A 72,089-nucleotide genomic window follows, 5' to 3' on the forward strand; every position below is an offset into this window, starting at 1 on the left:
CAAGTCGAGCTATGTACTTGAAAACCTCAGAGATTTTTTTTTCTTTTCTCCACTGGAAAAGCTTTTTTTCCCCCTCTTCATTGTGATTTATTTGACTGCTGTCAGAGCCATTTCATGTGCATCAACATCAGCATTTGAATTTTAACTCAAAGAGAGAACCTCTGTCTGAACCAGAAGCTCTGCAGGAAGCTCAGCACAAGAATGCAGACGACCCAGAAACAGACCCGTGTGTGTGCTTGTTTATGTGTGTGTGTATGTGTGTGTGAGTGTGCATGCATTTGTGCGCATCTTGTGTGTGTCTGTGGATGCAGCATATGTTGTGGAGAGGAGCTGGTAACAATGGGTTGATGTAGATGAGTAATATTTGTGTTTATTTGTGCTCATACAGTATGGAGAACTACAAGGGAGGATTATTTAGAGGCAAAGCACATGATTGAAATTATTTCTGTCCTATTTGTTAAAAACAATAGACTTTTGTTACCTTTAAAAAGCTGAGATATACCTGATAATCAATTAATGTAGATTTGCATTGAAACTGAGACAAACTGGCTGGCAGCTGATCATTGCCAGTTCTGAGGTTTTAAATTCATATCATGCTTCTCAGAAACTCCTTGTCTCTTCAAACAATGGGGCATAGAAATGTGAAGCTGTTTTGAAGCTCTCATATCGCAGATTTCTGAGCTTTGATCAATTAATCAGCAATACAACTTCAGTTTAAACATTTGATCATTTATTACCATAACTGAATTAGCTCCCAGTCAATAATCCACTGATATAAAATTGTAAACAAGGTACATTTAAAAGTATACAGTATTAAACTATTTATTGTGACTTGTGACTTAAAATACAAAAGGTGTGAGGAGAAAATTGTATATAATTCATTACTTCATACCTTCCTTAATGCCATTGAAGTTCTAAAAAGTAACTGACTAACTTGAAGTAGATAAAATCTTAACATAGTGATACCTCTATTGTTACTTAAAAAAGGTAAAGGATAATTTTATACCACATGTGAAGTCAAATTAGACTAGATTTATTTTTAAATTATTATTATTATTATTATTATTATTATAACTTGTCCATTTTGATTTAAGTTGGCATTAATAATTTAACTCATTAAAAAAAGGTTAACGTGTGCAGAAGAATTTATGCATCATCAGGTTGCTGACAAACTAAGGTCTACTTTTTTATTTATACATCACCAACACATGTTCCGGCTACTTAATGCAGCTTCTCACATCCTAAAATAGATCAATATTATTATCATGACAGTTTCACAAATGATGTAACAATGTCTGTGTACACACACACACAAAAAAAAGAAATCAATAGATTATGTTGCCTTTAGACTGTGTTAAATAAACAGACTCACTAAAGGGAGGCGACATTTCAGGTAACAAATCATGATAGCTTTAGGTAAAGGCATCAATATAAAGAAAAAAAAAGGTAAAAATATGCGTGCATATTAGAATGAGTGTTGCAGAGAGAAGTGTGATAGCTCTGGGAGAAATTGTACCATCTCATAACGAATTTTGCAGCAGATGGCTCTCTGCCTTGTTGGGGTGGGCAGCATGCCCTTGTCTCTGACCTGGTGTCATCCTTTTTCAGCATAGATGGCAGCTGGAGGCCAATGATTTTTCATACTGAACGTAGCCCTTGAAGGAGGAATCCAACGGCTTATTTTGACTGTTCTGTAAGAATATTTTCACCAACTCACCTGTATTATTAAATCTGGATTTGGTCTGAGGTGTTGATGATCCTCATTAAGTACTCTTATCTTCTTGAAACTTGAAAACATCTTCTGGCTCCAATTGGCATCACTATCCCTTCTTTACACCTCCAGATTTTACATGTCTGTTGCATCACACATTCAGAGTTTTGTTTTGTGGATGCTGGCCTTGGGTAAGAATCAGCGAGGTCTTTTCACCCAGGATTCTCTAACATTTGTAAATTCTTTTATGAGGGGGGTATTCCCCAGTACTATTTCGAGTATTACACACAAAAGCTGCAAATGATGACTTCATAGAAAAGAATCAGATCTGGGCTAAATAAAATATTTATAACACATTTGAAACAAATCCCATCATAATCCGCCTCTGTAATTTCCTTTGACTGTGAAGAAAATGTGAGAGGCAGCTGCTATCTCTTGAGAAGCCTCCTGACAAATTCTGGCTGCATCAAAACTTCAGTGAGGGAGGTGACAATGTCAGGTGCTGCATTGTGGAGGAGTGCAAACTGCAGGTGGAAAACAGTATTTCAGATTTACTGGTGTTCGGTTTGTCCCTGGCCAGGTTTCTCTACTGACACCTATTGGCTGAAGATTGAACATATTTAAAACATCTTCCAAAAATCTGGGGATTCCACTGGACATGGCACATTTTTCCGTAGAGTAGGAACTCCCTGAATAAATCATCCTTTTTATGGTATCTTATTTGTGTCCTTTTGTCCACTTTCTTGCAGTAAATAAATCATTTTACTTTTATCCTCACACCTTTCCCACCTTTCAAGGTGTTACTTTACTTATTGATTCTCAGTTTTTTACCTGTTTTTATAATAATTTTTTTAAGCTAGCATCTAATAAAGTTTCCTTCTCTCGAGCTAGCTTTTAGTTCCTAAAAAGCTATAAAGGTATGTGCTGATCATTGTTATTATTTTTAATACTGGTATTTGCATCAGTAATCCAATGTTATTTGTAGAGCAATTTAAAAACAACACTGTCGACCAAAATGCTGTACACAGCAAAGTTAAAAACTAATTATAAAATTTTTATAATGAGTTATTATTATCTATCTTATTATCAATAACCATAGATTTAAAATTGGAAAGTCCTTTAGTTTTATTATGTGTTTTGATCTACTTTGATTTCACCATACCTCACCCAAAGTTTGTCTGAGCAGCAACAGGACCAATATTCAAAGCCTAAAAACTGCATGAAGAAAATAGAGCACGATGCCTGACTTTTGAAGTGCTTGAAGGTTAATTATTCAAGACTTCCCTCGCCTGACAACAAGCCAAGAACAGCAGGGTAGCATGGTGAGCTTTAGCTTCTTCTTTATTCCCTTAGAGAGAGTCACAAGTTTAAAACCAGTGTTCTGCTATAATTGAGATGCAAATGTTGTCTGAAGTCTGGTGCTTTTGAGCACAGCAGAAGAAAATGTAGGACAAGCAAGAGCAGAGCAATCAGCAGTATAATTCTAATCAGCAACACGATTAATCTGCATTTTGTTTTATTGATGCATTGTGAGTGTGAACTGTCAGATTTGCTGGTTCATCTGTTTAAAGACATGTACCTGTACACTAATAAATATTCTGAACATGTATGAAAAATGCAGTCAAATGAAGGTTTTTATAATTAGTTGTCCTTAGTTTTCAAAGGCAGTCAGATGCATTTAAAATTCACAAACAGACTGCAAACGTTGTGTTTAGCACAAAATAAGATTATGATAATCATGGGAATTAAAAAAAAGATGGAGGTGTACAGGAATAACTTATTTAGAAGATTTAGACAATGAAATGGAGCAGACCTTTGATGGTCCTTGTGAATAAAAAAAAAATATTCTGCATCATTGACATCCTCCCTTTCCCCATCATTAGCAGTCAAACTGTGCAGCAAGATAAAAGCAAAGTTTTAATCAAAATTTTGACCTTATGTCCCCGGCTTTAGACGACTTAGCAACATCATGCAAGGAAATTTTATGATGTCAGTTTAAAAAAAACACTTTATTGTTCATTTCAAAGACCCATCAGAAGCATTAAATTTAAAATCCTCTCCACAGTCAGTGTACATTTTACCTCACACCCCAACCTGTGTGAACAAAAACATGTTTTCAAGCAGTGACATGTTTATGCTCTTGATTGCAAAGTATTATAGGCAACACACAGGTTAACTAAACATGGAAAAACATGACAATTTGAGTAAAATGATTAAACTTTCACTCGTAAATGGCCAAGCTTATCAATCTGCAACATGTCACAACTACTGTATTTCAGGTCATGCAGATTACACCCACTCAAAATGTCTGAGGAAAAAAAGGCAAGAGTAAAAATTTATTACACATTGTTGGAATTCCAAAATGCCAGCCTGAATGAATGAGCCATGTAGTTGCTGTGCTTTTTAATGAAAAATTCTGTTTATCGGGCTGTCCGGTCCTGTTAAAAAAAAAAAAAAAAAAAAGAAAATTGTAGTATTGCAAGGGAAAATAAATCCTTTCTCTTCCCATAAGAAAAAGAAGGAGGCTTCAAGAATTTCAGTGTTAGAATTAAATTCCTAGAGTACGATTATCACGTTTCCCCAGAAGAACACACACTGAATGATATAAGGAAATCTAAACTTGAACTTAAAAAAATAATAGATAAAAAAAAGAATAATAAATAAAAAAAAAAATAATAAAAAACAATTTTTGGTACAAAGACTTTGCTCGGAGAACTTTGAACATGGCAACAAATCTGGAAGGTTCCTGGCTAACCAATTAAAAACAAACAAGGGGGAAAAGAACAATCTCCTCTGTAAAAGATCTAAAGGGAAATATCAGCCACAACCCTGACAAGATAAATAAGACTGTTAGAGAATTCTAAAAAACTTTATATAAATCACAACTAAACACAACAGATGACAATATTTATACATTTCTTAGTAACATCAATTTTCCAAATTAAAACATGAAAATAAAATGGCCTTGGATTAATCTCTTTCAGTCAATGAACTCCATGAAGCTCTCCAGCATGTGCCCAACAATAAAGCCCCAGGTCCAGATAGTTATCCAGCAGAACCCTACATAATCTGGAATCCACATTCATTTCTTTAGATGCAGAAAAAGCATTTGATCGAGTAAACTGGAAGTTTTTATTTGCAACATTAAAGTTTGGGTTTGGATCATCTTTCAAAGACTGGATAACAATATTATATAACAATTGAAATGCATGTGTAAAGACCAATGATAAAACTTCTCCAAGTTTCTGTTTGCAGAAAGGCACCAGGCAGGGCTGCTTGCTATCTTCCTTACTTTTTGCTATTTTCATTGAACTCCTAGCTGCTGCCATAAGACAAAACAAAGAAATTAAAGGAATACACACAAAAAATATAGAACATAAGAGAAGTCTTTATGCTGATGATGTATTACTATATCTCCAGAACTCACTGACTACCCCAGACAATCACACTCTTTGACAAATTTTCATCAATATCTAAATATTCAACTGGTCTAAGTTGAATGACCATAAGACCATAGTTATGCACATTAACTCTGACTTACAAAACAAGACGCAATATTACAATACAGTCTGGAAACATTAGATATTTAGTCGTAAACGTTTCTCCCAGGTTATAAGAACTAACAAGGTTAAATTATGTCCAGCTACTTAAAACAGTAGTGGATGATCTCTCACAGGGAGGGTTGCCACAATTAAAATTATGGTTCTACTACCTGTTTTCAGTGATACCCACCAAGTCATCCTCCAGCTAGTTAAAGTCACTAAAATCACATATATCCAAATTTCTATGGAAAAACATGGCATCATGTAACAGTTGAAAAACTTTGAGGTGGATTGGAGCTACCCAACTTTAATCATTATTTCTCATCTAACAAGCTGCAATATATCTATAAATGGCTTAAACCTAGTGGTCTAAATGAACCATGGATAGATGAGGCTCTAGTTATCACTGACCTGCCATTCATCAGCACAGACATCAAACCACATAAGTGTTTTAAAAGCATTAACATCAGTTCCTCTTTTAATGGCTTTGTGGGAATTTCTAAAAATAATCAAGTCTTCACTTTTTCCATGTAAGCTTACACCCTTGATGAACAACCCTGACATCCTGCAAAACAAAAAGATTATTAACTTCACTAAATGGAAAAATAAAGGAACAAAGCAGAACATATAACAGAAAAGGGAAACTTTTTGTCATTTAATATACTCACTTCATAATATGGAATCAGCAACACTAATTTTTTAAAATACCACCAGCTTAAATCTGTTATGTGTAAAAAAATATACCATTAACCAATTAAACTTGCAGCTACCTATCAGGGTAGCAGAATTCTTGACTCTTGATGCCCAAAAGCTATTAGAAAAAATATATAGACTATCTAAGCTAGAAGATTTAATCTTTCTTCCAACTTCAAAATGGGAGACTGACTTATCCAGTAACTTTAATTTAAATGAATGGTCACAAATATGTTTAAACACCTTTAAAATGACTAAGAATAAAAAATACAACTAATACTCTAATTATTTTCATTATTTTAATGATCATCATGTTCTCTGTAATATTTTAGCTTATTGAAAAAGGGCCTGATTCCCTTGAAATTGATGACATCCCAAATGTGTCTTTTCACTTTAAACATAATCTGCTTTCTAGACAGGCCAGTTTCATAGACAATCAAAGGGTTTTCATAATTTGTCAACATATATCCTTATATTACCATTTATTCATTAGTTAAAACATTAAAACTACCTAAAGTTACCTAAAAATGGCCTAAAAATTAAAAGAAGTAGAAATTATGCTGAATATTGATTCTGGTCAAGTATCAGTCCTGGTTCTGCTGGATATCAGTACTGCATTTGATATTGTAGATTACAGAATCCTGTTGCACAGGCTGGAAAACTGGGTTGGACTTTCTGGAACCTTAATAGGTCCAGATCATATTTAGAAGGCCAGAGTTATTTTGTTATGATCTACAGCTATGAATCTAAGGAAGGGGCCATGACTCGTGGAGTCCCCCAGGGTTAGTTCTTGGACCTCTTCTGTTTAACTTGTATGCTCTTTTGGATCAAATATTACAAAAATTTAACATTAATTATCACAGTTATGCAGACGACACCCAACTTTATGTGTCTGTCACCACCAGACAGTAGCCGAATAGACTTACTGTGTCAGTGTCTGGAGCAAATAAACATCTGGATGAGAGAGAATTTTTCTACAGTTAAATAAAGACAAAACTGAAAATCTGTTTGGTGGCAAAGAGACAAGGGTCAACATTGGTACACACTTGGGGACTCAGGCTCTTAAAATCGCCAAACAAGTTTGTGACCTTGCAGTGTTGATAGATTCAGATCTGACTTTCAGCAGCCACGTCAAAGCTGTCACTAAAGACTTTTAAATAATATGCAAGAAAAGAACATTCTTTATGTTCTCAGGGCCAGAACAAACCCCCAGGCCAGAGTCCAGACTAAACAAGGAGAAGCAGCATTTAGCTCTTATGCTGCAAACAAGTGAAACAAACTGCCAGTGGAAATTAAACTTTCACCAAATGAAGACACTTTTAAAACCAGGTTAAAAGCATTTCTTTTCACGTGAGCCTATGCATGAAATCTGCCTGGTAACTTTAAGCTTAAATTGCTTTTAATAATTTTAATTTAATTTTTTTATTTTGCTATGTTTTTATTGCGATTTTTTAAAATTTGTTGCTGCCTTGTACTGCTTCCTAATGCTCTCTTTGCACCATCTGTAATGCTTTTATTGTTTTATGAAAAGGACTTTGAATTGTCTTGTGTTAATCAAATAAACTTGCCTTGCCTAAATCCGTTTGTATTAGGGATTTAAAAGACCTGAATCGCTGGTATGCCAACACTGTGTAACAGCAAATCTTTCAAGCAATTAAGTAATTAAACTTATTATTCGTTCACTTTCTACACTGCTTAGTATAATTCAGGGTTGCAGGGAAGCTGGAGCCTATCCCAGTAATTAGTAGGTGAGAAGCAGGGGACAGGTCGCCAGTCCATTACAGGGCCAACACAGAGAGACAAACAACCACTCACACTTACTGCTAGGGAGAACTTAGAGAGATCAATTAATCTAACATAAATGTCTTTGGACAATGGGAGGAAGCTAGAGTACCCAGTGAGAACCCACATATATACAGGGAGTAAATGCAAACTGCACACAGAAAGGCCCTTGCTCAAGCCCCTCCCCAACCGAGGCTCAAACAGAAGCCTTCTTGCTGTGAGGCCGCTATGCTAACCACCACACCACTATGCAGCCATAGCCACTTAATGATCTAATTTTAATTACTGAAATTTATGCACAGTTGTGCATAAATATTCCACTCTGTTTTCATTATGATTTTGTTTAAGTCAAACATCAACAGCACAGATTTGAGCTAGCTCACGGATCGTACTGTTCTGTAGGTGTGTTTGACAGTGAGATGAGATGTATAATGTGAAGTGGCTCATACTTGACTTTACTAATTCAAAGTGCTCCCAGCAATTACACAGTGAAGGAGCACTACAAGACAAGAAATGAATCAGATACTGTATCACCAGAATTCTTCTGTGGGTTCCTTTGCCTCTACACAAAATCAATAATAGAGAGATAACAGGTGAATCTCAAAAAATTAGAATATCAGGCAAAACTTATTTCAGTAATTCAACTTAAAAAGAGAAATTGATATATTTTATAGACTTATTATAAACACAGTGAGATATTTCGTATTGACTCTCATGTCCAGGATCCATCTGTGTGTGGTGGCTCTCGAAGCACTAAATCCAGCCTCAGTCCACTCTATGTGAAGCTCTCCCATATTTTTGAATGGCCTTTTCCTGATGATCATCTCTGGCTGCCATCATCACTGCTGGTTGTTCCACCTTTTTCTTCCACTCAACTTTTTGTTGATGTGCTTTGATGCAGCACTTTGAGAGCATCCAACTTCTTTTGCAATTACCTTTTGATACTTTCCCTCCTGGAGGGTGTCAATGATGGTTTTCTGGGCAACTGTTAAGTCAGCAATCTTCCCCATGATTGTGAATTCTACTGAAATAGACTGAGAAACCATTTTATGCTTAGGTGACTTTGCAAGTCTCATGGATTAATTAGCCAGTTGGAGTGTGGCACTTAGAGGCTACAACATCAAACCTTTTCACACGATTCTAAATTTCTGAGATTTTTGATTTTTGGGTTTTCATAAACTGTAATCCATAATCATCAAAATTATAACAAATAAATGCTTGCATATAATGAGTCTCTACAATGTATTAGTTTTCCCTTTTAAGTTGAATTACTGAAATAAAATTAGTTTTACATGACATTCTATTTTTTTTTTTTTTGTTTGTTTACCTGTAAATTGTTTTGCCAAGAAGCAGCCTTTGCCTCAGCTTTCTTGTAGGCAGGTTAATAACAACCTTGCGCTTGATCCTAAGCTTTATAAAAAAATAAATAAATAAAAAATAAATCAGCCCAACACTCATATATGTGATAAATTGGGAGAGTACTTAAAGTTTTAAACACAGGCATAAATCTGTTTGAATCATAAATGAGCAAATGAAGAGCATGGAGCTAAAAAAAAAAAGTATTTCATCACTGACCTGAATAGGTGCACATGAATATTTAACAAGGCTGCTTTCTCAAACAAAAGATTCAAAAAAAAAAAAAAAAAAAAAAAAAAAAAGGCAGAGAGGAGTAAATCATACTATCTTGTGTTGTCAGAGTGAGGAGTTTTCTATAGTAAAGGACTTTTGTGTATTATATTGCATCATATTTTTGATTGTCCCCTGTGGTCTGAATTTTGGGTTTTTAGTGATGAGGGAAAGTGTTAACCAGAAAGTAGAAAATAAGTTACTTTGATGCTTAAAATTTCCTGACAGAGAACCAGACGTCCTGCTTAATTCTTGTTCCAATATGTTTGAAAGCAGCTCTCAGTGAACCCATTCCATTGTAGAAATGGTTTCAAGAGCACTTAACACACATTATTGTAGAATTTATCATCATATCATATCATATCATATCATATCATATCATATCATATCATCTTTATTTGTTTTTCTCTCCCAAAGTGTCAAAAATATCACCATCCACCATGCTGTAAATGTGGGAGCATTTTTAGAATCCAGAGGTGTTATTTGCCAAGAATGTGCAGAGAAACAAGGCTGTATGAAATCGAGCACTTTGTTTTATCATGCACCTCACATTGGGTTGCCCGATGTATGAAATGTGTTATATAAATAAATTGGTCTACCTTACTTTGTGCAACAAACAGCATTTCTGTAAACTCGTGAAGCCCCGCCCCACAGGCAATGTTGCATCAGAATATCCGGGAAACGTCATCAGCTCTCACCCGGTACTTCTCTGTCTATACACATTAGACAGAAAGTTAGCTCTGAAAATAGCATTGCTTTTGATTTGATATGGCTGAACAGACTGTCGTAGAGAAAATGAGTGAACTGCAAGTGGACGGGGATAAGAAGGTGAAATTCTGTCTTTGTACAGGCTATATTTATGTCACAAATGCTACCTGGCAGTTAGCCTGACTTGTAGGGAACTTCATGCTATTACTGCAGTTAATGCGACGATGCGGGCAATGGGCGATTTTATATTAGTTCTATTTGAACTATTATCAAGATATAAATAATTATATCTATTTTTGTTTTAATGTGTTTGCGTGATATATTTTTTTCTTACTATGGTGAAATTACGCGAGGACAGTTGGCTTATATTTGGTGTCGCTAACGTGGCTAAGCATCATGTGCACAGTGTGTAGCTAAACTCTGTTCAAATATTTGACAATTTAATATTTCTTTATGGGCTAGTAGACTTGAATATGTTTAACCATTTTTTTAGGCATTGTATGAATCACAGAGGTGTATTTTATCAATCGGCATACATCCAGTTTAAAAGTTTATTATTATTATATTTTAAATAAAAAGGGCAAAAATTCCTTGACATTTCACAGATTTCTACAGAGCGCTACAATTTGAGCAGCGATGGTGAAGTTTTCGAGCCAGTGTTGCTTTACCACCTCCTTTATTCCGGATATAACTCGTTTGACTTGAAACAATGTTTACATATCATTGTGATCTTTTGCAGTGAATTGTGATGTGCTCTGGAAACATGTGATAGTAATATACTACTACTATTACTGCTGCTACTACTACTACTACTACTAATAATAATAATAGTAATAATAATAATAATAAGGTCTGTCATTACACTGCTTAATTTAGCTTTATCATATTAACCTAGTCACTTATCTATGGAGGACTGAAACAGCCCAAATTACACAAAATATAAAAAATAGCCCAATAAACAAATTGAAATGTCAGTAAATTATGCAAAAAAAAAAAAAAAAGTTTTTCCATTAGGAAACCTATAAAACATGACACTAATTTATTTCTTATTTTCGTATTTTCAACTGTTTAAATTGAACTTTGTGTTAATTTTTCTGTTTTTTTGGTCCTTTATTTTTATGCCAGTATTTATTTGTTTTTTTATATAATTTTCCCTTTACATTTTCTTCTCCCCAAAATTAAAAATTTCTGTATTTTATTTTGTCGTAGCATTTCGTTTATTTATTTACACCTTTTTTATATTTCATATACACCTTTCATATTTACGTCCTCATTATTTCCAATCTTGAATTTTCTTCCTCTATTTATTTTTCCAAGTGTATTTCTCTGAGTCTCCTTTTTACATTTCTGTATGCATTTTTGCCTCATTATGTAAATGAGGGGGCGGTCTTGGGGGCAGATCCTCACCTATTGGTCAATCAACACTGATCAGGTCACAGGTCGTTAGTGTCGGGAGGACTGTGCAGGTGATTCTGCCTGTCTGGCTCTGGAAAGTGTTTGCAGACTGTCTAGCCTTCTCTTAGCTCATTGGTCAGTCTATGAAGCCCATAGCTGATTGGTTGTAGTACCATGCGACAGAGACAAAAATTTAACATTTTTCTATTTTCTTGTGTTGCGTCGCTAGCACCGTGTGCACATCTATGTGAACGAGCGCAACATTTCACATGCACGAATGTCGCCTGTTGCTTAGCTGAAGGAGGGCAGCGATTTTCGCCTCATTGTGCAAGTTCCATAAGACATTAATGTAGAAAGAGTGAAATCACCTTCCGTGTGTCTTGTGGTGTGATGTTTTGACAGGGGGCAACTCAAAGCGGTAAGGATGGAGGGAAGAAGAAAGCCAAAAATGCTGTTGGGGAGTCGGCAGGCAGGGCTGAGGTGAGTTGTTTGTGCTTATATGGCTGTTTAGTAGTATTTTAGTTTAGTATTTATTTATATATTTTATTCTGCAAGTACCTAGATGGTAACTTTATCTTCAAATAAGTTTCTTCTCCAAAATAAGTTGGTTTCTGTTTAATATATATATCCTAATCCCAACTTATACTGTATTAATTTATATAGATATATGGCTTTTAGGGACCTGGGCAATTCTGAATGTTGTTTTGCAGTCATAATTTGTTGAAAAGAAAAGACTCTTCTATAAATGGTTCAAATTCTGAAACAAGATAATCTGAAGACTAGAATCATTCAAGAAATTAGGCTAACAAATGTAATAACATCCATTCAAATGAATACAACCAAATCTCTCTTAAGACTTCAGACAGAGTTCTGTATTTAAATTCAGTATTTAACTCCTTCCGGCCGCTGGACTTGGTACCGGCTCCATATGCACAAGTTCATGTGTGTAAAAAGTTACTTTAGTGATGTAGGGGTATTTTATTTCTAATGTTTCTCAAACACGAAATGCTGATGCCACCAAAGCAACACTCCAAGAGCATTTTGTCATAACTTTAAAATACGTATGCAACAAATAATGATGCCATCAACATGAGCAACACCCGAAACAAAACACAACAGAACACGGGATCTGTTCGCGCCACCACAACATATTGGGTGTCCTATGAAGCTAGAAAAGCTACACTTTCAGATGATACCAAGTATAATCTTATCTTGTTTCATAATGTGGGAGGAGCACCATCTCACATCAGTCTTAAAACATTGATCAGAACAACCTTTGCATTTCACAGCCAGCAATGTTGGTTCCAGAATTTCTTTTTTTTCCTAAAGTCTTTGGACATTATGGGTGAAAGATGGGTTCAAATTTTGATAGTAATTGATCAATCCTGCAGTATCCAGAAAGTATCATACGGTAGAATGGTGCACCACGCAAACAAGAACACAAACACACACTTTACACACCAATAACTACAGATTTTTCTGTGGTCAGCTGTTTCACGCAGGGACTTTGGTCGTAATGGCCCATTCATGCTCCCTTACGTACGTAAATAGGGATGTCCATTTCAAACATCGTCATACGTCGCTGTCCTAATACTTCATTTCGTCTTTTGCATTTCTATGGTTGAGTCAATTCCTTCACTAGTGGGCAGTGCCAAGTTCAAAGTTCACTCCCGTGAGCTGATGTCTGTTTCAGACACCATTTGGCAGCGGTAATGCATCGCTATAACGTTATTTTTCCAACCACCCAACACACCCTAAACACTTGCATATAGTCTTTCTTAAAAGCTCATGCATTTTCTACAGTTGCTGTGCTTGTCATCGTCCTTCTGCCTTTTTCCCCTTTCTGATACTCTTCTTCTCTAGTTTGTTTCTTTCACTGTTCACATGTCAGCTATTGTACTCAGCACTGCCCCTGCGATATCCGGTGGTATTGTTCCGTTTTCTGCATCAAGCGATGGATAGCTAAGCTCCATGAAGACGAACCAAATTACACGCGTAGCCGTCGCAGGAGATTGACAAAACTGTCCGTCCATCTGCATATCCATCTTTTGCGTCGAACATAAAAAGGCCTTAATTCTCTCTTTTACAACATGATTATAAAAAAAGTTAATGAGGTAACAGTTAAAGAAAAAAAAAAAAAAAAAATTAATTTCCAATATTACATCTCAACCTCCTCTATTGCCTTATTGTATTTAATGTGCAGTTTACCAAAACTGCCATTAATAAAAGTTTTTTCTTTTTTCCTTGTTGTTCAGATTAACACATTCTGAGTGTTCACAGTGAGAGCATTATCTACTACCTGTCCATTACCTTACAACTTACGTTTCTGTCCAGTTGTCACCACTGCCTCAGTACATCGATGAGCGCCTTAATTTGTATGCAAAGCTGAAAGCTGAGCATGACACTCTGATGGCAGAGAGAGCTGCAAAGGATAGCAAACCCATCAAGGTGACCCTGCCTGATGGGAAGGTGGTGGAGGCAGAGTCCTGGAAGACCACACCATATCAAGTGGCATGTGGAATCAGGTCAGTGTAATCATAGGGCTGCTGTAATTATTATGATATTACACCATTCTGTAATGCACCATTTAAGAAGAAGAAGAAAAAAAAAAGAAGCAAGGAACAAGAACCCGATTGCCAAACATGAGCTGTCAGGTTTATTTATGCAGGCTGTCATTACATGTTACTGTTTTCAAAAGGTTTCACAGCTCCCACATTATGAAACGGTAATTGCAAATGATACCTGCCAACCTTTGACTGTTCAATGAAGACAAACGAAATAGGTTGGCTAAAGGAATAAATGAATTTGATCTGTTGCAAGCTTCACAAAGAAGCTTTAGTTTATCCTTCTTTTATCATTAATATAAGAAGGGCTTATATAATATAAAAAAATCCAGCAATCTAACCTATCTCATGTACATGTGTACACTAATGTGTAATATTTTATTTTTTATGGTGCAGTCAAGGTCTTGCTGACAACACAGTGATTGCCAAAGTAAACAACGGTGTGTGGGACTTGGATAGACCTTTGGAAGAGGACTGTAGCCTTCAGTTGCTCAAATTTGATGATGAGGAAGCACAAGCTGTAAGTTTTATTTTTTTGATTGACTTTTGAAAAAGTATATCAAGAATTTAGTCTAAACTTTAGACGGATGGCATTAAACTCATTTTTGTTCTATATTTCGAAAATAAATCTAACATACTTGCAATGTCTTTTTTTTTGTTTAGTGGGAAAACTACAATTTTAAAAGTTGTAGTTTTAGTTCTACTTTGATTTTAGAAGGATTTATGTTGTTAGAATATAAAATATCTAATATATATATATATATATGTGTGTGTGTGTGTTGGTGTGAGATGAAATTTCTCAATATTCTTACATATTTACCCATTAAGAACTAAGATTTCATTCATTTAAAAGCCTGGATATTGTTAGAAAACAGCTCCTTTTTAAACTGTTCAATAAAACTTATATTTTAGCCTCTGAATAAACCATAGGTATGAAATAAAAACTATTACTTTTAATTAGATGATGCCTTTGTATACTTTCTTTAGGTTTACTGGCACTCCAGCGCTCACATCCTGGGTGAAGCCATGGAGAGGGTGTATGGAGGCTGCCTCTGCTACGGTCCCCCAATTGAGAACGGTTTCTACTATGACATGTTTTTGGAGAATGAGTGAGTTGCCCAGTTTTGGTTTTGGTTTCAGCTTATTTTCTTTTAGTAATAGTATTAAATGCCACTGTTATTCTTTGTGTTTACTTAAGGGTGTAACATTTGCCAAACAGGTTCTCTAAGACTGGTGGCTAATATAAAATGTTGAAACTGAAATGCCACTAATACATTCTTGGGTGTGGAAATAATGTCTTCTTTATCTTAACCCTCTGCTCACAGATTTGTTCTACTAAAAGCAAATATGATTAATATCCCAGATATAACGACTACTTTAGTCACCTTTGCAGTCTGAGCACATTTCCCTTGTAAACAACTTTTTCACTTGACCTCTCTCTATACCAAGTGCTTTTCTCTTCGCTTTGGACTGTATTCAAGCTCGAGCAGTGCTGTCTACTTAATTCTGCAACCCTGCTAATGAAGTCAATTTATGCTAATGACATTCTTAGAGTCTGTTTTTCTACAAGGATATTTTGACATTGCTTAAGTCCTTAAGCCAAAGACTTAAAAGTATTTGTCTATCCTTGGCTGAGGTTATCAGTTTCTTGGTGGACAACAGGTCTGTCCACACAGGTAAATATCAGGTCACAACTAAGTTACCCTTTTGAAACTGTTGCGGATTATAATGGAGGCTTAATATTTATTTTTAAGAGAAAAAGCTGTGTTGAATTTACTGTTGCTATTATCCTTTTTTTAATCTTGTAAACAGAGGTGTATCAAGCAATGACTTCCCATGTTTGGAAAACCTGTGCAAGAAAATCATCAAGGAGAAGCAGCCATTTGAGAGGCTGGAGATAAGGAAAGAAACTCTGCTGGAAATGTTCAAGGTATCCCGAAACACCAACACCCAACGGTAACAGTGACAATATACAGACTTCATGCTCACAAACTCAAAATCTCTTCTTCGCTCTCTCTTTTTTTTTTTTTACAGTACAACAAGTTTAAATGCCGCATTCTGAATGAGAAAGTCACCACTCCCACCACCACAGTTTACAGGTGAGTTTAGGGCATGTGATTCAGTCTGTAGCACAGAAGCTTACATGTGTTTAATTGCTCCTACAAATTCTGTTTATCCAAAGCAAAATCATTGTTGTTCCTCTGTGCCACAGACTTTTACTATTGGCAAAAAATGGCAAAAAAAATACTATTTAGCCAAACTGTCGTGTTTAGTGGCATCTCCCTCCATTATGACAAACAGATCTGACCCAAAGTTACCATAGTGCAGCCAGAAATCTACATATTAAGTTCTCATGCCAAGTATATGACTTAAACTGGTCCTTAATTGCAAACATCAGAAGAGCTTTGTTCATTTTAATGATAAAAACTTAATTAAATAAATTTGTCAGTTTTAAAGGGTGACGTCTTTGTATTTAAATGTAACAAAGCGTATACAGAATTTTGTTTTTTTACGGGACAATAAGTAAAACAGATAGTAAGCAGACTTTTATTACTTTAAAAGTATGTTTTCACCCTGAACAAAACAAGAAATATTAAAACTTAATTTCTATTCTTAATTGCAGATGTGGTCCCTTAATTGACTTGTGTCGGGGGCCTCATGTGAGGCACACTGGAAAGATCAAGGCGCTTAAGATCCACAAGGTTAGTGTTTGTTATCAGCTGCAGAGCACCTGAAGTGCTGTCATATATATTTTGTTTGTCCCCATTTCAGAGGAGAGTTTCACGTGTTGTACTCTCGGGGGAGTTGATGGACTCTAAAGAACGATGAAAGTTGGTATTCTTTCTTTGGTGTGCCAGAACTCCTCTACTTACTGGGAGGGAAAGGCGGACATGGAAACTCTCCAGAGGATCTACGGAATCTCCTTCCCCGACCCCAAAATGCTCAAAGAGTGGGAGAAGTTTCAGGAGGAGGCCAAGAACAGAGATCATCGCAAACTGGGACGGGTATGAACTAAAATGCAAATGGGTTCCCAGTAAGCAGTTTAAAGTGGTCTCCTGCTTTTCTGCTATTGGAATATGTTAAATAAATAAATATATATATATATATATATATATATATATATATATATATATATATATATAAAAATCCATGACCCATTTATAACAGAATGATGATTACCATTACCATAAAGCATTCACATTGTTTAGGGAATTCAGTGGTTTAGGTTATGTTGCCACCATTCGCTCGGTGTAATTACACTGAGCAGGAAAATGAGCACATGCACACACTAGAATTACTACATGATAAGCTGCTGCATTATGTCAGCTTGAAACCAGTTTGACCCAAGCTGTGGCTTTTAATTTTCCATCACACCTACAAAGTTTTTTTAAATTTTTTCCTTTTAAAATCAGGAGCAGGACCTCTTCTTCTTCCATGAACTGAGTCCAGGGAGCTGCTTCTTTCTGCCAAAGGGGGCCTTCATCTACAACACGCTGATTGAGTTCATCAGAGTGAGTTCAAGCTGTCTGACCCACAACAAATAATTGCTTTGCTCTGACTTCAGGCTTTAAGATGCAAGAAAAGGCAGAAAGTTTACTTTTTAAAAAATGAGCACATCTGTGCATTTCTTTTATTGTGTGTCACAATAAAGCAGAGCTACAAGCTAACTTTCAACTAGCAGTGCTGGCACTATCCATTCATCCATCCATCCATCCATCCATCGTCTGCCACTTATCTGGGGTCGGGTCGCAGGGGCAGCTGCCTAAGCAGGAAAACCCAGACATCCCTCCCACCAGCCTAACGAGCTTGTCCGGGAGGATCCCGAAGCGTTCCCAGGCCAGCCGGGAGATGTTGTCGTTTCAGCGTGTCCTGGGTCTTCCCCGGGGCCTCCTCCCGGTAGGATGTGCCTGGAACACCTTACCAGGGAGGCATCCAGGAGGCATCCTGACCAGATGCCCGAACCACCTCATCTGGCTCTACTCGATGCAGAGGAGCAGCAGCTCTACTTTGAGCTCCTCCCAGATCACCGAGCTTCTCACCCTATCCTTAAGGGAGAGCCCAGCCACCCTGCGGAGAAAACTCATTTCGGCTGCTTGTATTTGCAGTCTTCTTCTTTCGGTCACTACCCACAGCTTGTGACCATAGGTGAGGGTAGAAACGTAAATTGACCGGTAAATCGAGAGCTTTGCCTTATGGCACAGCCCATTCTTTACCATGACAGACAGTCCTTTTTTGGCGCAGCCGAGGTGCTGAGGGGATCTGGTTTGGTGGCCTCAGGATTGGGTCTCTGCTTTTTGTGGAGGATGTGGTTTTGTTGGCCTCAGCGGGCCGTGATCTTCAGCTCACGCTGGAGCGATTTGCAGCCAAGTGTGAAGCAACTGGGATGAGAATCATCAGCTCCAGTTCCGAGACCATGGTCTACAGCCGGAAAAGGGTGGAGTGTTTTCTCCGGGTCGGGAATGAGGTCTTGCCCCAAGTGGAGGAGTTCAAGTATCTCGGGTCTTGTTCACGAGTTAGGGAAGGATGGAGCAGTGCTGGCACTTCTGACTGAAAATTCTTTTCTAACTTGGAGATGGAAATGGAAAAGCATTACTAATTGTGTCAATCATTATTTATTATTAAACTAGACACAAAATATAACTTGAGATAAGTAAATCATATGCAACAGATAACTTTTTTCTTTTTAAAAAAAGCTCTTTTGGTCTATTATACATGACTAGTATAATACATTATATGTTGTGTTTCCTAAAAGTCATATGTGTATGTTGGTCTTTGACATGAAATGAAATCCAGTAAATGCATTATATTGCAATGCATATAATTTTATTTGACAGAGCGAGTACAGACGGAGGGGCTTCCAGGAGGTGGTGACACCAAACATCTACAACAGCAAGCTGTGGGTGACCTCTGGGCATTGGCAACACTACTGCGAGAACATGTTCTCCTTCGAAGTGGAAAAGGAGATCTTTGCCCTCAAGCCCATGAACTGTCCGGGACATTGGTGAGACTTCTTTTTCAATTCTGCCATTTTTCTTTTTATTTTTTTTTTAACTTAAAACATGTTTTGTTTTTTTGTTTTTTACGAAAGATATTTCTAACATTTCTGTAGTTGAAGAAATGACGGCCTACCTCAGGAGGCAGGGGTGGAGTTATTTATTTATTTAACCAAAAACTTTCCCCCAACATTAAATGTCTTTGCATCAAATGAGCTCTTAGCATGTTTAGGACTAATACAAGATTTAGCTCAGACAAACCAGACTCGCATAGTTTTATGATGTTTTTATCTGTTGTTGACTCAGTCTTTGGGAAATAGATTCATACTGTAGTGCGACTGTAGTTTGTCAGTCAGTCCATCTCAGCTTGTAACAGACTGGTTTTATGGAGTGTTTTCTTTTGTTTAATGGTCCTATTCTGCTCAATCTGCAGCTTTATTTAAATATTTGCTCTCTTTTGTTATTGTTCCAATCTGTCTTTCTTCATCTGCAAATCATATCTAAACTAAAATTGAGCTTTCCAACATGTATTGTTGTGATTATCATTTACATGAGATGCTGAGTTCAGGCTTTGACAGCAGTATTTAGTCAGTAGAGACTGTGGAGTGTTATGTTTTTACATTGCTTGTTTGCCTTCTTGGCACCAGTCTCATGTTTGATCACCGTCCTCGCTCCTGGCGAGAGCTGCCCCTGCGCATGGCCGACTTTGGTGTCCTGCACAGAAATGAGCTGTCAGGAGCCCTGACTGGCCTCACCCGAGTCCGCCGCTTCCAGCAGGATGATGCACATATCTTCTGCTCCATGGACCAGGTGAGGCCTAGTCCCACTCACAATACACACATTTCTGATGAAGCTCTGATGGAAAATGTTGCCTCAGGGGATTTATTTTACACATCAAAGTCTGTTTACAACCTTTGGGTTTACCGCCGCATAGAGTATGTGGGCGAAGAAAAATTGCATTTAACTGTCTATGCCTGATAAATTGCCTCAAGTGATGTTGCTCGAGGTTATGTCTGTTGAGGTTGAAGACTACAGTTTATAAAATAAATAATTTCTCTTGAATCTCCGCTGCTGAACTCTAATCTCATACATTGTGGTTATTGCAGATGGCAGAATTTGACAAGGCATGGACTAAAAAAGGTTCACGTTTCTACTTGTGCTTCATAAATTTTAAATAAAAAAAATCAACATCTTCATAACACTTTTATAGAAGGGCAGTGCAAGATTTGTGGAGTGCTTTTTAACACTGGTGCACATCATGTTGCATTAACTCAAACCTTTTGGATAAATGTTTTTATGTTTTATTTAAGCATAAAACTATATTTTCACATTAAAAAAAAGGCAATACCCTTTTGCAAGAAGATTTTTAAGCCTTGTAGTAGATAGCTAACTTACTGGCACGGTGATAATGCTGTAAAGCCACGTCATCACTGAGTGGAACTGATCTTGTGGCTATGATATGGTAGGTATGGCCTGGTCAGGCAAGTGTTTCCAGAACGAGTCAGGTCTCACTAGGTAAGCGGGCTTTCACCCCAATGCGTAGTTGTTTGTCTTTTCCTTATTATCTTTTGAATGTCAAGTGAACAGTGAAGTGAAACAACTTAATCCTACAGTTATTTATCTTTTGCATTTGCTTTTGTCACAGGAAGTGATGTTTTTTCTATCCCCCAAAAAATGGACTGTATTGTTTGATGCCACCAGCTCTGTTCTAAGCGTACTGTACCAGTGTGATCCATGTTTACATAATTGTTTTTGGGGGTCAGTTAATGTCCTTGTGTTTTCTATCCTTCACATGTTAAGTGTTTTCTGAATGGATGGATGTGATAGAAGAACACAAGTGATAAATAATCAGTGATGTTTAGGGATGGACCGATTTTGGCCAATACCGATATCTGATTTTAATATTGTTTGTTTTGGCCGATAACCGATATTTACCAATGTCGTTATATATATTTTGTTTCAAAAGGTTTAAGATTATCAAATTCTGTACAAAGTAAAAATGAAGCAAACATTAGTTAGTTAGTTTCCTGCCATTATTTGTGAGGTTATGGATGGTAGTTTTTCGGATGATATAAATTTGTGGTGTTGAATGATTTGACACGGCATCCTCCTCGTATTACTTTGACTTTGCAGATATTACATACTGCTTTTCAAGTATCTTCTTTTGATAACGTGAAAAATGACCACACAGCTGAAATTGCTTCTAGCTTCAGTTACATCCCACAATGTAGTCCTGCATCACTGTCACATGTCCAAACATGGCTGCATGGCCAAACCCCCCTCCTCCCGACACACATACATAAACAGCAATTAGATTAAAATAAATATCGGCTGTAAATATCGGCCTGGTTTTGATTATCGGACCAGTACAGATATGTTAAAAAAATGACTGACATCGGCTGATACCGATATTAATGCCGATATATCGTGCATCCCTAGTAATGTTTCTGTTATTATTGACTCCAGATTGAGGAGGAGATAAAGGGCTGCCTGGACTTTCTGAGGACTGTATACGAAGTCTTCGGCTTCACTTTCAAACTGAACCTTTCCACAAGGCCAGAAAAGTTTCTAGGAGAACCAGGTGTGTGGGACCAAGCTGAAAAGGTAAGAGGAAAGCCTTTTTCTCTCCATGTAATAAAAAAAAGAACACCTCTCACACAGTCTTACCAGAGAATTAAGATCCCGATTTATGATACTTTCTAGACAGAAACTCCACTGATATCAAATGGAAGTGTGAGATTTGTAGACCCAGAGAAAATCTATATTTTAATGAGTTTTTCTTTCCCTGTGAAACTGTCATCATTTCAGAAGAAGAAAACTATTTTTTTTTTCTGTTCTCTCTGGAGATTCTTTCCACCTTTTGGTGCCGTCACTGTCAGCCTGTGCTGTCAAATCAAGTTTGTTCTCTGAAGACCCACTCCCACTTATTTATTTTTATTAAAGTCATTTATTTTTACATCTGTGATTCATCTCTAATTTGCTCATCATTTGTTTTAAAAGCAAGCAAGCAAGCATGAACAAATATTGACAAAAGTGTGAGCGGGGCAGAGTGGTAATTAGAATTTATAATTATTTCAATGAACCACAAAAAAATATCCATTCTGGTAGAACCTGAAGTCTAAGAGTTAAAGCTGATAAAGATGCCACATGCGCCTGTCTCGCATTGTAAGTAACTCTTGTGTGTGACAGACATAAATTTGTTTGTTAGTCTGGTAAGTTTTCAATGGCAGCCTCTGAATGGATCAAAAGTAGTCAGCAGACACAAAGCCTGCGTTTAATTTTGCACAAGGATGGGATTTTTTTTCTTCTTCTTACAACATTAATTTTCCATTGAGTGTGATTGTAGAGTTATTTTCCAAGTTAAATGCCAGTTATTTCACCAGTGACCAGTGCACACTGTCACACTCAATTTCTGCTACAAAGATTTTTGTTTTGTTTGCCTGTGTTGGAAAATCTTGTCTTGCATAAGAAGCTGATGCTTTTGTCCTTTACTGTCCCCACTTCATTGATTCCCCTTCCTACCATGTTCATTGTCTTGGCGGTGCTGGTTTTGTCATCTTAATTTGCTTTAGGCTGATGTCAAACTGGTTGGAAGTTTCAGAAAGCATTCTCAGTTTTTGCTAACAGAAAATACACTTTTCACATTTCCTCACCCTGAAAGTAATTTTGTTTTTGTTGTTCTTTGACTGTGACAAATCACCAGGAACTATAGTCGTGCTTGAAGAGATGAAAAATTAATGTGTGAGGATGGTGAAAGGCAGAAAAAGTTTGAATTTCCTGTTTGGCTCTGTTTGCCAATTTGTTATTTAATTCTTTTTTTAGTTTATGGTTTCTCGTAACCCCTCATTTTTATTCATGCCCCTTGTTTTACGCTCTGTATGGCTTCATTGTTTCCTGTGCTCCAGTTTGATTTCACTGTTACACACATTTTTTCCAGCTAAAAGAAAATCATTACTTTAGATGAAAGGTCTTTTTAACATGTCAATTCTCAGTCAACTAAGCAGTTGCAGCCTGCTACAAGCAGAAAATATACTACATCTTTGTTACTGCATGTGTTAACCTTTGTTCTGAGAATGGATTTGATAATGGAATAAAAAAATACCAGATTTTAAGTTGCACAAAAGTCTCGATTTATTATGAAATTTTCTCAGGAAAAACTTGAAATTCAGGCTTTAGATTTCATGTTTAATGTTTGCATACACAAATGTGGAAAACAAAATCTGTGACATATAAGCTGTGCATAGTGACTGGAACAAAGCTTGCTACATGTTTCCCTCACCTCATTAAATCTAGCAAGCAGCCATAAAATATTATTGAGGCATTAACTTTTCTCAGCTCGGTGATTAGTTCCAGATGGCGTAAAGGTCAGGTCCGAATATACAGCTTTGCTTACCCCTCCTATTTACCTCTGTGTTGGTCAAACATCAATAATATACTTGCAAACCAATAACTGTTTGTTGTTGCAGCAATTGGAGAACAGCTTGAATGACTTTGGAGAGAAATGGGTTCTCAACCCGGGTGACGGAGCTTTCTATGGACCCAAGGTGAGTGGTGCATTGCAGCACTGATGTAGTTTAACTGGAATCAGCAGGAGATGTGTTGCTGGTAACTTTTGCGTTTGTGTGCAGATTGACATTCAGATCAAGGACGCCATCGGTCGATACCATCAGTGTGCCACAATACAGCTTGATTTCCAGCTACCCATCCGCTTTAATCTCACCTTTGTCAGGTACGTGTCATACTTTCTTTTACTTATTATTCTCACTGTGTTGTTTAATAGCAATAATATTTTTTGTTGTTGCAAAGGCTCATGTCTACCACAGAACTGAATAAATTATTCAAAACAGTTCAATAATTTGTGCTTCTAGCTGCATCAGAGAGTAAACCTTAATACAACTGTTTTCTAATGTTTTAACTAATGGGAATTAAAAGACTTTTTTTGCCTTTTTCGTGATTTTTGTAGCCGTGATGGCGGTGATGAAATACGACCGGTGATCATCCACAGAGCCATCCTGGGATCAGTTGAGAGGATGATCGCCATTCTGACTGAAAACTATGGAGGCAAATGGTTCGTTAACAAGAAGTTATTTTGTCCAGTAGGATCAGACTCTAGACTCTTTAGTCAATTCAGTTTTAAAAGTGGCTTCCATGTGTACTGGACGGAAATAGAAACCCTTCAGCTTTGTTCAGTGATAAAAATTTTAAGAACTCAACTAAATGCATGTAAATCCTGATGGTTTTCAGGCCACTGTGGCTTTCTCCACGCCAAGTGATGGTTGTACCTGTGGGCCCAACCTGTGAAGAGTATGCTGAGAAGGTGAGCACAGAACTCAACATGTTCATATCATTTATTTTTTTCATCATTTGCGTTTGTTATGTTGCAGCCTTACACTAAAAATAATAAAAATATTTTTGTTTCCTCACCAATCTACACTCAGTGTTCCATAATGACAGCAAAAACACAATATCATAACAACTATTACAAGCTTATAAGCTGCTGCATTTTACAATTTTACACAATGCATTTAATGCATTTGTAAAAATACATCATATCAGTAGACCTCCCTTACTTTCATTTTAATGCTAAAGTAGTCTTTTGAAATGTGCCAAAACATTACCAATTAGGTCACTGTTCAGGTCAGTGAATTTAATTGGGGGATTTTGCAGTAAAATTATTAGAGCAGGGAAATGGAGTCCAATCATAAGGGGTCACTGGAGACACTTGTGGAAAAACTGTCCACTTAGAAGGCAATCACCTGAGACCTGAGCTAATGCCAGGTCTAAACAGAATTTTTGATCATTTTTGTGTAAAAACAGTCAAATTTGCATAGAAACCTGTTGCTAAAATAAACATTTTTACTGTCCTGATAGCTCTGCTGCTGGAGAAGACAGAATTGTTCAGTTAACCTTATTTGGAAATGTTACAAAAGACTAAAACCTTGTCCACAATGCGCTGAATGCAATGTAATTGTACTGTGTGATACAGAAACAACAAATCTAATGTTGGTTTTCTTTTCTCTGGTTAAAATGGTAGGTCAAGCAGGAGTTCCACAACGCTGGCTTCATGGCGGACGTTGATGTCGACCCTGGCTGCACTCTGAACAAAAAGATCAGAAATGCACAGTTGGCACAGTACAACTTCATCCTGGGTCAGTGACAACACACATCTTTCACTCCCGTCTGTCCTTTCCTTTGCTTATTTCTACCTTGCTTTCCATCCAGATATGGACTTTTTTTCTAATTTTTTTTTCCTGTTTTGTTTTCCTCTGTTTTGAAAAGTGGTGGGGGAGAAGGAGAAGACAAGCAACACTGTGAACGTACGCACCCGTGACAACAAAGTCCACGGTGAGCGCAGCGTGGAGGAGTGCATCAGTCGTCTCAAACAGCTCAAGTCATCCAGAAGTCTGAACGCTGAGGAGGAATTCTGAGCTCTCAGTCACCTCAAGTCACAGAAAAAGAGGCAATGTTTTTAAGATCAGGTTTAGATAAAGATGTAAATACCTGCAAAGGTTGCCTAGTCTCCGCTTTTTACAGAAGTAAATTTTTCTTCTACAAATGCAATATCTGTCTTCCTGGGGTCTTCAGTTACAAAACCGCTTCATTTAACTGACTATGGTAATATAATGACAAGGTATCTGTACTTTGTGCAGTGATTTATAATTGTCTGTCCCTTCTTGTCTCGTTGCAATGTGATGAGGTCTTTGAGCAGCTTTACAGAAAACTACTGTAAATGAATCAGCTGCATCTTTAAATGTTTCTCAAAACTGTTTCCAAATGTAATAAACAGATCAAAACGGAGGGAAATGGCTTCTTCCGCTGTCCTAACATTGTCTGTCATTCATCATTTCTTTGGGGAATTGTATATGAGATACAGTTTTGATAATTAAACATTGACAGCATATTCTTGAAGTTTGTTTCTTCTTTTTTTGTGGGACAAAAGATCAGGTGGATGGGTTGGAGTGCAAGTGTGTGCTATGCCTCGGTGTCACAGGGCAAACTTAATCCTTTGAGTTGGCCCAGAATAAGAAACACAGTTCATGTGGCTTGTGTAGGAAAAAAAATGAATAAATAGCAAGGATCACAGGCATATCACTTGGGATAGAGGCACTTGGGAAGTGCCTTTGAGCCTGCCCAGAGGGATGCACTTGCCTGCAAAATAGATCATTGGGTTGAGTTACAAGTATGGAATAAGTCAAGCTTCGGGCTTCACATATGCTTTTCAGCAGCCACACCTCAATATATAAGTTTAAAATTCTGGTTATTCTGCTTATAAACGATGGAATTTCCCACAAAGGGGAATTGTTATAATTGTGAGCAACGTCATTGTGAAAGTCACCTCCTCCTCCTCTTGTACATCATCACTGAAGATGGAAATCAGCAGTGCGCTTGCAGGATAACACCTGATGCTCCTCATAATTGCACGCTTACCAAGCAGTAAAATAAGATTGCTTACTCAGTTACACCATAGCATCTGGGATATGTTTATTTCCACATAGTCAATACAGTTATTTTCCTTTTAGTGTTAATTGTAATAATTAAATGACAGGAAAATTAACTCATTGAAAACATACAGATCTCAAATAAATGCATACAGGAAACTACCACAACATTTGCCTTATGTGCACTCAACATCATTAAACCAACCACTAGTAGGTGCTAAAGGTGTAGGATTACAAACATCTGAAACCATGTAGGACAAAAAAAAATTTTTATTTTAGCTTCATTTTATTTCACCAGGTATGGGGAGGGACCCCATACCTGGTGAAATAAAATGAATTTTTTTGGTTAACTGTTGCATTTATATGGCCACTTTTCATCTTTATTATTTATGGAATAATTATGGGTTAAGTATTTGGAAGATACAAAATCTGAATGCAAGCCCAGAAAATATTGAGTTTAGCTGCCCCACAAGATGAAATCTGGGAGTTTAATTACAGCTGTGAGAAACCACCAGTTTCTTTTACTAATTTGGACTTTTCAGCACCAAATAAATCATGTTCTTAGAGACACACACATCTATATTAATGAAACACTTTAGTCATTATTTGTTTAATTTCAGTGTTTCAGTTATGTAAAATTGTTTCTTAATGTCTCTTAAATGAGTAAAAAACAACCAAAAATGCATCCTTTTTCAAACCGAATTATCCGCTATCATACTCTATATGAATATTCATTGTATGAGTTTAACTCTTGCAGTAGAGATGAAAATAAAACAAAAGGAATGAGGAAGATAACTGCTGGTGTAAAGAACAGACTCCATGGCATAAAACCTCCTCCTTTCTAATCTGACCACAAGGGGGAACAGTTTAACCAGGATCTTCTGTGGGGGGAAAAGGGAACGGTGCTAATGTCACTGAAGTGTGGGAGAGAAAAACATTTTGATAAGGGGTTAATGAAAAAGTCAATGGAGTAGGAGAGTGTCAACAGACAGAGTCAGACAGCCAGAAACCTCTGGGGATTCGGCCGTGCCGTTAACTTCCAGCTTCTTGGTGAATCCTCACTCCCTTTCATTCTGTTGGATCTTTCCTGCATGCCTGACTGACGACCTGGCCACGAAGGGTCACAATGCTTCACTGAACTGAACAAACTTCTTTCCCGTGCAACACATGCGGTTAAGAGAATCGATTCACACATCTCCCACCGCAGCTCTTTGTACAGATGAGGGCAGGATATGAATACTTGTAAAGTGAGCTCTCCTTTTCTGACAGTAAACAAGTTTTTTTTTTATATATATATATATACATACATATTTTCACACCAGTCTATTGTTTCAAAAACTTCATATTTCTTAAGTCAGTTGAAGAAAATGTTATTGAAATTTGCAAAACTGATATCTGAGAAAGAAGAATATGCCATTTTTGGCTGTCAACCAGAAGTATAACTACTAATGAGGTGAATACTGTTTTCCTTGTTAAAGTCCAATTTTAAAAGCAGGAGTCCACCAAATTTGGGCGTTTACGTGATGGATTTCTTTGTCATTTTTCTCAACGTTGCTGGTTGCATGGCAACTGCTGCCAGTGAAAAAATAGTTTGATATATAATCTGCAAAAAGCTACGTAACACAAAAATTATTTGTTGTGTTTTTCTTTTTTTATATGATCATCAATTACATTTTACCTTGCAATTTGTTTCCAGTCATTAGGTTGAACCAAGTTTAGCTTTGCAGCCTCCGACTCTGAGAAATTAATTTTCACATCAGAGCAACAAAGCAAATTAAGTGCATTTCCCTAAATGTCACATTGTTCTTGTAAATCACATCATGTATGCTGAAATGCACTTTTCCTGTCTTCCTTTTTTCTTCTCTGCAGAAACAAGGTTGTTGTCTTCGTTTTTCTCTTTATTTTCCTTTGTCACCATGACAACTGACAGCAGTTATGCTGTTGTGTCCTCAGCCTGTATGATGTATGTCAGAGGTTTCTTTTTTCCTCAACAGCGACAATCAACAGCCAAAAAGCCCCCAGTGTGATACACTCATGCTCCTACCTACTCCTCATCCTTTCATCCTGGAGTCATGTTGCTTCTGGGCCAAACAACTACATGTTTGACTGCTTACCAACTAATTTATTCTAGAATACTTTCTCTCTGAAGAAACACCCCTGCCACAAACACACGCACACACACACACACACGCACACAGAGCCTCCTCCTGCATCATAACCCTCTACATAAATGCAGCAGAACCTGAAATTATGGTCAGCCGCTCATGAAGTTAGTTTTGCTTGGGAAAACCAATGCTGCCAGCTTTAATATCATAATGTTACCAAATTATATGCTTCTAATTAGGAACTGTTTGATCACATTTTCTGGCAGCTGGAAATGTAGCGTGTGACCTTACCAGGCTTTTTTTCTCATCTCAAAAATATGACCTCTGTTTCTGACCCAGCATAAATTAAGGAAACCACTTTACACCAAGGAGAGGCCTTCGCCACCAGTCACACCCTACATGTAGCCAACAGTAACAATTCCCCATGCATGTCTATGATGTAGGTCTGCAGGATATGCAAACACAAGGCAGCTGCATGTCAAGGCAAACTGAGCAGCAGTAGCAGGGTCGGAGTTAGTTAGAGCAGCGTAGTGAGGAGTGAGGATCAAAAACAAAAGTTCCAGAGAGTATGAAGCGTTTGTGGCAGCGGTTCAGTTTGTGGGATTTTTCTTTTTAGGACTCAGTGTTGCAGAAATCTGTTAACTCTTTCAGCGCTTTCATTTTAGACATATTCCTCAGTCCAGTACTTGTAGTTTAACATTTCAGCTGTTAATTAATAGTTTAACTACTTAACAACAACTATTAGTTAACGGTTGAAACAATCTGGGAATTAAGGCTGCAATCTACATGATCTGGCCCAAGATTCCTTTTTTGTAGCTTATCATTTACCAATTACTATTTACTGTTTTACTGAGACAAGAGACAAACTTCTTCCTACTCCCTTTTTGGAAATAAGTCTGCTCAAATCATCTTGAGATTGCTGCATGTCTGATGGTAACTTACCTAACCTGTCTTTATTTTTTTATTTAATTTACGACACCTACTACTTTTTTTACTTATTCGTTAGAAATTAAAAATAACCTAGAACTGCCTGTTTCATTGACAGTGTGTCTACTAGCATCTTGAAGTGGCATTATGTAACTCTTTAACCTTGAAAATATGTGTTTTTTACTCATTTTTATGACATTTATTATGCACATTCTTGGAACCACCGTTGCCCAACAGCATCCTGTGGTTGAGAAACCGCATCCTTGACCGCTGCCTCACTTTACAGCTGAGTTTTGCTTTACGCGTCGTGTCACACACCAGCAGCTGGAAATGAACACACTGGCCGTTTTGAATGCTCATTGTGAATGAATCAGAGTGAATGAAAAGTGGACATTATAAGAGGAAAAGAAACAGAGAAAGTGATGGAGCAAAAGTTAATACAAGAGTTAACATCGGAATTACTGCTGTTTGCGTGCACCTTACTAATCTAACCTGCCAAAATTCATAGTGCTTCTTTAAAACCACCATGTCAACGGGTTAAAAAGGTAAAAGCTTTTTACTTAATGCAGTCTTTAATTGCATGGAATTATTTTTAAAATGATCAACTTTCTAATCAGAAGTAAAGCAAGATAATAATAATATTTTGGGAAAAAATAAAGTATTTCAGGGAAGTTAATGCTTTTTAAATATGAGTCTATTGAGAACAAGAGTTTTGGACCCGTCACATTCAGACTGTCAGTGTGTTTTAAGACATTTCCATACTGGCACTACATCTCAGGACTGGTGGCTTTGACAGTCTTTTCTATAAAGTCTGCACTAGCCATTGGTTTATTGTTTATATTTTGTTTATATTTGTTGAAGATCCCACAATCTGCAACAGCAAAAGCAAATCTGTGACTTACTGTGGTAGACCAATGCATCTATCCACTATCCACTTTAAATCGATCCAACAAGACGTTTTCCTCAAACTTGCTGTGACAAATATTATTTTAATAGTGGTTCAGGTATTCTTGAATTGCAACTGCAGTAAATACAATTAGCTCCCTAAACTTCAAAACTTCAATGTCTTTTCCACAAATCAAGACTTTAATCTTAAACGCAGTAACTCCAACATCACAGCAGCTGACAAAATGTTTTTTTTTTTATTTTTTTATTTATTCTGGCTAATATGAACCTTATGGTAAAACAAAGAAGCTGTAAATCACCCATATGCACAATCCACCTTCCTTCATTCCTGCATTTGTTGAAATTGGCCCTGATCAGTGGTCCTGCAAGAAGCTAGCAACCTCATTACAGCCAAAGTAAAAACCCATTACTCTGCTGTGCCCACGGGAAATAACACCTTTTTCTTCATCGAGCAGCGAATCAGAGCTGTTACCCACAGTTTCCATTACTTTGTACTGCACAACTTGATGCAAAATAACTCGCCACTCACTTAATTAGCTTAATTTTTAACAGGTTTTCTACTTAGACACATTTTTTGCTTAAGCAAAAGAACCCACAGAAGTATTAAGAAAGATATTCATGTATTTTTTGAACACGTATTCTTCTGAAAACAGCTATTTCACAAGTACAGCACTTTTCCTGTCAACACTTGCCTTTGACAATTCTGTGCACTGATTTGCAAGATGTTGGCTGTAACAGCCATGAATTCCTCCTTTCTCACCTAAACACAGTGTCCTCCTTATATGCAGGCAGCCAGATATTTAGGCTAGAAGTTCTCCTTAGCAGAGGTCTTAGTGAGCTGCATGGTTGTCACTGATCTAAATTCTATTTTTCTTTTTAATAGCTTTTTTTTCTTCATTTTTGCTCTCAGGGGTGGTTTACTTTAGCCCCAAAGAAGGAGGTGCAAAACAGTAGACTTTGCCAACATACCCACAATTCACCAGTGGTTGATGGAGCTGATGAAGTTGGAGCTGACAGCTGCATAAATCACCAGCTCGTGGTGCTAATAGGTGGCAGTATAAAATCAAACAGAGACCACCCATGCTGCAGTGAAGAAAAAGGAGCATCAAGTCATATCTATCGTGCTGTACAGTACAGCCATCTGAAACACTCAACCTTTTGGCCGCCCAGGCTGTTCCAATCCAAGGGGCTCTCTAAGCAACACAGGAAAGGCCCGTCTGGCATCCGCACTGCAGTGATTCATATTTGGCACTTTCATAAAGGTTCCAAGCTGCTGGAGATTTTTCGGGGCCATTGTCAAGCGTTTCACTCTCAATCGCCTTTTTGGAAAAACCTATAAACATTTCAAGGCCAATCACCAAACAGGAGCCTGTGCTTTTTCTTCTTTCATATGAAGATTTCAGTATATCAACTGATGCATTTTTCACTTTTCACAGTGAAGAGAAAGGACAGCACACTCACTGTTACCAGGATTTTTTTTCTTTATTTCCTTGTATGAATGGAGAAGTGCTTGAACTCATTCAGAAGAAGTGTGAAGGAGGGTGTTGGAAAGGCCTCGCTCTTAATGAAACAGGAGATAAAACACAAGCAAAACATAAGAAAAGGGAGGTGGGTGGAGGTGAGGTTCTCTCACTGAGCAAAGCAAAGCTTATAGCTCAATAACAAAGCCTGGATCAAGCCCAACAAAACTTTATGTAGGATGAAGGGCAGAGATGCCTTCGAATTAGGCTGTGCAGACTGAAAGCAGGTCCCTAAAACCTCATGTTTTCTATCATGTCTGAATCTCCCATTGTGTCCCATATGACATAAATTTCCCAGGAGTGGAATGGTATAATGAGAAACACAAATCCACACATCTGGAATTGAATTTCTTATTTTCGTCAAAAACCTTAATGCAGTGCTGTCAGATTTCCTTCTTACAGAAAGCATTTATGTGTATTTTTAGAATCAATGTCGAGCACATCTGGAAATAAAACTGATGTCATTATGACTTTTAAAGAGTGTGTTTATGAGCGCTTGAAGCTTGCATCCATGCTTCATGCAAACAAGATTTCATGCTTAAAATGGCCTTAGCCAATTGCTTGTCTTTGGCAAATCTTATTTACACAATTTACCTCTTAATGACTGCATTTATTAGCAATATAGCAAAACTGAAAAATATTTAACTTTTTGTGGTACTTTTTATTTACTGTAGGAGTGTGGATGAATGTTCGGTAGTGATCGAAGAGGATGTAGGTGCGGATTGGAGGCCACGTGTCCGTCAATCTACCCCAGGGCAGCTGTGGCTACACAAGTAGCTTACCATCACCAAGAATGAATGCGGTACGGATGAATAATGGGTACAATTTCAAGTGCTTTGGGTGCCTTGAAAAGCATTAAATAAATCTAATCAATTATTATTATTATTATTATTATTATTATTATTATTATTATTATTATTATTATTATTATTAATATTACAGTGGTAAAAACTGGCTTAAAAGTGAACACTTATCTGTTAATTATGTGATAAAGTTAATAACTGTAAATGGGTAAACCACTGATACCACAATCATTTTTATTTATTGAGAGGGGCTTAAATATTTTGGTGCTTTGAAGCATAAATGAATGTTTTTCTGACACTAAAGGAAAAATAAGTGACAAAAAAAGATTAAATATCAACAATCAGTCATCGGCCATATTATTATTTTTAGCATAATTTTTTCTTTACTTTTAAAACTGTGCATTGCTATTTTTATTTCTCGACATGAAATCTAAAATAACACTACATTTAACATTTTTACTTATTTTCCACAGATGATAGCTCTAACTGCTAAAACAGAATTTTCTTTTTTTTTAAATATATATATATTTTTTTATTTTTTGTTTTGGTTCCTTTTTAATATGTAAATAAATTTAGATTTTAGTTTTTTTTTTCAATTAGTAAAAATTAAAAAAAATAAACCTATGATTTGTTATCATGAAATGATAATTTAAAAGAGAATCATTTAAAAAAAAAATATCAATGAACATAAATTCAAGACAAAAGTTTACAATAAAAGCTTTCAATTAATTTTATTTTATTTTTCTTCTTAAGGTTATTAACTTTACAGTTGACAGTTATTAACTATATCACACATAATTAACAGATAAGTGTTCATTTTTAAGCTAGTTTTTACCACTGCAAGATTTATGAGAATTTTCCTTTATGATGCTCCATCATTACACTGAGCTGTTTCATCTATATCGTTTATACTTATTTATTTTTGATAATGGCAATAATTATTTGATTTTGTTTTTAATGACCATTCACAGAGTTCTACTTCCTGCTCAAACTCCATAACAACTCATGAAGGACTTTTCTTTGTGTGCATAACAGAGATTTCAGCTTCCACCTGAAATCAGGCTCTGATGTACTTCAGCTGCTACAGGGTGTCCTTAACAGCCTTTTAATGGCTTCAGGTTGTCTTTCATTAAATGTTAAGTTTTGGCTGCTTTTCCTCCAGACTGAATAGACTGAGTGTTAATGACAGCTACCTGTGCTCCACTCTTACTGGCTGGCCAGGTGGGCTTATACTGGGACAAAACAATAAATGATGTTGATTTTTAAAATGTTGTCAGAGGAAGTTCATATTATTGGTTAATGTCAGCAATGAAACGCGAGACTAGTCTCTGTTTTTTGTGGAAAGTTCTCTTTTCTGTTAAAAAATTTGTGGGTTATTTATGATGAAATCCATTCATGCTCCAATTACTAGATCTGAAACTTTTTTTTTTTGCTAGATGATGAGTTGCTGAGGATAAGTGGCAGGTTGTGGTGTGTTTACATTCGGTGGTCAGACTGTTCACACAGAGGAGAGACCAAGCCATGGCTGTTAGTCTGACCAATGACCACAGCTAAGTGGCAATAGTGGTTAGTGCAGGCTACCTACCAGTGGATTTGAGCTCTGTCCTTTATGATCACTAAGCAATCAAAAAAGGTTTGATTCATGGTTTGATGTGAAGCTCTTACAGCAGGTGAAGCTTAATAATTACCTACTTGCTCCCTTGGTTTTGTGCAGATATAGTTTACAGCTTGGGGGTTTCTTTTGAAATTTCATGAAAATATATATAGATGATCAAGTGTTTCATTGAGCCTTAATCATGTTGCATGACAGCTGGCTGACTTAAGGTGAGAAACTTATACAGTAGTTGCCACCATAAAACACAGTTATGGTGACTGCAATTAGATTACACAATGAAGACTTTCCCAGATATCAACTTCATAACTTACAGGGATTGTAGATGTTTCATTAATAGAGGATAAAGTTCACTGTACCATGCACAGATGCATGTTTACACTCTGTCTTGCAAAGTAGAAAAAATATGTGAACATGAACCAAAGTGGGAAACTGTTCTGTGAATTTGAAATTATTTTTGTAAATTATAGACACCATGTCGTCAGTTATGTTAGCAATGATCACTTTAAAAGCCTGCCTCTCTGATGGTATGGGGTGTATTAGTGCCTCTGAACACAAAGGTATGTACAGGTTTTAGAGCAATATGTGCTCCCATTCAGAAGGCCTTGTACATTTTAGAAGGACAATACTAAATGTGTTGGACTAACCTGTCTGTTGTCCAGACCTTTCAACAGTTAAAAACACCTGGTGCATCATGAAATCCATTATATAACAAAAAAGTTCCAGGACTGCCGAGCAGCTGGAATCCTATATCAGAAAACTGAACAATGTTCCTTTTCCAAAGGTACAGCAACTGGTCTCCTCAATTTCCAGATATTTACAGACGAGGAGATAATAAATAAAGGTAAACATAGCCCAGTCACAATTGTTCTTCTACTTATTGAGACTTTTTGCTAAAAAGTTTTCCTTTCAAAATTAAATTTTTATTTCTCATGTTCTACTGGGAAGGAAATTTTGGTTTGTAAGGGTTTGCAAATCATTGCACTCTAGTTTCATGAATTCTATTTGTCTTTCACACAGCATCCCAGCATTCTGGGGCTGGAGTTTGGTAAGGTGAGGTTAGAACTCATAAACATTGTTAAGGACCATGCTAAGAAGTATATGGTTAGACAGTTACAAAATTCTACATACTTTCAGGTTAATTATTTTCTGTTCAAGCATATACATGTGGACACTGTCCAATAGAAAACAAGGACATAATCCCACCAAGTGGACAGAAATCTAATGGACATTTTCAGATGAAGGTGGGACTGGATGCTGAATAAACTTCATCAAAACGCTGCAAAGTTTTTTGCACAGCATTTTATTCATACTTACTTTTTTTAATTAACTTGAAATTCATGTTAGCATTTTACCATAAACTGAACTGGAAACCATTGCTGTTTTTACCCTTATCGCATGATAAACTGAAAAAAGTAAAAAAGAGAAACCATTCTATTTGTATAGAAGAAAATTAATTACACTTGTAGTGTAGGCCATAGTTAATTAGATTTGTCATTTAAGATGGGAGGCTTTAGAATATATAATAAAGACAGACTCAAAAACATGTACATACAGTATGAGGATAAACCTCCCAGTTTTACACAGACACACACACACACACACACACACACACACACACACACACACACACACACACACACACACACACACACACACACACACACACAAAATGAGTATGTTTTGGCAAACATGAACACAATGATCTCAGTTCTCAGCACTCACCTCCCAGAATATTAAGTAATGAAACCTAAATACAAATACAAAGAAAAGTTGTTGCATGCAATGACACATTTGCAGTTAAGTTGTCAAGTGCATTTAATGGAATTAAACCTGTGAAACTGAGTTTACAGACATGTTCCTGAAATAAGCCACTGGTTCTGCTTTAAATCAAGTTGCTATGTTTTAAAAAAAATCCCTTCTGCTAAGTAAACTTTGAACTCCTTTCTTTGTATTAAACTAGACTTTTCACTCTAATGCTGTTTGACGTGGCGTCCCACCCCAGACTGACATCATGCCATGAAGAAATGTGACTTCACCCAAGCACTCAACAGCAAACCTTCTAGGCTGCCAGTGACTGTAGGCCTATTTTTTAATGTTGTCATGGGAAAGGTGAGTGCATTTGCGAGAGCCAAACAAAAGGCTCCTTTGTCCCTCTGTCCACATCTGTCCAAAATCGCCTCCCCTAATTACCAAGGTTAGTCTCTGGAATCGACAGCATAAACATTAAATTCTGTCTGTTGGCCACAGGTTCCAGTGTGAGTCAGACTGTTGAGGTCAAAGGAAAACAACTCTCTTTCAGTTGAATAAGGCAGACCAGTAAAACACTAAAAGGAGCACCTTAAAATCTATTTTCTGTGTACATGCCACAGGACTCATCTGTTACAGGTGGCTGTTTTTATATCTATTCTTTGTACTTATATACAAACCAATGCAACTATTATTTATATATAAAATATGTGTGTGTATTGATGTGTATAGATAGATAGTTACAGTTGGTCAAAATTAAGAAAATTTCCTTGTATCTCAAAATAGAAAATTAAGAATAAAATGATAAAATAATTACAATTAAATTTTCATTATGCTTAGTTAAGTTAAGCTGCAACTATGAGATATTAGTGTTATTCTAGTTTTCACAAACACATAAAAATTCAGCTTGAAATGGTTCCGTGTATACACAGTGTAAAAGTGTGTATGAGTGGTTATGAGGAGGCGACCTTTCTTGAACAAGCTCAAGCAAATAAATCTACATTAAGAAATTAGAGGGGTGATGAATACACAAAATGTAGTGTGTTTAAAGGGGTTTCTAAAACACAGACACATTCATTAAACAAGTAAATTAAAATCTTTTCTATTGCCGGTAGTAACACGTTTACCCTCAGTGCTCAAAGTGCTGCAACTTATCAAATGGCAAAATTTCAGTAACGTTTATTGTCTCCCACAGAACAATCTAAGACACCACAATGTTGTATCCTGCATAATGGGTTACAATACAGTTCATAATAAGTGTCTTTCTTAGATAATTAAATTTTATTATTGATATTATTATTTTTTCTCACCAGAGTGCAGACATGAAACTCATATAGTGGGACTAAGAATGAGGAGGGGGCTGAATGCTACTTCTCCAATACATTCATAAGCCCACTTTACGCAAGTATTTGCATGTGGTGCAGGGTAAAAAAAATATGTCAATCATCAAACATGCACACCAAAAATCTGAACATTATTTGATTTCTGGAATCAGATTATTTAAGCGGTCATGTACACAGCATAATATTGTTTATCATCATTTTTAATAATCAATAGGGAGTTATCTGTTTATTAGAAATAAGATTAACATGCTTAGATGCTTGTGTAAAAGACTGCATTGCTTCTGTCTTTCATTAAAAAAAGAGGTGGCAGTGTTATAATGTGAGCAGAACACAAAAGAATAACATAATGTCATACAGCAGCAGGAAGTTGGTGTATAAATAAAATATTCACATGCCGTCTATTTTGCAGCTCATTAGCTCCAACATTAACAGCTAATGCAAAGATGGGTTCTACTATGTTCAACAAGCACCCAATGCTTTAAAAATAAAGGAAGATACATCACTGCATGGTGATGTAAACAGGCTCATTGGTTTGGTAAAAATTATGATCCATCATTCTCCTGAGTTTCCCCTCAGGAAGCTTCACTCATGAAGCTTAGTCTCTTCACAGGTTCTTTGATTAAAAACACTGTATCTGTAGCTGGATAAATGTTAATGGGGCAAATATCCTTCTATAAATGTAAAATAGCATCTCTTGAGCAGCTGGGATCTAGCTTGAGCTACTTATTCCCTGTATGAATATAAAAGGAATGTCCTTTGATTTAACTCCTACAAGGGAGCCAATAAGCCTATTTTGAAAGATAAAGATTAGTAAATAATTAGTATGTGAAGTGGGAATTTAAGGGATTAAAAATATTTCTTTTCTTTTTCTTTTTTTTTTTTTGCTGTAGTCACCTCTCCTGATCCGTAACACATCTCTATAATCTTCTGTTGAAAAGTAAATCTGCAGACTTTAAATAGTACAAGCACGTTTTTTTTTTTTTTTTTTTCCTAGGATGAAACACGCTGTTAATTTTAATAATTTTCCAGACAAAGCATGAGATTGCATCTGAATAAATGTTCTCCCTGCAAATCTATCACCAATGATCATTTCAAATATGAATGATACCTTGAAAGACACAAATAAAGCTGTACTGATGGGCATAAAACCTAAACAAACTATGCTGACAGGACGGAAAGCTGTGCAAACAGAAGATTAGAGGGGAGATGAAAGAAAGAGGAAGCTGGTTCAGTCACTTGTTGTCAGCAGTTTGGCTTTATGGTTACTGTATCCAACAGAGAGTTTAAAATCTAAATTTTGAGGACTTTCGAAGCTAAAAAAATATATGTAGGTAAAGTATTAAAGTCAGGCATAACAGGATTCTCTAATGAGTCATGAGTGAATGAAAATTTAAAAAAAAGGAAAGAAAAAGTAACCACCAAAAGTAGAACTGAAATAATTTGCTTTGTCTTAAAACTCTAAATAAGAAAACTTGTTTGTCCACAGTCTCTAGAGTAACTCATACTAAAGACACAAGCTTATCAGCAGGACAAAATGCTTTGTCTGAGTCATCGAAGCTGTTATCAGTCACATAAATCTTTGCTATGATGTTGGCTGATGACGATAAAGGTTTGATTAAAATTTGGGAAATGTTACGTTCTGTTTATAGATTAAAGAAGGTATCATGTTGGGATAGGATGGTGATTAAAGGTAAATTTTTATTGCCATGCCGAAATAAGCCTGCAGAAAAATCAACACAACTACACTCTCTACTATTTCCATAACTCCAGCCACTGCCAAATTTTGAAAAATACTAGTAACTGCAAGGGTCAGGGTGTGCGACATGGGGTGATCACGGGGTGGAGAATGGGCGGGTCAGGATATACAGACAGAAATGACTGAATGACAGACAGCAGCTCAACGGCCACTAAATACGGCTCTACATCACGAAAAACAAAAACCAGTTTAACCCTGTAAGGGGTATTATGAGCCATTTTTGACCCATAAAATCCCTGTTTTTAAATTATGTTGGTTACAGCTAAAAAAAAAAAAAATAAATAAATAAATAAATAACAAAAATCACATTTTAGGGTGCACTATCCCTGTAAGAGAAAAATTTTTGAATGTGCTTTTAAAATTTTAGTGGCCCCAAGTACATAAAGAAAATATACAATATTTTTAAACCTGAAATGTCTCAATTTGTTTTAAACTATTAACAAAGATTTTAAAAAAAGGTTTTATATTGATCAAATACTGAGCAAGATCACTAATTAGTAGGGGTAGGGGAGAAGTTGTATTTTAGATGCATTGTGATGCAGACGTGGGCAATTGATTGTTAAAATATATGTTTTTTAACTGTTAATTCATAACGCAATGTTAGAGAGTGCAAAAGAAGGAATTTGAAAGACAGAACTCATAAATGTAGAAGTGCAGCACCCAGAGGGTCTGTGGAGGGCAAATAACAAGATGGCTGAGCATGAGCTCCAACTGGCACCCTCCAGATAAAAAGGTAGCTTGTGGAAATACTTTGGCTTCTGTGGGTGGCTTTGTTTGCTCGGAAAGTTGGGTATGTTTGGGAAAGTGCACAAACTAACTCTCTGTAGCTCTCAGTTAGCTTCAAGTGAACCAAATACAGGAAGTAAACTACAACAGAAAGGTCATTGTGAGTTCAACACAGAGAATTGTGGGTAAACTTAACCAAAACAAAGATGTTAGATGATAGGTGGATTTGGTCAGGAGAAATGTCTTGTAGTCAGATGTGGAAGAATGAGTTAAGCTCTGATAGCAATATGGTCAACACAAGACCGCTAAGATTTGGTGCAGCTGTTTTGCTCTTATGTGGTAGAAACAGAAGTTTTTCTGCATTAACCAACAGGTGAAGGAGTTTACTTCCTAGTAGAAATCATCTGCATCGAAGAAAAATAATGATATTATGCACATCCCACAGTTTTACAGATGTTATGGAAAGTTGGGCAGCAGGTCATTCCAGTCTTAGTCTTCCCTTCTAGTTGATTTTGGCAGGTGTAACATGTCCAGGACTGCAAAGCTGCAAATTTATTAGTTTTAGTTCCTCTCTTGGGCATGGTTCATCCATGGACACACTGACATTTTCCAGGTTTTGCAAGGAATAAAAACTTTCCCCTTTAGTTGGTAGAAAAAACAGTGAGCTACTATACCCCAGTACTTTCCTGGGGTATAGTATTTCAGTAAAGTTCTGTTCTCTTTCTTCTTCTGTCCCCACTCTCCATGTCTCATCCTTTATTACATTTGAGTCTTCATCTGTGAGTTTTGAACAAGTTTCAATTGAATTATTATATAACCCAGAGCTCTTTCTCAACATGTTGCACAAGGTAGTGCATCTCCAACATGTAACAGAAGATTTTCCAGAACGTATTTGTGATTGAATATAATAAGAAGAGTGAGTCTGGTTTGCAAAGCTGCTCCTGAAATAATGCAATACTCTTAACAAAATTACTATGCCAAGTTTCTTTACTTTCAAAGATATAACAATATTTGTCAGCAACAATAATAAGATCATTGATCATTGGGTATCTTTGAATAATGGTCTGATTCTAAAGATTTTTGTTTCTATTGAAGATTTTGAGTCTAAAAAGTGACAATTGGGGAAAAATGATAACAATACAGACATTTTCTTTCAGACAGATTTTTATTCTATTAACCTTGAAATTCTTCCTTTATACTTAATTACTAAATGTAGGGAACAACCACAATTACAGTAATTGAGCGACACAGCTCAGTGGGCAGAGTGGTCGTCCTGCAGCCCAAGGGTTGCCGGATCGATCCCGGCCCCTCAAGCTCATGTCGAGGTGTCCCTGAGCAAGACACCGAACCCCTAATTGCTCCTGATGGGTCATGACAGCTTCCTCCATCAGTATGTGAATGGGTGAATGGTTGAATGTGACGTACATGTAAAGTGCTTTGGATAAAAGCGCTATATAAGTACGGCCATTTACCATTTGTAACAGGTCATCATTTAAGGTCACTGTAGCAACTGAGGCATGCATTCTCCTTATGGGGGCAATCTTGAATAGCTCCATTAGAAAATTGTGACAATAGAAAACTTTTGCAAGAGTACAAAAATGACTACATGTAATTATCAGATGTCTAAGTAGATTATGACAAAGGCAGCTGTAACCATCAATGAAAAATTAAGTGCAAACTGGAAATAGAAAAAACGCAAAGTTTTACTTGGCTTAAATAGTGAAACAACATAAATTAGAAAAGTTTGTATCGCATTTGTGTATGTATAAGGGGTACATGCATGTGTGAGTGTGTGTGTGTGCTTGGTCTTTGCATAAGTTAGAAGCCTGAAAGGACACCTACTGGGACCTCCTGATAACTCCACCTCTACAGTGAAGCAACAAAAGCACATTTCATGTTGTCTGGTTAGTTTCGCTGTAACCCCCACATGCACTACTCCATCACACAGCAGCCTAGCACAAATTAACAAACACTGTCAGCTGGAGTTGGTTGCTAAACAACCAAGGTAGGCATCCTTGGAGATGAGCAACACTGCCCTGGGTGTTTAGGACCCCTGGCTGTGCCATGGGCTGGCCACATCCTGCCTGCAGAGAAGTGTGACAGAGAGACTTGACAGCTCTGCTGCCTTGCCCAAGGACACGCTGTCACCGTGGCATAAAAGAAGTGGACTGAGTGGCCCCCAGCCATCACAAACACCATGGCTCCTGCTGAATTATTAGAAAGAAGTTTTCAACAAAGAGGGGCCAACAAAAGGTCCATGTTAAATTAGGCATTTAATTCAACACTCGGTCACAAGGGCAAAGTAATCAGAGCCCAACCAACCAACGCCAGATAAACAGACAGATGTTACTTTCCTAGATAGATACAAAAAGATGAAAAGTTGAAAAAAGATATTGATGAATAAAATGCAGCTATGAGCATCAGTAAACATGATCACAGAATCTGATCTAAAGTTCAAATCAAAAACACAGATATGAGGAGAAGGCTAGTTGCATCTGTCACACATCTTGGACTAAAAATCTCTCTCAGGACATCAAAGACTGAAGTAGGATTTATGTTACTGGTTCATTGCAGTTTATAACATTAAACAATAATGACAAACAACAGACAAAACTGTGCAAGAGGATGACACCATCAATGATCTAAAAATCTCAGCATTTCTTTAACATTAGGCAAAACAAAAGTCAGTCAGGGGCAACAAGCTGCACTCTGTAGCTGCTTTAGGAGAATCATTCTGTATCTGGTAACCTGTTGGAACTTGTAATCTCATGAAGAATGTCACATTACTCAGTGATACAGGATGCTCGTACTGGTCTACGCTTCGCTGCCAGGCTCAACGTCTCTGCAATAAAAATCATGATATATGATTCAAGTTTAAAAACTGACACCAATGAAGTCATCTGGCATGCACCCATTTCCTATTTCATAGCTTTATAGTGCTCGTTTTTTAAAACTGAATTTGCAGTTGTTGTTGCTTTATGATATAATTACAAGTGCAAAGCTCTGAGGTATTAGGGAGGTTAAAAGAGAGCTGCAGTCGCAGTGTTTCTCGAGCAGAGGATAATTACAATGGAAGGAAAACCTCACCACAGTCAAAGGATTTCTCTCTGATTTATTCAAGAGTGAAAGGTTTGCTTGTAAGCCTTAAATAAATTCTAATTGCAGTAAGATGTTTAACACAGGAGGCCCTCCTCCTCCTTTCCAGTTGAGCCCTGGTGAGTTGGGAATTTTGATTAGATCACAGAAAAAAGGGTATTGAAGGGATTATTAAGAAGCCATGGGAGCGACTATACTTACACAAAATGCTTAATTTATATATAAAAGTCACACATCTTCACTGCAGCATGTCAGCTTGCTGATATGACAACATGTTGATTTGTTCAAGCAAACAAGTTTCATAGGTTTAACAGAAATTCACAACTGAGTTGGAGTCTTCAAACTTGTGCAAAGCTGTAAAAAAAAGTAGATATGAAGACAAAACATAATTGCCACAGTTTGGAATGCATGTTTCTGATATCCTTTGGCAAAACAGCCTCCTGCCCCCATGTTTCACTTGTCAAGTCATGTTGTGGTATTTATAGATTTGATTTTCCAGCTTTCTGTCTGTATTTTGTCTTCTTTAATCTCCTAACATCCAAGGGTGTGTGTGCTGCTTGAATGCATAAATGCATAAAGAGGTCTTTGTAGTGATATTTAAATGAACTGGTAAAGTAACTGCAGAAATGGCTTTTGTTTTTCTTCATCAGTCTATATGCACAGTGAAGACAAACGATGAAGTTCATCTAAGTTCTGATATTTATGAGGAATGATGGAATCCCCATTCAGGTCTTCAATTAACCAATATTTGACCATTTTTCCAAGTAATTGTGTCATGTTACAGAGCACACTGCTTCTTAATGCAATGCTCTGATGACACAGAACCCTACACTATAATGTCACTGGTTTTGGATCAGACATGATTCAGCGCCTCTTGCTGCTGATTTTTGCCTTGGTTTTCTGTTAAAATGCAACAAATCAAGTGAAGCAACTTAACAAAGACTAAAATCTGTACCGTTGCCATGTCTTCACTGATTGATTTGATATCGTTGCCAGCTAGTCCAAACAGGACAAAGTTCATGGGCAGTAAGCCCCATTTCTGGCCTAGTATGGGACAGGACAGTAAGCATTTATTTGTTTTTTCACAGGCAGAAACTGGGAAGGCTGCCAGAATATCCAATCCAGGCCATCCTAATTTGTGAGACCTTTTCGTGGGGTCCTAATCTTATTAATCTGACCCTTAAGGGTGGAGCTAGACTGCAATCCATTGATTGATCTAAAGAATCATCACTCTCTTTAAGCCATGTTTAAATATACCGTGGATTTTTTGTTGTTTAAAGCCACATGCCAAGAGGAAAGAGCCCACTGCTGGATGGCTACTATTCGTGAGCATTAGTTTCCAGCTGGAAGGCAACAATGAAAGTGAAGCAGCTTAGCAAAAGATAAAGCTTGCCATGTTTTCACTCATTCATTTGTTATCTTTGTCAGCTAGTACTAATAGAAAAAAACTTACAAGCATATTTGTTGCCATAGTGATCTATATCTGTCCATCACATTTCTGCTATGTCCCATACAGAAGAGAGCTCTATGCATTTACAGAGGGGCTCACAGCAGCTTTCAGTCATTTATCAAGATGCTTTTAAAAGGTTTGAATGAGCTTATAGCAGTTTGGATAAAACCTGTCAACTAGCCTCTGTCATCAAACAAAATAAAAAGTCAGTTTGCCACATAACCCTTGGTTGCAGTTGTTCATTCATTGATAAATGTTCTCAGCCATTCAGCCATATTAAAATCAAAGTCAAATGCACCAAAACTGAACACAGTTTAATTAAAAAATAAAAATGAGAAATTGTATTGAACAGTTCCTTAAAAACATTGGCTTGCTTTAATGTTTACACGTTTAACAACAATAGTGGAACAAATAAAATGCCTTAATTTAATTCTAAAAACAAATACATTTTGAGAATTTTGCACCTATATAATCAAAGCCATACAAATCATATTGGTCTGGGTTGCATTTGAAGAAGCTCCTTTTTAGTTCAACCAGAGTTTCACACTCCTGCACAAGTTGAAGCCCGCTGCTTGGTTCTCAGGCCCTGAAGGAGGGAAAAGGGCAATAATTGAGCTGGAAGGAATGGAGAGTGGGAGTGACGAGAAAGAGTCCAAAACAAAACAGCTAATTCTCCTCATTTTTCTAATGTCCTCTATCCTGGACAGTCTCAGATTGGCCATTTACTTTTCAAAAAAAAAAAAAAAAAAATGCATGCAGGATTCAGATTCAAATTATTTCTGACCTGCAGCAGCAGTGAAGTGAGAAACCGAGCAAATGTTTATTCTACCTATATATCTTATAGATGTTTGAAGTCCCTTTTTCATTTAACTTACAAATTATATTTTAAACAATTTCCAGTTTGTAGCGCTTCCTTTAAGAAGTGAATGAGGGCCAATAGGGAGGCGATAAACATACCATTTGGTTCAAGTAAACAGGTTATCAGGTGCAATTATACAACAATGGTGAAGTAGTGCAGAGTAAAACCTGCAGGGAAATATCAAACGAATTTAATGAAAAACAGCTAAATTATTTTGAAGCAAACATGACTTCTTAACTCATTTGTTGGTTGGGTTTGATTGTCCATCCATCCATTATCTTGACCGCTTATTCCATTTCGGGTCGCGGGTGAGCTGGAGCCTATCCCAGCATTTTAACAGGTGAGAGGCAGGGTACACCCTGGACAGGTCACCAGTCTGTCGCAGGGCCAACACAGATAGAGACACAGTGCACACACACACTCACTCCTAGGGAGAATTCAGAGTGTCCAATTAACCTAACATGCATGTCTTTGGACGGTGGGAGGAAGCCGGAGAACCCAGAGAGAACCCACGCATACACGGGGAGAACATGCAAACTCCACACAGAAAGGCCACCACCCCCCAAGGTTCGAACCTCCCCCCAGCCGAGATTCGAACCGGTGACCTTCTTGCTGTGAGGCTGCGGTGCTAACCACCACACCACCGTGCAGCCGTTTGATTGTGTTTTATCAAATAATTTTGAACTAAAACAGTTCAAACATGTAACACAAACCAGGAATTTGTATATTCAGCTGAGAAACACTAAACTCCTGGAACTCTCAATCCACTTAATACATTTCTTTGGCATTTTCTATGGCACTGCAGTTTCCAGGAATTCTAAAGTTTAGACTGCATTGTTCTCTATTCAATAATGTGATCTTTAAAAATATGATCTCATGCCAAATTGGGCCATATCTTTACTTGTGTGCGCCTGTCTCTTAATGTGACTGCATACCATTCAGACTAGAACTGTGTTCACATGAGTTTCATATCACACCTAATTAGATTGTTATTGCAACTTTCATGGACAAGTGACCAGCAGATTCATTCAGACATGACGCAGACGGGGTTGAATGCTGTCTGAACATGGAAAGGAGTTCAAGTCTGACAGGGCCTTAAGACAACAAAGTAATCTATTATGGACAGAGCAATCATGTAGACCTGTCATTTCTGTCACGGATTGGACTTTTCCAGCTAACTTTTGTGAGTTTATAAACAAAACACCCAGTTTAGCGAGGAAACATTTAATTTAAAGACGACCTTTGTTGATGAAGTTGGACTAATCTCAGTGGAGATGGCCCTTGAGACCGATCCATTAGAACCTGTCAAAGGTCTTGAAGCAGCCACTTATGATCATCAGCAGCTCTGATGGCTCAGCATTTTCTCCCAACAGACCGGCCATTCTGCAGCAGCTGCTCTATCCTGCAGGGTCACAACCTGCGCTGGACAGGAAAAAGCCTCCCGGCCCTTAATCACTCAGCTGCTAAAACTCTGCATCTGACTGAAAGCAGTCTCTTTCTTCCTATGTCCCCTCTTCATCTTTTTTCATGCGGATTTAAATGTAGTTGTGTGTTATAGTTCTGGATTTAAAATTGCAGCAAACAAATTACAGTTCATACATATCAGTCATTGCGGAATAAACTGAATGTACCTGGGCTTCTATAAACATAATATTAAGTCAGAAGTTTGGGTTGAACTGTGTAGCTTTCATTATAAGATCCCCATGGAAATAGCAAAATAATAAAGAAAGAAATGAAAAGGAAGCGCAAACCACAGCACCTCTGTGGAAAGCCTAACCTGCCCCTGGCATTATCCTCTTCACAAAGGAGAGCTTTGATGGGTTGATGTGCCAGCTTGTAATGAATATCACTGACAACATCTTCACACCTCCTTCTAGCACTAATTAAATGCCTATACATGATACATGGCTCAGATCTCTTTAAGATATGCAGTACCAAAAACAGAATTTCGTGTATTTATTTTATAAAATAAATAAGTAAATTTTAACTTAAAAAATATATATATAAAATATATAACCACCTTTGAACCAAAACTTTGAATATTTTTTACTTCTATAGTTGCTGCTCTGAAATGCAAAAGCTTTTTAAATGCGAATGCTACTAATTCAGTTTTGATATATGTTTGTTCTGGCGACCTAGCCATTGGCTTTTCTTTGAAGCTCAAATTCCAGATGCTGGCTTCATTTTACTCCATTTTGCATTGAGATGACAGCACAATCATCCCCTCCCTTCTTCTTGTGATCATGTGAGGCTTTTAATGGTCTTGCTATTTTTTCCACTGTGCTGTTACTCATTATACCTGGCAACTATCTACAGGAGTAACCCCACGTCTCACTGACCTGTGAGAGTGGGCTGTTTCTTTACTTGACGCCTTTATTGCTGTCCTCCATTGACACCTTTAACTTGTCTTATAAACCCAAAAAAGATACTTCTTCCTTTACATGTCATTTCTAATGACTTCTGCTTTTAACGTTTGTAGATATGAAGCCTTTTGCTCTTTTTGAAAACTTTACAGGCAAATTTATTCTTCCACTTTTGTGCATCCTAAAAGCTCCATGTGATATATGAATATGTGCATGCCAACTAGACTGTGCAACATTTTACATTATTATCATCATTTAAAAGTAGGCTTACAGGTGACACAAGAATGTTGTCATTTCTTTTACTTGTTCCACCTTAAACAAAAAACAAACCAACAAAAAGTGTTCCCCTTGGCCCTATTGCTCACTCTTTCCCTTTAATTTTCACAGGTAATGGAGCTGGTTTGTTAGTGGTCATTTGCATGGCTGGATAACCAATTGATCTCCAAAAGAGCAAAATAGAGATAATTAGGATTAGAAGTGGACCTGAGACTGCACATCTGTCAACATCACCTCCTGTATATGCAAGAAAATGCATCATGAATGCATTTTACAGTAAATATAAATCAGAGGAGATCAAGACATTTTTCTATTAGCTTGTTAATTCCAAGCTAAAAAAAAATTTGTGGTGGGCACCATGCAATTAAATACTATAGGGTACAATTTTGGATCTAAATTTTGGAGTAAGACCTTTGTTTCACATTTTGAGTTTGTAATTTCTTTCTTTCCTCCTCTATATTCACTATTAAACACAGAACAAACACACATAAACACATACACAAAAACTAAATAAAGTACAATAATAAATCTCTTGAATCCACTGCTTACTTTCATGTCTTTGTCACTTGTTAGACCAGAAGGCCCTTAGGCTATCTGTTCTTTTAACAAAGGCAACTTGTTCCGTGAGAGGCACAATTAAAGAGTGCAAGGCAGGAAGATTACACACAGTCTTTATAGGCACCTCCAAATGACTCAAGAGAAGACTATTCACCAGCTGGTAAAATTATCTACCATTGTCACGAAACATTCAAAGTCAATCGTTTCCCTGAAGTGCACCCACCTCTTCCCTCGAGGTTAGGCTACCTCTGGGGGGTTACAAAAGTCGAAAGGAGATTGAAAAGAGTTCTGACGTTTCAGCGAGCTGAAAAGGAAAAAATGGTCAGTCTGGCTGCTGTCAGAATAGATAAAGCCACAACAGTCTTCAAGCGTCAGGAGCATCAAGCACACTAGATTAGAGCTAAGGAATTGGGTAATAACTTTAACACATGACATTTACCATTTTGCATCACGTATGAAACTTCAAAGGAAGAAATATGGTATTTATTGATGGGCCCATAATTCAATTCTCCTCTAACGCAGGTCAGATTTCATTGGACAGGGCAGAGAGAATAGAAACCAGATGATAGGAGGGCTGGGCCCCAACTCTAGCAGAGCTTTCACTTTAGGCCTGCAGATTGCTGGGATCCTGATGAGGGGAGAGCCCCCTTCCTCCCCGGGTCATAGGGTGAAGTGAAAAACAACCTTTCAACCAGTTGTTCCCAACTTTTTGTCTGACTGTCTAGTCACATGAACACCAACAATGTGTTAAAGTTTCTCTTAAAGTAAGTGTCAGGTCAATGCAAAATTAGATAATTTAACACTGTTAAATGATGAATAAGGTTGTCTTTTATGCCAGCTTAGTCAAGTACTGATAAGAATAAAATGTTGACCTCACTCCTGTATCTATTCATGCACATCATTCATTACATTTCCATTACAATTGGTCAACTATTTTATGGTAGCAACACACAATATTTGAAAATCACTGGATAACCTAGTAGCACTGCAGAAATTCAGTCCAAAACCTGAAGTGAAACCTCACTTGGAGTCTTGTCCACAGTTCATAGATCCGTCTATGTTTTTTTTTTACCTGGTACTCACATGCACCTGTATAAGTGATCAGTTCTGCTGTCATATCACAGTTTTAAAAGTGACACAAAAAGGAGGGAAGGAAGGAAGAAAAAAGGGAATTTTATTCATATAATACTTTTCACTAACATAAAACACAAAGAGCCTTTCAAAAGAATTAAAGCAAATACTTAAAAAGATATAATAAACAATGCAAATACATGAACACATAAATACACAGTCATGAAAATACTTGTCAAACTAAAAGCCTGCTTGAATAAAAAGTTTTTGACTTCTCTTAACTAGAATCAACAGAGTCTAAGCATCTTAAATGGAGACATGCAGGGTATCCAGAGTCAGGGTGCCACTGTGTAAAGTATTGGTCACCTCTGGTCCAAAAGCATGTGTATGGAACTATTAGTAACCTCTGAACTGAAGACTGCAGAGAATTAACTGGTAAGTGGAGCTGTATAAGATCAGAAGTGTAAGGAGGAGCTGACTATGTAGAACTCTAAAAGTAAGGACCAGAACTTTTTAATTAATTCTTAAATGGATGTATAAAGCTGGATTTCTACTCAAGCAATGTCTGCATATGGTTTGTTATGGCGTCACCACTGTATGCTCCCGGCAGGTCTTTGGAGGCTTGGCGCACACCTCTTCCAAACCTGATGTGCATCCCTGCTTGCAGCAACGTTAAGTAGAGTATCATATATTTAGTTTCACCAACCAAGTTAATACACATTTTACCAAAAACACACACCCTCTAAGACACGAGAGAGGAGGGCAGCTGGCTTGTGTGAGCCTTCCTTCCATCTCACTCTGTAAATGCTAAAGGGATTTCCACAAAGCAAACACTGGTTAGCCTCGCTATTTAGTGTGGAAAGCCACTGCAGCCAATAACTCCACTCCCAAAAAATAGCTCAGCCTGCCTCTGATAAGTTACCCGTGCATGTGTATGTGTGAGTGTGTATTCCATATGATTTTGCACTGGCCCAGATAGCTGAAGCAGTGAATAATTCTTTGGCAATGATCCAGGCTGGATGTGGTTTGACTGTAGATTTTTTTCCCAAAGGGGGGGGATGGTGGTTTGGCTATCAATTACAGTGGCTGGAGCCCTGCAATCTGAGCTCCTCCATGATTCAACCATGCTATGCTGCAATGCTTGACTGGTATTTGTGTTCTCTTGGGGGGAAAAAGAAAAAAAAGAAAACAAGTATTACAATCTGTTGTCATGTCTCTGCCTGGTGGTACTTTTTATATTACTTATGGCATCTATATGCAGCTGCAAAGTTTTGAGATTTGAGGGTATCAGTATTGAAGTATTTTCATACAAGTATGCGTTGTGTTAGTTATTTTTGGTCTGCAACTATTTAAATGCAGCTGTTTGTAATGGACTTTGTCTTTTAAGTACACTGAGCGTTGTACTTTCCCACAGAAAAGTTAATGACGTGATGTCTTCTAACTATTTTCCAGGGCTTTTTAAAGCATTTTGCATCATATTAAGAACTTAAAAAAACATATATATTAAATCTCAAACAGAAACACTTTTCCTTAAAATGAGTTTTATTAGTTTGTCATGATGACCAACAATCAGAAAGAAAATTACTTTTTAAATAAAGAGAGGGGCCAATTTTCCAGCAACATTAGCCTCCATAGGCCAGACTGCAGTACAGACAGATTTTTTTTTTTTTTTTTTACTAATGGGTAGGTTCAAAGCATAATCACAGTTTTGTGTTTGCTCATATGTACGAACTAGTCAGTTACTTACAATATTCACCTAACCATTGACTAAAGTGGAAAATGTCTGCTATCAGGAAATACCAGTAGTCAGATGCATGACTGCATAACACATTCCTTACAGGGATGGTTATATGCTGGCCAACAAATGCATACTTGCAAAAGCACATGCATACATTAACAAAGAAAAACATAGTTTGACTTCTTGGGTGTCATATTCCTAAAACAGACGATTATATAGAGCTTATACTTTGCTTTGCTGCTAGAACAGTCGATTTTAAGCTCTAACACTGATTATTTTAAGTTATTACACATGATCTGCAACTTTGGACACATTTAATATGGTAGATGATATAACTTTTCTAACAAGTCTTCTAACAAAAATGGTCATTTGTGTCCTTTGGTCATACCCTTCAAAATGTCTAATGATGCCATCCTGTAAAATAAAATACTGCTCCCACAAGAGACAAATACCCCTGATAGGCTATAGGTGTTTCCACGTCAGAACAGTCACCATTGTCAAGTCCACCACTTAGGTCCATCGCTTAAAAAGCCCTGTCCTGTGCAGCATTGTCAACCATGAGTCTTTGTAAGATGCAAGAGCAAGACTACATTACACTCCATTAGAAACACAACACTTTACTAAACCCTTTTCTCACTTCCTGGTTCAGTTCAGACAAAATATTATTTTGGTAGAGTTATAAAACAGTGGAAAGGACTAAAATATTCATTTTAGAATGTTACACACTAAAAAAGGTGGTAGAGTTGACAGAACTTAATGCAAAGCATTTGTAATAAACTCAACAACAACAACAAAACTGTGTTGGGTAAATTAAAATTTGAAGATGATGATGATGATGATGATGTGATGATGATGATGATGAAAAACACTTTATTCAGACATCTTAAACATAGGAAATAGTAATAACGATTAAGCAAAAAATAAGTTAACAAAAAATACATAAACAAAAAAACACCACATAAATGTCTGAAAGGGGAGAAGCCTAAGCTTATTTTACCCACCCCCATTACAATAAATTTAAATATTAAGTTGGACGAATGCTTCACAGTTGCAAAACTCATAGGTGGTAAAATGGAAAAAATTAAATCAAATCGAACTTTATTTATAAAGCACCTTTCATACAAAAGCAGTGCAAAGTGCTTTACAAAATAAAACTAATTTTGAATATATATAAAACCTTCAGATAAACATCTGGCTTGACTCTGAGGTGAGCAGACGAACCACCTCACCAAGGACCACAGAGGGCGCAAACACAGGAAACTGCCCAGATCAGGGCAGGACCGAGCCCAACCCACAGCCAGGGCTTCTCGAAAAGGGCAATCTCCACAGCAACGACCCGCAGACGGAGTAGGCATAGCCCCCGATGTGGAGGATCCCCATGAGGATAGCATGGAAGCTAAAAAGTTAAAGAGTAAAAAGACCAAAATAAACCTAAAAACAGTAAGAATGATAAGAAATTAGTACATAAGTACATAAATAAGTACATAATTAAATAAGTAAACAAAAGACATATAAGATGATAAATAAATAGACTAAATAAAACAAATGTTTTAAGAATGTTAAAATCCAATATCTCCAAAATTAATTTGTCTTGCTTTATGTAGGCTATTTTAATCATGTTTATTTCCTCAACTATCTCTAATCCAGCAGTCATGTACTTTCATTTGTGCATGCAGCCACATTTACATAGCTCATTAGAGACCAAGGAGTGAGTAACCCCCAAAGAAATGCCATTAGCTGCTCTGTGAAACAGTCATTCATGACACATTCTTTGACTGCTCATTGGACAAACTGATATACAACGAATAAAAGAAGGTCTTACATGCACACATTAACGCACACACAGGCAGAGAGCTTCCCATCAATGTGCAGGCCTCTTATTGTGCAGCTCACCCATCTGTCTCTCAGCAGTAGGTCCTTGTTACCTGTTGTACTCTTTCTTACCCTGCTCTTTCACCAATCTACTCTCAGTGCCAGCAGTCCTTTTCACCATCTTGTTCAGTGAGTAGTTCTCAACCTAAATTCCTTTTAGAAAGAGAATCTCTAAGACTTTGACAAAAACTCATAAATGAGACCTGTCTTTGCAACTTGTTGAAAATCTGAGATTTTTTTAATAAAACTTAAGAGCTTTCTGGTCCAGTTCGATGGTGGGAGATTAATGAAATAGACATGAAAAACTTGACGTGTAGCATTTCAAGTATTTGGCAAAGGGAGAGGTTAAAACTGAGAGCGAAGAGGTGCAGATGCTTCTCCTTAGAGCTTGGGAGGGGGTTCGCCAGTGGCCCCTGTTCGGATGAGATTCTAAGTTTATGTTGAACCAGTCTGCAATAGTCTTAGAAGTCAGTTGGATGTCCAGACCTGTAGCATATGGAGTTAGTTAGCACTGAGGCTAGGGCCCTCTCTGTCTCTGTATGCGACCAGCAATAAGCAGTCGCCTCAGTGAGACATTTTCCAATCGCTGCAGGCAGCAAAAAGCTTCAAAGGTTACAGTCAAAGTTTATGTTTTTGGACATGAGAACAATAAAAACTGCCATTTAATAATGACAAAAGGATTCCTGAAAGGTGTGATGAATACTGGATAGAGGTTAATATTAAGGTTTACTATTTAAAAGCATGTTTCTTCATGTATTATGTGACAAAGCTGCATGTACACATACTTAAACCTTTAGATGACTTTATCCACTTCTGTCTGAATTTCTGTCCACATAAAAATTCCAAATCATTCCTAAACACAACAAATCACTAAGTAATACTTTAGACATGTAAATTCCTACAAAGGCATGACTAAATGTCTTGGATGTTTAATCAGCTGTTTTTCTTTTAACTTAAAGCTGTTTAGAGCTGTTATCCTTTTCAGTAAAAAATCCAAGCAGCTATTTGTATATGACATTCTTACTAATGACCCTTAGTTAACTTTGCACCTAATGTGGTCATTATCATTGAATAACAGGAAGTTAATTTTCTCATTCCTAAACTACCCAACCTTTTCTGACCAATGACCTCTGAGAATAAGGGGTCACGGCCAATTATAAGCAAGCTGCTAACACTTCTTTAGTGACTCCAGATGTTGTTGGTTTCTATTAGAGTTTAACCAGAGTAAATGACCAAAACAAAATGAGTAAAATTCACAGACTGAAAACAAGGACGGACGTTGTTCAGAGAGAAAATCTAAATGCGTCAAAGTACTTACTTACATACTGAAACATGCTAACTTGTTTTTGCACTGGCTTTTATTAAATCAGGCTGACTGTACATTTTAATGAGTATTTTTTCATTTCATTATTTCAACCACAATAAATCACAAATCAATGATTTGGTTAAAGAGCAGGTTTTGCGTGTTTCAAGCGCTTCTTAACACAAAACTTAGGTGCCACGTTTAAATTTTACATGTAAATGCAAATCTTTAAAGTGCAAAAACACTAGTTCTTATGCAAACATAAGGAGGTTGTTACCTTTTATTTGTTTTTCAATCAACATCACAAGATTTTGTTGTTCTGTTGTACAAAAAACCATTAGGTTTAGGTTTCTCTGTCTCAAACACAACAGCTTAACAGAATGGTCAATCATAAAGACAGCTGATCTTCCTACTTTAAAAAGCAAAACATTATGTTTTCAAGACAAAACTGCTGCAACCATATTCATAGTGCATACATACTGACATTTTGCATATACTATAGAGTTGTGCATACATTTCACAATGATTCAAGTTGTGTAACGAGTCCTGCAGGCAGTTTGTATACATTCAAAGCACAACCCAATCTGCAATTCTAAAGCTCTAAAAACAATTCAACTTCAAGATTAACATCATATTGAGACAGAGTTTTATAAACTTTGTCATTGCATAATCTGCAACTCTTCTGTGGTTTAATGAAAAGTAAGTTAACTCAAATCCCTTAATACATGTTTTGTCATGTAAGAAGCCTGTTTTATGCTACAGAACTGCTTCTAGGTTTTGGGGTTTTAAAGGGTAGTCCATGAAGAATTTATGTGCTTTTTTTGTTTGTTTACTGTGGTTTGCCAGCCATAAAAATAAAGTCAGCTGAAGGAATCTCTCATGCTCACGTTCCCTCTCTCCCCATGCCGTTCCCTCATTCTCTCTCTTACACACTCTCTTGGCTGGCTCTCAAACCCTCCAAGTCATTTGGACTGTCACACCCACCCTTGGCTGGGGTTGAAATTAATTGCTGACTAAAAAAGCTCCTAGCAACTCTTTTGCTGTGCAGCAAAAACACATCAACAGGTTGTCACTTGTGATAAGAGGCAGTGTGCCTTCTCTGAATTATAAGAGCTGACACTAGTAAATGATACTCCAACAAAGGAATTTACATGATGTCACTAAGGGTGCCACGATGAAGGAAAGAACATACTGTACAATGCATTTAAAGTCTGAAAAAAAAACAGTAAATTGTGTCCATGTAAATATTCAAGATAAAAGTGCAACAAGGTATTAACTATAGGGAAAAAGGTGGTGCATCTAAAACTAAGTTTTTAGTTGAAGCACCAGCTTGTCTTGTCCACATATCAAAGTTGAGTAAAATGCATGAAGACTCTTAACATCCCACACTGTTTAATGGACAATTGCTGAACACTATGCATTGGATTGCTTAAGTTAAACTAAATATTTTTATATATATGACCATATACCTGCATTTTATTTATTAGATATGATTCATATTCTTAAACAGTTAACAGCAGAAATAACTGTTTCTCATAAAATAGACACAAGTGGTGTACAGCTGTGGTGGCACGAGAACTCACAAAACAGTCAGGCAGCCAGAGTATGATAGCTAACTTCCTTTAATACATTGACTCCCAAACTTTTTCTGCAGGGCCCCCTTTTCATCAACAACAATTATACCAACAATGGGAACCGCTGCTATAAGATTATGAAGTTTTATTTTCACTAACTTTTCAGTTACCTTTAGGCACCAGAACTATTAGGTAGGGTTATGAGAATATCTTTTTTTTTTCAAACATTAAAGCAATATCATATTTCTAGCTTTAAAACCCTGACTTTTCCAGCCTTGGGTGTCAGGTAGGACTCTGGGACCGAGCAGTTGAATAAACAGAATAGAATTTATTACATTTTGCAGGCAATAGGGAAATCCAGACAATTCAGGTCAGACAGGCGGAGGAAATGGTCCAGTCACTCCAGGTGCTTCTCAGGAACAGGTGGAGACTGGAGGCTGTTGGAGAAAGGCTTGATCAAACAGACAAGGGAATAAGGAAAACTGGCCTGGGTGCATTGCCACAGTTGACTGTGCTGTGTAGGAGGAAGCCCCGTCCTTAAGTAGCAGCTGCTGCGTATCAAGGTGATGAGGATCAAGTGTGCAGTTTTGAATGCACACCATAGTTGATTGATGCAAAGAAATGCAAGAAGACTTTATTGGAGTGAGGAAAATGAGAGAAAGTGATTAGACAACAATCAACACTTTTACTGGCTGGAAAGCTCCCGAGAGGAGACAGGGTGTAAAAAATAAAGTTTATTTGTTAACTGAAGTCTTGTCTGTCTGTACAAACATGAAAGGAAAGGAAAGAACAACTCTGAGATTGGCTGAATATTAAGTTGTAAAGGAGCAATGTAGGATTTAATATCTTTCCAAGTGACATTGTGCTACACATTCAGGGGAAATTGGAGAATGACTTGGACAGCTGCTTTAAAGAAGAAAAGGTTGGTCTGCTCATATTCATTAATCAGTTTTCTTGCAAGTCATGTTTAGCTTCAGACATGAAAACCTGCTCATCTTCTGGTGATCGAGTAGTTTTCTGTCCTCCACTCTTGCAGCAGTTATGTATCCTTGTGAATGTTAACTGCTTAGAGGCTGAATGATCTTTATGCTGTTTATTTTAGTTGTTAAAAAAGCACGCTTCATAAGTACTCAGTATGTGAAAGTCATTTACTCTTGACAACCTCACCAACATCACTTGTCCCCTACAGTCTGATTAGTGCACAGGAATGTTCACAGTAGGAAATTGAAAACCGACTCATACATGTCTGGGAGGCGGAAATTAAAATAATGAAGTCAAGCATTTGGAGGCCTACACACACACACACACACACAAAAGAAATCTAAAGGAGTTTGGTCTGAGACATTTTTTATTAACCTGTGTCTTTGGTTGGAGGCACACTTATGAAGCGCAGCTGGCCGACAGTCCCTGAGGCAAAACATGTTTGAAATGGACCACTATAACCGTTTCTATTTTTTTTCTTTTTTTTTAACTGCATTTTGGTTTCCTAACACTGTGTTTCATCATAATACACATTCTCACATTGGTTTTTTGTGGCATTGAACAATGCACATTTCTAAATTTATGCGATCTCGTCCCTGAAGCGACACTGCAGACTTAGTCTGACTTTATTCTCTTTTCTTATGCTTTAACTGCTTCATTCTATGGCTTCTGTTACCAAATAACTTTTAAGTTATTAGAAAAACTGAAAATCACTCATCTTTGTTTACTTTTTGTTTACTACCTGCCAGCATAGCCTATAAAAAGCAACAATAGTGGCAGAAAATTTCCATTCCTCACATGGGACAGCAACTGAAAATGATAAGTGACAAGGCATCTAGGTTTATAAATCTATAGGACTTAAGGGATTCAGGGGGTTTGTTCAATATGGGGCCTGCATGGCTCATGTTTTAGGCATGTACGGCTCACAATAGGGACTCTACCAGGTAATGACGGAGTGTAGTTACTTAGTTCTGTGGGACTCACGGTTCTAAATGTAAAACAATCCATTTCCATTTTACAAGTTTGTATTTTCATTTTTTTTCTCTTCAAATTTAGAGGCAGACCAAGACTGACATGAGACTGCAAAATACCTTTACTTTACAGTTTGTATTCTTGATTTGTCAGTTTTTATTTTATCTGACATGTCAAAATAGACATAGACTGACAGTCTGCCCAGGGTGTTCCCTGCCACTCGCCTGATAATTGCTGGAATAGGCTCCAGCTTCCCTGCAACCCTGAGTTTTTTTTTTTTCTTAAAATAAATTTATAAGATTTCACTTACAGTTCTCTTTAACTGCCTTATGTTGTTCAAAACTCAAATATAATCAAATTAATATCACATAACTTTTTACATGTAAGAAGTTGGGTCAGGGAAGCATTTAGAAATAGTTACTGATTATGATCAGGGTCTAAACGATATTATACATTTGGACAGTTTTCAGTTTGGATTAACGCAAAACTCAGCCACATACTGGTGACCTAGCAGGAAGGGATCACAGACTGAGCTTATGTCAGATATCTACATAAATGCATGCCTTAAAAGGCATCTGGCCCCTTTGGCCTTAGTTGACCCCAGGATACTCTAATTGCCTGTTCATTAAAATAGTTTGGTTGCTGGAAGGTCTGAATGTAGCTCTAATAGTTCAGGGTAGCACACAGGGAGAAGGACTCTGCTCTGGTGTATCATGGGGGAAGATTTTTATCTATAGGTCCATTCATGGAGAAATATTTCTCTCCATTTGGCAGTGAACTGCTCCCTCAGTGGGCTGAGCCAGAAGATAAGAGAGATGACTAAGGGCAGGAGACAAGCTAATGGGAGGGAGATTTCCCATGGCTGAGAAAACCACTAGCAGCTGGCCATCTGCAAAAACACTACAAAGCTTGAAAACATGATATTCCCAACAAGCTTTGGCCATCATCAGGATCAGATTCACAGCTTAAACTTTTAATAGTTTTTATTTATGAAATCATGGGTTTGAGTGCATAGAATAGAATGTAGCTTTATTTATCACGATATCTGTTGGGGTTTGGGTTACAGTGACAGATTTGTTGACTTCTGATGAGACACTTGTTTGACTTTATTTACAAAAAAAGAGTAAAATTGTTCCACATGCTCAGTGTTATCCCTTTAAACCAATCTTTAGGAAGAAACTGCACATGTTAAAGGAAAATGAAGCAGTTTAAACTATTTTTGCTTGTTCCTTGTCTTGCTGGCGATAAACACTGCTTTCTTTGCTTGATGTTTCTGTTCCTGCAGGTGACATCCTAATTTACGAGAAAGAACCACAAGAAAAGATCTGCCCTGATTACTGGCCAGTCGTAAATTTCTAATTAGCTTGTTCCCCCCAAAGTGAGCTATAGTTAAACATCAAAGGCCTCCAAGAATATCTAAACATGCAATTAGAATTTAAACACTGATTGGAGTGAGATGTAGGGTGGAAAAAACAAATCTTATTGGATATTACACACACACACACAAACACACTCACTTTCACGGCCCCATCCAAAGCCACCACCGGAAAGCTTGTGGTCTATGAGAGAAAAAATGTCCATAAACACGAGTGTGGGTTTGCCTTGGCTAGAGCATGTTACTGTCTCTCTCTTCACTGGGTGTATAAATCCTTTCTGCCTGGTGTGCAATGAATCTGTGTTTAGCCTTAAGCAGAGCTATATGCCAGCATTTTTTTTACCAACATCTTTGTGGTGCACAATTGTTTTAGTGTTTCCCCTTTCTGCTTGAGGCGTCCAGCCAACACAGAGATGGAATAAAGACACATACGGCAGCCATGCTACGAGTCATGGCTGTTTCCTGTGGAGCTGCACTGTGCACAAGGATTGATCATCAAGGCACTGAGAAATTTTTATGCTGCATCACATTTCATATGAGCTCACTGCTTCAGACCTGTCTTCTGTTTTCCATTAAATCTGCTCTTTTACTTCTCTGCATGCTGCTTTTACTTCCTGTTTTACTCTGGCTCGCTGCATTTGAATAAATCTGTTTCATAACATGAATTCTAAGTGGATTTGAAGCTGCGGTTTATCTTCTCTGTGACCACTGTTAATTTTGTGGGAAAATCTGACCACAGCAAAATCCATTTATAAAAACAAATATTGAGACAGCCATGGCTCTGAGATTTCAGCCAAAGAAACCAGGAGAGAAACCCAACCCCCAAGCTGATGAAATCATCATTTCTCCTTGATTCGTGGGAGCACCAACAGCATCAAGACCTTTCTGGTTCTGCAGTTTATATGCAGATTTCTAAAAAGTACAGTTTATCTCCAATGCCTTTTTTACACAACAGCCAATGTTTTCAAAAGGTTTTAGACACGAAAGAAAGAAAGAAAGAAAGAAAGAAAGAAAGAAAGAAAGAAAGAAAGAAAGAAAGAAAGAAAGAAAGAAAGAAAGAAAGAAACAGTAATGTATTACACATATTGGAAGTAAGGGTACACCACACACTCAAAAATAAAAGATAATATGGAAATGTTGCTTTTTTTCCACATGTCATGTCCTTTATTTTATTTTTATTGCCTGGTTTGAAGTTCTGAAAACATCAGAGTTCCTAAAGACATCAACATGTTTGCCATGTTGGCTGATGGCTGATGTCACCCTTAGTTGGAACAAACCACATAGTAGTTATAAACCAGAAACTAAACTTCAAGAAATAAGATGCAACAAAAGCAGGGGGCCTGTGCCATATATGGAAAAATTTATGGAGTCTAGGGATAATTTTCACCAGGGTATGATGTGTTAATTTCTTATTTTTGTGTAATATCAATGAGTTATTGCTAGGATTATTTTCTACAGCCAGAAACAGATGATGGTTCACATGTAGAAATGAACTCACTGCAATATCATTATTCACACAAATTCACTGTTATGGCAGATTTTTTTTTTTTTTTTTAACTGAGGAATAAGCTATTTGTGTTTCAACGATGCGTACGATGCGTAACAACAAATGTTGATGAAAACGCAATTACTGTTTCAGCTCAGTGTTGCATCAGTAAAAGTCTACATATATTCTGCAAGAACAGAGAAATTTGTTCTCTTTCCCCGGGCTGCACAAAAGAATGACCTTATTTTTTCTTTGCAGCCTTGGTTGGGGAGTACTTGCAGCTTGTAAGGGGTCATTTCCACTTTTCAACTGATGCACAAGATTCAACCAGGTTGAATTAGTAGTTTTAAGTTCAAAGTGTTGAGAAAGTATGAAAATCTATGCAAGATATAAAGACACTGCATAAAACACTGCCTCAGTGTTTCTCATAAAGTATAAAATAACCACAACAGCACAAATTTTGTTCTTGTTTTTGCCACCTCGAGAAAATTAACAAATGTCTTAAAAATGGCCTTAAAACCAAAATCAGCCCATAAATCATGTGTAAGCCACATGTATTTCTGCTACCTTATGAACAAAGGAGAAATACATAGAAAACTATTAGCACCATTTTTTTAATCAGTTTATTTATTTATTTATTTTTTTGCTTTATTATCGGAAAGAAATGACTTTATATTTCAAATGAAAGTCTAATCATTTAATCTGCGAATAGAAAATTCTCAAAAGCTGTGTTAGCCACCTGTGTGTGCAACGCCACAGTTGTGGAGGGATGAAAATGAGTGTTGAAGAGTTGCACTTCAGTCGGTAGCCAAATTCATCCAGTTGCAAAATGTATTCAGCTTTTGGTTGTACTAGCAAACCTTCTGGGTCTCCAGCAGTAAAAGTTTCTCTCCTTTTATGAGACAGTATTGGGTAATTATGTATCTTTTACAATACAATTTACAGTTAAAAAGAACTTTACAGAGATTTGGAGAGTTGCAACATCTTGCTTCTTACGTTCAAGGTGTATGAGTGGACACAGTTTATTTTGGCTGATGTTGACCTCAGTGAGGCAGGGATTTAAAGAGAAGATCACAAGGTTTCACACTGTGGTCACTGTTTGATTTGACTTATTCGTCTGAGTGACACCAACATGCTTTCCTTTGTTGATTAAGTTTGTGTGCTTAATAGAACAAAAAAGCTGCTCATTAGATCATAGTGACTGCTGAGTGAAGGCATTTAGATGAGCTTAATCCACATTATGCTGCATGTGCTTGCTGGGATCTGTGGCTTCTCTAAAATACACACTCCAAATACTTGCCACTAGTGTTTGAATGGCAGCAAAACCAACATGCAAAACAATTACCGCATGAACGAACAGACAAATACAGCAGCAAAAGATCTTATCTAATGGGCTGAGATTATACAAGCAGAGCAATGGAAAGTTAAATATGGCTCTGTGCCCTTTGCTCTTCTTCTATTGAGGTTTTGTTTGTTTAACAGTGTTAGATCCTGGAAGCTCTTGAGGTGCTAAAGGGCAGGCTGTGTGTCAGGGGGGTATTCCACTTCCTTAAACCAAAAGGTGGCTTTTTTATGGTTTTGGTTTGGGACAATAGACAAGAAGACAATAAAGTTTCATTTAGTGTAAATATTTAAGTACTTACTAGTAATAGCATCACTGACAAGATTTTGTTTTTCTCTCTAATATGTGTATATAAAGGACATCACATCTTTATGCATACATTTCTTTAAAAAGTGGTTTTGAGAAACTGTGACAACAACATGATGTATCATTAATGTAAAACCAGTCATTTCACTTTTAGTAAATCCTGAAGTTTAAGGAAGGTCTGACATGATAAACTGAGGGCAGCAAGGACAAACTCTTCCCCCTATGAATCTTACAAACTGACCCATGTCAGACAAAATCAACACTGGAAAGAGCTGTGCTGTGGTCAAATAGCGACTGCACACCTCATCTCTCAGCAAACGCAGCATGACTCCACCTTACCGTGGCCAGTGGAGAGAGGAATCGAGCAGAACTGCTTATAGCAAGAGAGCCGCCTCATTTACACACAAATAGTGTAAGGGAAAACTGAGCTGCCTCAGATTTATCAAAAAGCAAAGACAGACTGAATTAAAAAGACTTATTGCCTTCATTAGCTCAAGTTTAGCATCATCAGGTGCTAAATAGTCTGAATCCAGTCACGGCTAGCAAGATGGACGAGCACCTGCTTCAGTCCTGTGTGTATCAGGCAGGTGAGAGAATCCAACACGTTACTTGGGACCTCAGTTTAATTTGTGTCATTTTCCCATTAACTCACTGGTAAGAACATCCTTATACAACTATTCATATAATATCTGTAAAGCTGAAAAAACCCAACTAGCTTCTTTATAATGAGATTCAATGATGTCATTTGCACTTTTGTGAAACAATTTTCCGGTTGAATTAACAACATGAGTCTCCGAACAAAGGCTTTTCCTATATGAATTTCAATTTCTGTCTTTGTGAACAACAAAGTTGTATTTCCAGCATGTCACATACTACAGCCACGACTAACTGTTTGTGGTTTATAAATACACTTTTTTATGTAATAAAAAAACTTATTTTTGTTCATTTTTTTCATTAGAAAATATAGTTATATTTAATATTTGCAGTTTGATTAAGCTGTAGTTTGCTGAGTTGTCCCCATTACCACCAAACAAACATCAAGTATTTCTTTTTCTTTTTCAAGTTTTGGCTGAGCTCAGCTCATGTGTATACACAGGTATCCCACTGGGAACTTTTCTAATGCTGGTTAACCACCACTAAACATTCTCTGCTTGCTTCATAGCTAATGTCAAGATTAAAGATTGTGGTTTTGCTCTAAAATGACAACAAATCACACATACACGCACACACACACACAGACACACACATCAAACAGCTCAGCTGTTGAACCTGCACCATAACGCTCTGCAATTAGTTTGTGTTGTTGACGATGATCTCTTCTGCCCCGAGGCTGCCTGAGATACATGACAAATTTGCCCATCTAACCTCATCATAAAACCCCATCTTCCACCTGCAGCTCTCTGCAGCCTTGTGCTGTAATAATTCATTACATAGTGCAGAGAAAATGTGTTTCTTCAATATTGCAGATGTAGATTGAAGGATCAGAGGGAAACAAAACGTCATCGGCTCTTCACAAAATTCCTTTTGATCACCAGCCAACAAACAAGCGAGTCACATGATCAAGTTTCCACAGTCAAAGTTAGACATTATAGCTAAATTATTGGTTGTAGTTGTAAAGTGAGATTTGATTTGATTTGTCAATTGTTGTGTTGTGCTTTTCTCTGTCAGACAAATTCTGCTAATTTATACAAAAGAAAGAAAAGACAGACAGTGCCAGCCTGTTTATGTAGTTGTAATGAAGACAAGCATACAAGTAAAGAGCTAAAGATACAAAGTTTTTAAAAGTCCTGAAAACTTAGCTTTTAAATGAACTTGTCAGTATCAAGATTATTTCTTAGTTAAACACATTTTTTTAGCTTGATGTTTTCCATTTTATTAAGGCTGTAAATTGGGTTTACAAGCTAGGGTTAAACTGGAAAAAGGTCATTTTTAGGTGTTTATTGAAATTTAGCAAATGTTGAATTCATATGTTGTTATTCTTGTTTGACCACTTTAAAACAATCAGATAGTAAGTTTTTCCTTCAAATTTCAACTTTGATGGCTGATCATTTACATAACAATACCATAAATTCTGAGACCTGAGAGTGGGTTTTCAGATGTTTCAAAACCAATGATAGTCCTGATATTAGTTCTGCTCAGCTGAGATGGAGCCACCTGTCTGAGAGGCCCACCGAGAGGCCGAAGGCCAAATTTCCAGCAACATGTCAGATTCCATGATTAACATTCCTGCTCAGGACTCATTTAGCTGATCTGTCAACAGGTGGACGCAGAGAGAGAGGCGGTTCTCCGACAGAATAATTGGGGGGAATTCTGACTGTGTCCTTCACCACTGCTAATAATGAGACAGGTGAAAGAAGGAGCTGAACCTGTGAATTTCTGTCTGTTTCCCACCTGCTCAACCCCCTCTTCAACAGTTGGATAAGTGTGTGTTTCACATGAAATAGAGAAATAAAAAAGAAAGTCTAGAGGCGTTGCAAAAAAAGAGGAAAGTCCACTCTTTGGTGTCAGTTTGGAGCTGTTTCCTTGGCGAGGGGGACTTTGTACCCTTTTTTTGTTTTAAATGAGGAAAAAAAAGGAGGGATTTTATTTCTTTCCAAGGACCCTGGGTTAGAAAATCCTGTGAAAGCAACAGCTGTTGTTTCCTTTTCTCCAAACAAAAGGCCAAGGACCCACTGGAAGCTGATACGCCATTCAGGGGCAGATGTAAAATAAAACGGCCGCAAAGAAATGAATCCGTTCTCTTCTGAGCCATGACAATTTGTTGCTTCAGGCAAGAGTATTCCAACGAGAACAAAATATTTTATGGCAACCTTTTTGATTTGAATCAGAGAAAAGAAACTTGCATAATCAGATACTGGATGATTAATTTATTCAGCTCAGCAGCCAGCAGGGAGGTGCTAAACAAATGACTGAAGAAAAGCAGAGAAAGAAAGACACATTCAACAAGACTTTCTCATCTAAAGATCTCGTGGCAGTTCACAGTTTATGATTTGAAGGGAGTCATATATCTCCAAACCAGACGGTGCCGTATTCAGTTAACAAACTCACAAGCAATATTTCTCATATTTTGTTTTGCATATCTGGAAATGATTGCTTAGGCAAACTACTACAGCAGCACAGTCTTTGCAGAACAGTGAATATATTAGCTTTTACAGTGTGAATGATGCAATCTCTGTGCCTGCTGTCTGAGGTGCAGCTGTAGGTCAGACTCTAATCCAAATATTTACATCCTTCTCTCTACAAATCCAGTTTTGGGGTCTCGTGTTTGACTATCTCCATAAATAATCACACAGCTCAAAGTTAAACAGAAGTCCATAAATTCTCTACTGTGTGGCTGATCCCCAACCACACCAGCTAAATTAATTTTTAAAGCCGACCACAAACTTGACAAAAGTGTTGCAATGTTGTCTTTGGTGGAGATGACCACAGGCCTCTAAGAGGAAAAATAGATAACCGCAGAACGTGTTAGAGATTGCAGTGATGGAACAGAGATAACATCTAATCCTTTTTCCAATTGCGAGGGAGGGACAAAAATGTTTATGTTTTTCTGGAGCACTTCAGGGACATCTTATCACCTTATCTGAAACAGCTTTGGCTCTTCTCAAAAACATCAGTGCACGCCACGAAAGCTGCACACCTGATCCATTTGACAGTTAACTGATAAGTCATAATGCGTACCAGATTACCACATTACAACATTTTTGGAAAGAACTCTGTTATTGTAAACATTTTTATATTCTTGCTTATTTCAGATGCGAAATCATATTTTTTGTTGTCCAGCTGAGGTTTAAAGGGGAAAATTGATCCACTCTACATGTTTAAGCATATAATATGAAACCTCAACCATGAAAAAATGTCAGTTTCTGTAAGTACTATCTGACTACTAAAAGACATCCTGGAATTTCCACAAATGACTGTTACTGTTCACAGCTTTACATTTTATCAGTGCTGGTTTTATCAGAGAATGACCCCAGGATTCCACTGGACACAGCTGTGATGCGCATACCAGAGTTAATTACAGCTCTGTTTGTAATTTCACTAGACGTGCTGACAAGCAGCCCATAACGGATGAGCCATGCAGGAAATCAGACAGAGGAACAGTATGAAGTTTATCTATCACATCACTACATGGATGTAACGGGGCAGAAACATCATCTTTATTCGCTGTAAGAAAACATTTAAGTGAAAATGTTCAAAATGTCGTTCTTCCACAGTGTTTTTTTTTTATTATTTATTTAATAAAGGTGTGTGTGGTAGAAGGGGCCTCAGTGGCTGCTTCTCCTGCACCCTGGAATGGCTTGTCCCTCAGTTTTTACCACACTTGGTCATATTTACATAAAAAAATTACACTACAAACACACACACACAAGGCTTTGGGGGGCCGAGCTGTGGTATATGGTGGACGGGGCTTTTTGAGGGGTCTTTCTTGAGGGTGTCGCCACCAGAGCTGCTCAGTTTTATCAATTTTTGGCATCATCACTGGGGGCCTGTGATTGCGGCCGTCCTCTGCCTCCTTCTATCCAGATGCATTGTTGCTGATACAGTGGGCTGTCTTGGTTCTGTTCTCTGTGGTGGCTGCTGGTTGCCCTGGGCTTGAGGCCCACTCAGTCTGTCTCTGACACACACACACAGACACATACACACATGCAGATACACACCCACACACATATACTAGTTGCTGTTGTGTTTGCTGCTGCTCATGTTTTCACAGTTTTTCTTCTCACAGGTCCCCATATAGACTGCATGTCGTGTTCTCTTAGAAGCCTTTAGGATGTTTACCGTCTTCTTTACAGATGTCTACATAGCTCTGCACAACTTAAAAATATCCCAAACCCAACAGATTAAAAAGAAAAAAAGGAAAATACACACAGAAAATGGGGTTTGTACAGAGAAACACATCCCCACACACTTCTACTGGGTTATAAGACAACTGAATGTTTATGTCTATTGGGATATTCCGCTTAGTTTGACTTTTAGAGTCAGCTGTCACTGAATTTCTGTTTTTCTTCTTCAACTAAACTCAAAGGCTTAGTTCATGTGTATAAATGTTTTTTTTTTCAAAGTTGGGAGGGTGGGGTTTAAGGCCAAAGAGGAGTCTCTAGAGCTTTACCTGTTTGACCCTCATCAACCATGAACCCTCTGCTGCTGCTTGACTTTTATACACTAGTGGCCTCAGTCCTGCAATGCCTGTATAATCCCATTTAATCATAAAAATTGTTGGAAAATACACACAAATTGAAACATTTATAAACTCCATTCCTGAGGAAATGATAAGCTCTATAAATTTAATGCAGCACTGCTTGTTACAGGAAGGTAAAGTCGCTTCAGATAAAAGCGTCTGCTAAATGACTGTAGAATAGAATGTAGAATAGAACATATTTACCAGTTAGATTTGGTCCTTCTTATTTGTATTTGTGGAAGTGTTGATTTTATGGAATTACTTCAACTTTTTGGTTTATTGCTTATTGTTAAAAGCATAACTTAAAAAACAAAATCAGCTCAGCAGTACATTTAGTGTTTACTGAACATGCTATAGAGGAAGGTCATGTTAAACTCTTTCCTTAGTATCACTACATCTCTCTCTGTTGCTTTCTGTCTTGCTTTCACAGAAAAAAAACACTCCCATTTCCCTGCCAAAACTTCTGCCTATTCACTTTCACTCCTGATCTTGCCTTTCCAGCACCCTCCCCCAAAGTGCACGCACATACATATACACACACACTTTTTCTTACTCCAGACATTACCAACTCCCCATTGTACGCTCCGCCTTCCTCTGTTGCTCCTGCAGTGTCCTTAATGTGACATATGAGCAGCTCAAGAAAAAAATCGCTCAGCTTTTTGCCTTTACTTTACTAGAAGGCAGCTTATCTGGGTGTTAGTGTGGGAGGGAAAATGAGGGGAAAAAAGGGCTTTAACAAAACAGTACTTTTACCTCCTTGTTATCTTATTCAGCTTAACTGCTGATGTTTTTCTTTATGCATTGTTGAATTGTTTAGTTTGGCTCATTTACTCGCTCTATAATGATACTGCTTCCTGAGAAAGTGAGCCACAACTATCCCTCTCCTCATGAGACTCTCAGAGCCAACAAATTAAATGTCATTGCTTGACTAGACACTGCTTGTGACTTGTGTGTCTATTGTTTCTAAGCAAACTGGCAAACATCTTGCTGCAGTGAGAACACAACTCCAGCAGAGGTGAAATGTCTCCCCTCTGCATCTCGCTCCATAAAACAATGCAAACACATCTGAAAACCTTCCTGCTCCATCGTGAACTGAGGTACAAAGAAAGCTTTATTATAGTAATGACCCTGAATCACCAGTCGAGCTCTCATTTGCTTGGGTAAACTGGACCAGTGTGCAGCCCTATTAGAACCCAAGTGGGATTATTCATTAAATGTTTAGCTTGGCTTCATTGCATTTTGAAGTATTCAACATAAAAAAGAAAAATAAGTTGTATGTCTGCACTTATCCTCCCCAAATGACTTTGGGTTTAACAATATCCACGAAGGAAGAAAAAGTCCAACTTCATAAAAAAAAACAAAAAACAGAAGCTTTAAAAAAAAATATCTGTCCTTCTGTTTATTTTGGATTTGCCTCTTTAAATCGAGTAATTGCTTCCTGTTCCCAGTTACGCTGAGCACTTTTTTTTACTGCCACTTGTTGGGACTTCAAACGGAGACGTCCGCTGCTCTGAACCTTTTTCAGCTGAGGAGTGAAGAGCAGCCTGCTGAAGGCTTTCGGATGTGTTTGCTCTTGGGATTTCACTCGAAGATGTTTACAAATGCCTCTGCAGGAAGCACAACACAAAGAAAAGAGAGCTAAACTGTTGTTTTGAAGGTCACACTGAGCTCATACTGGTCATTTACTAATCTGTTGGGTACATAAAGAATCATTATCACTAAGAAAAAGTAGGTAGACTGATATAGAAATGTAACAGTGATTTAAAGTTTTGTGTAAATGGGTTCAAGTCCAGTTTTTATTACTTTATTTGGTCATCACACACCATAAATAGTATTTACAATTTGAACGTATTCAGATATTTGAAGTGATTAAAAACAAGCTCAAGGAGGAGCAGATTGCTTATTTATACTCAGCATTTTATCCCCATCAAGTTAAGCTCTTCATAAAGAATAATAATAACACAGAGAAAATATATAGCTATCAAACCACCCTTAGTAAAACAAAAAATGGGTTTTCTTAGTGGTCTGAAAAAAAATAACACAGTGAAGAAGGTAATAGCACATGAGTTGCATGTTTAAGTATCAAGTGTTGTGATTAGCTTCCACAGCTCTCTGTCTTTTCATTAATTACTTTGAAGGCTCCCATTTGTGCTCTGATTAACAAAACCCCTTCAGCTCACACACTGGACAAATATTTATGACCTACAGTCTGTACCAGGGCTGTTCTGCATAAGCCTGCACTGCTGCCTGATCTCTGCTGTGAAAGGAGAAGGAGCATAAAAGAGGAAATGAATGTGTGAGGGATGAATACGTGGCCCTGGGGGTCAGCTTAATGGAGTGAGACCCCGGCCTCTATTGACTTCCACTGCCAAACTATTAACTCCTCACAACTCCCAAGTTATAGCGTCATTATTCATTTCAGGGTGAAAGCACGTCTCCTGTTTATATAATTTGTTTTGGTTATTTATGTTGGTAGATAAATAACTGAAGTGCTGGAGTTGATTGCTAATTTAGCTTTGAGAAAGTGAAAAGATCGGTATAACGCTTAGTTTTAACATCCCATGAAAGTTGATATGGCAGTTTGTGGTATTTCCAGTCAAACAAACTCAATTAGACAACAATCCCTCAATTTAAACAACCATCACTGAATGTAACGTAGCCATCAGTGATTCCCTCAAAATTTTACCCTGATTTTTCTGCTTCACAAAAACATGTGCATGATACAAAACTATTGCCACAAGAAGGCGTATTCATTTCTTTAATGTTAGTTATTTTCTTAAATTCTTATTTGGTCCAAAACAAGTAAAACAAGAGGAATTTTACTGGTTTCCAAAAAGACAAGTCTGAGTTACTTTATATCCAGGACATCAATTATCATTTACCTGAGGCTATAATCAGGAAATGTACTTACAATAGCTTTTGGATATGTTTTAATTAGTTTATGATTAAATTATTAATCTATTTTCTATACCTGCTTCTCACAATGCAGGATCACCAGGTGGCTGGAGCCTATCCCAGCAGTTACTAAGCAAGAGGCAGGGTATACACCATGGAAAGGACAGCAATATAGTCCTCATATAATATATCTTTCGACAGATAAATTCATAAATTGGCATTTTTTTTTAGCTTAACCATGTTGATTGTATGCTGAAATGAAACAGGTTTCAGCTGCTTTCTGATGCACATTTTGAAGTTGTACTCAAACATAAACAGAGGTTTTCATTAACAAATCCTGTTCACTCTTGTAATATTAAAGAAAATAGTATAAAGAAACAGAAACCCTTTAAGAGTTGAAAAATTTCATCTAAAAAAAAAAAACATGTTTGTGTCAGGAACGTGGATGTTAACTTACACGATTGCCAGTAAAAAATTTTACTGCCTAACTTCCGATTTTGTTTCATAAAAACTTGAGCCAACTTTTTTCTGAGTGATGCTTTGTCTGGGTTTTACTATTCTTGTCTTGCAAAGATATGTAGCAATACATGCCTGTCTGTTTTGATGATAAGCAGGAAACTGAGATTTTTTTTTGCATGAATTCTAAAATGAGCTTCTTAAAATTCATGTTGCTTCTGGGATGCTACAGCAGCAAAGAATCCCACTGACATGGCTATGTGTGAATCTGTGTGTGTCTGGGGGTGTTATCAATAACACGTAGGAGGGGTATGTTTCTTTAAGACAGTCCCATAAATGGTGGCCCGGTCACCACCTCCTTCACTCAGAAGGGGCTGGCTGCAGTTTGAGTTTTCCTTGGCGGGTCAAACCAACCATTGAAGTCTGAATAGGCTGCCATGGCAGATTACTCCGCACAGCTGTCCCCCCACCGTGGAAATTAAGTTATGCCCCGTGTCAGCAAGTTTTGTATTTTTTGCTTTCTCTGTCTCTGCCCATCCCCCCACCCCCTCTGCCCATATCCTCCTCTTCCTTAAATTGTGGAGGCCCCACAAAGGTGCACAGTTAGCAGAGGCTTTTGGAGGTGTGGGTCATCATACCAGGAAAGTTCACATTAGTCAGCTTACTATGAAACTAACCTATATACTGCCACAAAGAAAAACACTTCCTGTTGAAAAGTAACACATTTGCACACGCATCACACTCGCACGTATAAAAACACAAGTGCGCACACACACACACACACACACACACACACACACACACACACACACACACACACACACACACACATGCACACACAGGTTGTGCTTGATTCTTTGTCTCAGAGCTTCTTGGACTGCATCCTGCTGCACTTGTGGCCCCTACCTCATGTTTTGTTTACTTGTGGGTGAAGTTGTTTGTGCTGTGGTCAAAGTGAAAGGCAAACACTCCATCTCTTCCAGTGATGTGTGAACATGCTGGGAATGTCCCTCACAAGCCTGCAGAGCAGCTGGAC

At 37.3% G+C, this 72,089-nt stretch overlaps 1 protein-coding gene across 1 annotated transcript; it reads left to right on the forward strand.

Moving 5' to 3' along the window:
- Nucleotides 1-10,015: 10,015 nt before the first annotated feature.
- tars1 (threonyl-tRNA synthetase 1) lies at nt 10,016-25,916 on the forward strand. Its single transcript, XM_041999800.1, has 19 exons — nt 10,016-10,182; nt 11,860-11,937; nt 13,792-13,982; nt 14,418-14,541; nt 15,009-15,130; nt 15,834-15,951; nt 16,056-16,120; nt 16,645-16,723; nt 16,880-17,026; nt 17,435-17,533; nt 18,857-19,023; nt 19,663-19,825; nt 21,482-21,619; nt 23,482-23,559; nt 23,644-23,744; nt 23,979-24,083; nt 24,260-24,332; nt 25,050-25,164; nt 25,295-25,916. Exons 1-19 carry the CDS (start codon nt 10,123-10,125, stop codon nt 25,441-25,443), a joined length of 2,172 nt encoding a protein of 723 aa, XP_041855734.1. The 5' UTR covers nt 10,016-10,122; the 3' UTR covers nt 25,444-25,916.
- Nucleotides 25,917-72,089: the final 46,173 nt, after the last annotated feature.

Source organism: Melanotaenia boesemani, chromosome 11, assembly GCF_017639745.1.
Source record: "Melanotaenia boesemani isolate fMelBoe1 chromosome 11, fMelBoe1.pri, whole genome shotgun sequence".
In the NCBI taxonomy this organism is placed as follows: domain Eukaryota; kingdom Metazoa; phylum Chordata; class Actinopteri; order Atheriniformes; family Melanotaeniidae; genus Melanotaenia; species Melanotaenia boesemani.

Excerpts from the sequence above, each read along its gene's own strand:
- tars1 (XM_041999800.1), top strand. The coding sequence starts at position 10,123 with ATGGCTGAACAGACTGTCGTAGAGAAAATGAGTGAACTGCAAGTGGAC. Across the intron at positions 16,724-16,879 it reads AGGCGCTTAAGATCCACAAG|AACTCCTCTACTTACTGGGA; the intron begins GTTAGTGTTTGT and ends TTGGTGTGCCAG. Across the intron at positions 17,534-18,856 it reads CGCTGATTGAGTTCATCAGA|AGCGAGTACAGACGGAGGGG; the intron begins GTGAGTTCAAGC and ends TTTATTTGACAG.